At 45.9% G+C, this 71,240-nt stretch overlaps 3 protein-coding genes and 1 long non-coding RNA gene across 11 annotated transcripts; 2 read left to right on the top strand and 2 right to left on the bottom strand.

Moving 5' to 3' along the window:
• Window positions 1–28,863: 28,863 nt before the first annotated feature.
• LOC123110823 (protein RTF1 homolog) lies at window positions 28,864–31,303 on the top strand. The gene is made up of 2 exons (XM_044531442.1): window positions 28,864–28,991; window positions 29,093–31,303. The coding sequence occupies exon 2, from the start codon at window positions 29,133–29,135 to the stop codon at window positions 31,113–31,115; it is 1,983 nt and encodes a 660-aa protein (XP_044387377.1). The 5' UTR covers window positions 28,864–28,991; window positions 29,093–29,132; the 3' UTR covers window positions 31,116–31,303.
• A 743-nt stretch (window positions 31,304–32,046) lies between these two features.
• LOC123110824 (probable 2,3-bisphosphoglycerate-independent phosphoglycerate mutase) lies at window positions 32,047–34,786 on the bottom strand. The gene is made up of 5 exons (XM_044531443.1): window positions 34,424–34,786; window positions 33,867–34,012; window positions 33,511–33,787; window positions 32,719–32,991; window positions 32,047–32,639 (listed from the first exon to the last, which is right to left on the bottom strand). The coding sequence occupies exons 1-5, from the start codon at window positions 34,730–34,732 to the stop codon at window positions 32,160–32,162; spliced, it is 1,485 nt and encodes a 494-aa protein (XP_044387378.1). The 5' UTR covers window positions 34,733–34,786; the 3' UTR covers window positions 32,047–32,159.
• A 93-nt stretch (window positions 34,787–34,879) lies between these two features.
• Window positions 34,880–41,656, top strand: LOC123110826 (uncharacterized). 3 transcript variants are annotated; one of them, XM_044531444.1, is made up of 14 exons: window positions 34,883–35,008; window positions 35,090–35,279; window positions 36,405–36,491; window positions 37,007–37,093; window positions 37,380–37,426; window positions 37,500–37,557; window positions 38,144–38,257; window positions 38,550–38,669; window positions 39,064–39,108; window positions 40,110–40,372; window positions 40,451–40,640; window positions 41,098–41,170; window positions 41,256–41,382; window positions 41,467–41,656. In XM_044531444.1, exons 3-12 carry the CDS (start codon window positions 36,419–36,421, stop codon window positions 41,142–41,144), a joined length of 1,044 nt encoding a protein of 347 aa, XP_044387379.1. In that variant the 5' UTR covers window positions 34,883–35,008; window positions 35,090–35,279; window positions 36,405–36,418; the 3' UTR covers window positions 41,145–41,170; window positions 41,256–41,382; window positions 41,467–41,656. The 3 variants fall into 3 exon arrangements, with proteins under 3 accessions (XP_044387380.1, XP_044387379.1, XP_044387381.1); XM_044531445.1 differs by lacking the exon at window positions 39,064–39,108 and having other exon boundaries at window positions 34,880–35,008; XM_044531446.1 differs by having other exon boundaries at window positions 34,907–35,279; window positions 37,370–37,426.
• Window positions 41,657–43,609: 1,953 nt separating this feature from the next.
• On the bottom strand, window positions 43,610–49,016 carry LOC123115850 (uncharacterized). 6 transcript variants are annotated; one of them, XR_006456778.1, is made up of 8 exons: window positions 48,503–48,718; window positions 48,106–48,217; window positions 46,714–48,009; window positions 46,487–46,582; window positions 45,623–45,676; window positions 45,079–45,256; window positions 44,347–44,475; window positions 43,610–43,900 (listed from the first exon to the last, which is right to left on the bottom strand). It is a non-coding gene; the product is annotated as an uncharacterized lncRNA (long non-coding RNA). The 6 variants fall into 6 exon arrangements; XR_006456776.1 differs by lacking the exon at window positions 45,623–45,676 and adding an exon at window positions 48,732–49,016 and having other exon boundaries at window positions 46,487–48,009; window positions 48,503–48,625; XR_006456773.1 differs by having other exon boundaries at window positions 46,487–48,009.
• Between the last annotated feature and the right edge of the window lie 22,224 nt (window positions 49,017–71,240).

Genomic DNA, 71,240 nt, shown 5'->3' with positions numbered 1-71,240 from the left:
AGAAAAAAATCAGAGGCAACCTTTCGGGACGAGACTCCGCCGCCACGAGGTGGAACCTTGGTGGAACCAATCTAGAGCTCCAGCAGAGCTGTTCTGCCGGGGACACTTCCCTCCGGGAGGGGGAAATCATCACCATCGTCATCACCAACGCTCCTCCCATCGGGAGAGGGCAATCTCCATCAACATATTCACCAGCACCATCTCATCTCCAAACCCTAGTTCATCTCTTGTACCCAATTCTTGTCTCAAAGTCTGGGATTGGTGCTAGTAGGTTGCTAGTAGTGTTGATAACTCCTTGTAGTTGATGCTAGTTGGTTTATTTGGTGGAAGATCATATGTTCAGATCCTATATGCATATTATTACCCCTATGATTATGAACATGAATATGCTTTGTGAGTAGTTACGTTTGTTCCTGAGGACAAGGGAGAAGTCTTGCTATTAGTAGTCATGTGAATTTGGTATTCATTTGATATTTTGATAAGATGTATGTTGTCTAGCCTCTAGTGGTGTTATGTGAACGTCGACTACATAACACTTCACCATTATTTGGGCCTAGAGGAAGGCATTGGGAAGTAATAAGTAGATGATGGGTTGCTAGAGTGACAGAAACTTAAACCCTAGTTTATGCGTTGCTTCGTAAGGGGCTGATTTGGATCCATATGTTTCATGCTATGGTTAGGTTTACCTTAATACTTTTGTTGTAGTTGCGGATGCTTGCAATAGAGGTTAATCATAAGTGGGATGCTTGTTCAAGTAAGAACAGTACCCAAGCACCAGTCCACCCACATATCAAATTATCAAAGTACCGAACGCGAATCATATGAACGTGATGAAAACTAGCTTGACGATATTCCCATGTGTCCTCGGGAGCACTTTTCCTATTATAAGAGTTTGTTCCGGCTTGTCCTTTGCTACAAAAAGGATTGGGCCATCTTGTTGCAGCTTATTTACTTTTGTTACTTGTTGCTCGCTACCATTTACCTTATCACAAAACTATCTGCTACCACTTATTTCAGTACTTGCAGAGAATACCTTGCTGAAACCGCTTATCATTTCCTTCTGCTCCTCGTTGGGTACGACACTCTTACTTATCGAAATGACTACGATTGATCCCCTATACTTGTGGGTCATCACCCCACGAGTCTGTTTTTTGCCGGATTAGGCCGAAATTACAGCTGGCGCACCCGAGTCGAACCCGGCGCGCTGGGGGGCGCCTGCGGGCGCCGGCACAAGCGAAAAGGGGCGTGGGGCCGCTCTGTCGGCGAGTCGAGAGCCACTTCCCGTCATTTCTTCCCGCTTTTCCGCCCACTTCCCTCTCATTCTCTCCATTCCTCCCGCCAATCTCCCTCCCGCTCGCCTCCTAGCCGGCCGCCATGCCGCCAAAGAAGTACGTGATCCCCCGGGCCGCAAAAGCTGCGACCGCCGCTGTCGCCCAGCCGAAGCAGAGGAAGCCGAGGGCGCCGCTGTCCAAGCCACAAGGCATGTCCAACGCTGACTGGAGGGCGGAAGTTCAGCGACGGGAGGCTGTCACTGCCGACCGGTGGAATAGGGCCAATGCCAAGAAGGCTCGGGACAGCGCGGCGCGTGCGGCTGCGGCTGCGGCGGATCAAGCCGAGGCGGCTCGCGTGGGGGTGATGAATCCACCCGGCGGCCACGCCCAGTAAGCGCCCTGGAGCCAGCAAAACGTCGGCTCTCCAGCCGGCTTCTCGTCGTCGCTGCAACTATGGGGATGCACGCCGTCGCCGGGCTATGCCGACGGGGACGCGCATGGTGGGTTCAACCCCAACGTCACCTTCCCCCATGGACACCCGGCCCAACGCACGCCCTCGCCCGCCTTTGCCGGTGTGCAGTACCCTCCATACAACTACTCGTCGCCGGCCTACACGTCATCCCTGACGCCGCCTCTCCACTGTTGCACGCTGCCCTTCTCACAAGCTTCCACGTCGCACCTCAGCAACACCGACGCGACCGACGCCGACATGGACGACATCATCGCGGCAGGCTCGGCCGCGGCCACCGCATCCCTCGGGTTCGCTACCCAGGACGACATGGTCGACCTCAGCGGCGGCATGGACGGTGAGCTTGAGTACGGCGAGAAGGAGTCGGACGGGCAGGAGGAGGAGGAGGAGCAGGAGGAGTCGGCACCGAGGAGGCGCAAGAAGAAGAAGGGGGCAGCCAGGACCGGTGAGCCACGCATCAAGTGGGCTCCAAGGAGCAGGAATGTCTCGCCGAAGTGTGGAAAGTCGTCTGCCTCTGTCGGCGTCCTGGGAACGGGGGTCCCCAGACTTGCCTGCCTGCGGCCCGCGGTGTGGCTCCACCAGCGGCCCCGTAGGGCCCATCTTCATCAGCCAACGCTCAAGACCCTCGCAAGGGGCCAAGCCTCGTGAGGCGGACAACATAAGACCTCCTCGGGGGTGGCCTCACTAGGCTGGCTCACGAGGGGCGGAGAGATCAAGGCGAGGGGCACCTTGTGAGGTTTCTGTGACGCAAGCCATGACGACCAAGTTCAGGCAGGCGCCAGAGCGTTTAGCGTACTCGTTTCCTCTTTGGTGCTAAAGAGGCAAGTGCAGGCGAGGAGTCCCGAGGCATCAAGCAAAGGTTTCCATATCGGTGCAACGAGACCAAGACCAGCAGGACGGCAGGACGGAGGTCACCGTGGAGCCCAAGACGGCGTCACCACCGGAGCCTTTGGCAGGCGAAGACCACCTTTAGTCAGGATAACTCGTACTAGTTGTCTCCCTTCAAATTTGGCGGTTGTTGGATCCCTTCCCGCCTACATTTGGGAAGAGGGCCATGGCCTCTATAAATAGGACTAGCCACCACGGTAGGAGGCAACTAATCTTGGGCTATTCAGATCATCCTCATCAACACAAGCTCACCAAGCACAAGAGCACCTCTCCTCAGGAGGTTGTTCTTTCCTTGTAACTGTTCATCCTCAGCCCAATAGGCAATCCACCACACCACACTAGAGTAGGGTATTACACCACATCGGTGGCCCGAACCAGTATAAACTTTGTGTCTCTTGTTCTGTGAGTTTGATGCGCTGAGCTTTGAGATCGCGGTGAGGGCATGAGCTAGGGGGAGGAGAGATCTTCATGCACACCTCAGAGTTTGAACCTCAAGGGTTTTGCCAGAACCTGAAATCCTACATTTGGCGTGCCAGGTAGGGGTGCGTCGGAGCCTCTCTTCCATCAGCAGACCCCCAGCACTCTGCGACGCTGATGTCTGGTGACCTGAGGGCCAACGCTGACCACTGGGCGGCTTGGCCAGCCCGGGCAGCGTCGACCGCCCAAGAAGACCTCAACTCCGCGCTTTAGGCGGCATGCGCGCCGCCAAACGCTGCGGGGCACGGGAGGTGCGGTCTGACGTCGTCCACCCTTACCCCGCGGCGTGCGCGAGCCACCGCAAGGGCCTCCAGCTACGCCGCGGCGACGGCGCCGCACACCCGACGGGAACAAGCGAACATGAGGGCCGCGCTCACAGTGGCACGGGAGCTGCTGCGGTCCCGACTGATGAAGAGTGGCCGAGATGCATTGCTGGAGCGCGTTGCCGAGCTATTGGACACCACAGCCAGGGGTACGCCGCCTTTCTGCTCCTTGCTTACGCCTCAGGCTGCGGCCAGGTCACACGGTGGGCCTCGACGCGCCCGCGCGCCCCCGGGCGCACCAGGAGGTTTTGTCGGCATCGGTGCAACCAGCGGTGCCGGACACCCAACCGCACCTGTGCCTTCCCCAATGGGCACAGGCGTGAGCGTTGCCACCCACGGTCCTGGCAGGATGCTGCCCTACCATCCTCAGAGCGGCGTGCCGGGTCGGGTGACGTGGAGCGCGGGCCACTTCAGCGAGGTTTCCGGGGCAACGGCTCCGGAGGCCTATGTGCCCCGCATGATGGACCAGGAGTACACGCCGGAAGATGACCCCAGCTCGTTCCTCGAGCCGGGTTGGGAAGAGGAGACGCTGGATGTTGAGGCCTTCCAGGAGCCACCCGGGAGCCTCGCCGACCACACCGACGAAAACAGCTACAGGGTACCACTAATCTCTCAGGAACAGGCTTACACTAACCATGGGTCGCAAGTGAATCAGGTCACAGCGGTGGACGACGGCCCCAGCACGGCAGTCCCCCTTCCGCCAGGGGAAACGCACAGGGGGCTGCGTGGGAGGAGCCGGGAGCAAGGCCCCACCCCGCATCGCACGGAGCAAGGCATCGCCCAGAGGAAGGCCCTCTGCCGGGGAGGCGCTGGCGAGCCTTCCCCCCCGTAGAGAGCCCGTGGTCGCAGAGGGCACCGCTAGCGTCCCCTTTGCCCCTTGGCATTGTCCTGGTTTCCGGACGCCCCAACGGTGGTCGAGGGTGGCGCAAGGCGGGGCCCTTGTCTGGCGATATGAAGCAAGGCTCACGCCTATGAAGGTCTCCGCTCGTGACACTCTCACGTAATAATGAGTGGGGCTGTACACGCCCCGGAGTCTCCGGTGTGCCGCCCTCGGGCCTCGGGGCTCCCGCCCACGTCCTAGTGGAAGCACCATGCTCCATGCTGGTCGTCGACACTGTCCCCCAACGACTATGCTCACAGCCAGTGAAAGCAGTTAGCTTCGCGCTGGTGGGGAGACAAGAAGACTAGATAGGTGTCGGATGTGGCCATTTGCTTTTGCTCCCTTTTCTGTAGCTCGGACTTGCAGCTTTCGATCTTGAACTTGAAGTCATATTTCCATTGGCAGTCGTGGGGGGGCATCCTTTCTTGTTCGTGTTGATTTCATGAGTTTCTGGATTCGTGTTTTGTTGGGATTTGCGTGTGCTATTTCCCCCCTTCCTAGCGCCTCGCGAGCGGGGGCTGGCGGCTGCATGCACACGTTACGCGCACACCTCGCCATTACTAGCGCTCGTTTCTCGCAAGGCCCTCTTGGGTGGACCGACGGACACCTCAGGAAACCAAAACCTCACGAGCTCGTGAGGGGCTCCCTTCGGAAGGAATGCACATCCGTAGTTGCCAAACTAGTTTGAAGCTCGACTGAACCAAAGTAAGTTAGGGCAGCAAGCCTGCAAGGGGTGTCGCGAGCACACAAAGCACACTTTAAGCCTAGCCTAGGGAATAAAGTGGTGGTCTATTTACATGAGGGGCTCCCCCTCCACAAAATTCTCTTACATCGTGAGGGGCCGTACCCAAGCTTTTTTCGTGCAGGTTCTAAATAAGGGAGCACGGGCTCAGTCAGACATGACGCTTCCTCATCTCCTGAATCGCTTCTGGACAGGCTACTGGAGCCATCACTGTCGTTGTCTCCACCGCCATCGACCACGTCGCCCTCAGCAGCCGCCGTGCCCGGCGCTCCGCCGCAGCAGCCGCTGCAGCTGCAGCAGCCACCGCTGGTCAGCTTCGGCCCCGCATCAACCGCACCAGCGGGAGTCCCGCTTCACCAAGTCCAGTCACCGATTCCGTCTTGGATCGCTATCCGCCACGTGTCGGCGGCGGTGAGGCTGCAGGCTGCTGCGTGCGGCCTCCTAGCGCGTCGGCGTGTGCGGGAGATGCGTGGTCTGCAGCTGCCGCTCCTCCAAGTTGCCCTTCGCTGCGCAAAGGACCTCGATCTCATCCGCTGCGTCGGGGATCTTGGGCATGCGGTTTCCCCCATGGACGGCGGGCATGTTGTTTTCCCTGCGGGCAGCGACCTCAAAGTCTGCGACATCGGCGGTTGGGGGGGCACACCCCTCCTCGTCATTCTCCATCTCAAGCCCTCCATTCTTCCCTGTGCAGTGCAAACCAACAGCCGTCCGGCAGGGAGAAGGCATGGTGTCACCGACAGCAGCGCAGCGCGTAGCACCACTGCATTCCGCCACCGGCCGCCGCGAGGGCGCCTCTGCTGGTCACTCTTGCGACCACTTCTAGGTGGTCATACACATGCACTCATTTTGTCCAGGTGGTGTCCATGGGATCCAGGTGGCTGTACACGTGCATGTCCGACGTGCGGATGGTGTCCACTTTTTGTTAAGGGGTCCAAAATAAAGCGTCCCAGTCCAATTCAGGTTGAGAATAATAAAACAAGCTGAGATGTAAAAGGATTGTTTTTAGGTGTTCGGTTTGTGTTGCGTCGAGTCATGGTTATAAGTTGGTTAGGCTGCAGCTCGAGGACAAGCTGCATGTCCAGGTGGGGTGTAGTGTTAGAGTATGTGATGGGCCTAATGGGCCCATTAGTCTTAGGGTTAATTAGAGATAAGGGTCGCTTGCTTAGGGGTCAAGTAAGCGTTGCTTGGGAGTCAAGTAAACCTCTCTATATAAAGAGAGGAGATGCATCAATCTAATCAAGCAAGAATTAAGAAGGAAGAACTCCCTTCCCTCTTGCCCGGCCGTGGGCAGAAAGGCCCCCGGCCGGCCCTCTCGCGCCCTCCTTCTAGCAGCGCATAACAGACGCGCTGAGCTTTGAGATCGCGGTGAGGGCGTGAGCTAGGGGGAGGAGAGATCTTCATGTGCACCCCAGAGTTCGAACCTCAAGGGTTTTGCCGGAACCCGAAATCCGACAGCCTCGACCCGACCACCGGCACGAACCAGAGGATCGAGACGTACTGGGAGCGCATCAAGGCCGAGTTCGACGAGCGCAAGCTCGTTGACCCCTACTTTAAAGGCGTCTACATGCAGTGCAGGTCGAAGGCAATGGCGAACCATTGGGGGTTCATCCAGGCGGCGTGCAACAAATGGCATGGGATCGTCGAGTTGATCGCGGATCGCCCGGAGAGCGGCGCCAACATTGAGGATCAGGTATGGCACGCCGGTCTCCCGCTTCTCTTCGTCGTGCGCGTCCGCCAACTGTTTGTTTCTCGGCGCAGCTGCTGCGCATGTTCGCCATGTATCGCCAGGACAACAACGACCAAGAATTCAAGTACCTCCACGACAACTCCCGCGCCCACGCCGACACCGCCGCCAAGCCCGAGCGATGATGCGCGCAGCAGCACCGAAGCCGCGCCGACGCCGCCCAGCACAGAAGCAGCTCCAACCCCGCCAAGCCCGCGCATGCCAACTCCGCCGACGCCGGAGGCCGACCCCCCCCCCCCCCCCGAGTGATGCATTGCACAGGCGTTCAGACTTATGGCATTCTATTTTGTACACCGAACCATTTATCCGATCGCCGAACTGTGGCCCGTGATCGCCGGACTTGTGGCGTCTTTTGTGAGCAGGAACGACCAAGTTTAAAATTGCCGCGACCTGGGGGGCGGCACATGGGGCCGTGACTGAGAGCTAGGTCGCCCCGAGGGGCCAAACTAGCGCCGATTCGCCCCCAAGCCGCTCTTTTTCGGCGTCCTGGGGGGACGAACGGCTGGAGATGCTCTTACCTTGCTTCCAGACTGATTAACGTAGCTTTTAGCCGGCTGACCTGCGCTCTCCTCTCCTGTGCTCCTGCGCTCCGCCGTCGGCCACCCCGGCCCTAGCGTCCACCACCCTCGTGCCGATGACCATTCCGGTCCCAGCGCCCACCTCCCCTGTGTCGGCCGCCCGCCTCTCCCGCCCACTCTCATGGCGGCCAGATCTGGGAGCCTGGAGTCCGTCACATCCGCGTTCCCCCATCCTCGCCCGGTGTTCTCTGGCCTTGGCCTTTTGGGATCTTCGTGCGCCCGCTCCTCCTCGGACGGCCCTGCGTCGGTCAGGTTGCCAGCGCCGGGGATGGTGGACTCCAGGATGGCGGCCGGCTGGAACCGGGCCAAGGCCTCCCACAAGGCTCTCTAGTGGCAGCGCAAGGCGCAGCGGCGCGTCTAGGGTCTGCCCCGTCCGCCTTCTTCCTCTTCCTCGGACCGCAGTCAGTCCCCGTGCCATCAGTGCTTCAGGACCGGTCACTGCAAGCAAGACTGCACCTTTATGCCGCTTTGCATCCATTGCAACCTGGAGGGCCATTCTTCCGGCCAGTGCAAGAGGCCCCGCAGTCCCGCCCCAGTCGAGGAGCTGTGCCGCGCCACCGCGGCTAAAGTCACGCAGATGGAGACCGGATCCCCGTCGGCATTTGGTCCTGGGCGTGTTCCACTGGATCCTTGGAAGAACGCAATGTCGGCGCCGCTGACACGGTTCTCGCCAAGTGTCCCTGTGGTGCGCCCCGCGCCTCCTATGCTGCCGGTGAGGGTGCCGGGGGAGAACATCTGCATCCTCACGCGCTCTCAGGTCATGGATGACATGGAGGCAAGGCTCAGGCTGGCTGCGGTGGCGTACGTTGGAGGCGCGAGGCCGCCGGTGTCCTGCGTGGAGGCAGCGGAGGCCATCGCGGCGTGGCTCAGTATTCCTAGATACGCGTTCTCGGTGCATCTTTCCATCCTGAGGACTTTTTGATCATTTTCGCCACCCCGGAGTTCCGCAACATCACCACGGGCGCCGACTCGGTGGTGCACCAGGGGTTCAAGCTTTTCTTCCGGCCTTGGATCAGGCAAGCCCAGGCCACTACTAGGGTGATGAGGGTGCTGGTTGACATCATGATCGAGGGCATTCCGTCCCATGCTTGGTAATGGGAGACGGCGGCCAAAATCTTGGGATCATCGTGCGACATCGTCAGTCTTGCGCCGGAGACAGCCAGTCGGGAGGACTTGTCGTTGTTCAAGCTTCGGGCTTGGTGCCGCGATCCGGACCTTGTTCCTACTGAGAAGTGATACGTCCCCGTCATATCTACTTTTCCAAACACTTTTGCCCTTGTTTTGGACTCTAACTTGCATGATTTGAATGGAACTAACCCGGACTGACGCTGTTTTCAGCAGACTTTCCATGGTGTTATTTATGTGCATAAACAAAAGTTCTCGGAATGACCTGAAACTCCACGGAACTTATTTTTGGAAAATATTAAAAATATTGGCGAAAGAATCAAGGCCAGGGGGGCCACCACCTATCCACGAGGGTGGGGGCGCGCCTACCCCCCTGGGCGCACCCCCTGCCTCATGGGCCCCCTGGAGCTCCACCGACCTCAACTCCAACTCCATATATTCGTGTTCGAGGAGAAAAAAAATCAGAGAGAAGGATTCATCGCGTTTTACTATACGGAGCCGCCGCCAAGCCCTAAAAATCTCCCGGGAGGGCTGACCTGGAGTCCGTTCGGGGCTCTGAAGAGGGGAATTCGTCGCCATCGTCATCATCAACCATCCTCCATCACCAATTTCATGATGCTCACCACCAGGCGTGAATAATTCCATCGTAGGCTTGCTGGACGGTGATGGGTTGGATGAGATTTATCATGTAATCAAGTTAGTTTTGTTAGGGTTTGATCCCTAGTATCCACTATGTTCTGAGATTGATGTTGCTATGACTTTGCTATGCTTAATGCTTGTCACTAGGGACCGAGTGCCATGATTTCAGATCTGAACCTATTATGTTTTCATGAATATATATGAGTTCTTGATCCTATCTTGCAAGTCTATAGTCACCTACTATGTGTTATGATCCGGCAACCCCGAAGTGACAATAATCGGGACCACTCCCGGTGATGACCATAGTTTGAGGAGTTCATGTATTCACTATGTTTTAATGCTTTGGTCCGGTACTCTATTAAAAGGAGGCCTTAATATCCCTTAGTTTCCGTTAGGACCCCGCTGCCACGGGAGGGTAGGACAAAAGATGTCATGCAAGTTCTTTTCCATAAGCATGTATGACTATATTCGGAATACATGCCTACATTACATTGATGAATTGGAGCTAGTTCTGTGTCACCCTATGTTATGACTGTTACATGATGAACCACATCCGGCATAATTCTCCATCACCAATCCAATGCCTACGAGCTTTTCACATATTGTTCTCTGCTATTTTACTTTTCCGTTGCTACTGTTACAATCACTACAAAACCCAAAAATATTACTTTTGCTACTGTTACCGTTACTTCCATATTACTTTGCTACTAAATACTTTGCTGCAGATACTAAGTTATCCAGGTGTGGTTGAATTGATAACTCAACTGCTAATACTTGAGAATATTCTTTGGCTCCCCTTGTGTTGAATCAAAAAATTTGGGTTGAATACTCTACCCTCGAAAACTATTGTGATCCCCTATACTTGTGGGTTATCAAGACTATTTTCTGGCGTCGTTGCCAGGGAGCATAGATCTATTCTTTGAGTCACTTGGGATTTATATCTGCTGGTCACTATGAGGAAATTGAAAGACGAGAAAACAAAAATTTATCCCTCAACTATGAGGGGAGGTAAGAAACTGCCATCTAGCTCTGCACTTGATTCACCTTCTGTTTTGAGTAAGCTTGCGACACCTAAACCTGCTTCTGCTATTAATTCTGATATGTCGCATGTTATTGATGATGCCACTTCTGCTATGCATGATACTTATGATGAAACTACTTCTATGCTTGATACTACTGTGCCACTTGGTGAATTTCTTGATGAACAACTTGCTAGGGCTAGAGAGAATGAAATTATTGAAACTGATAATATTGATGATAGTGATGATGAAGGCTCTCCTAATAAATATGAATTGCCTGTTGTGCCTGAGGGCTATGTTATGGATGAAGAAACTAAAAGAGACTTTCTTGCTTGCAATGATAGAAGTGATCTTAAGAAATTATTAGCTAAGCTTAAACAAAAAACTCTGAATGCTAGAATGAAATATGATCCTGCTTATGCTACTTCACCTATCTTTGTTACTAATAAGGATTATGAATTCTCTATTGATCCTAATATAATTACTTTGGTTGAGTCTGATCCTTTTTATGGCTATGAATCTAAAACTGTTGTGGCACATCTTACTAAATTAAATGATATAGCCACCTTGTTCGCTAATGATGAGAGAACTCGCTACTTTTACATCCTTAAAATATTTCCGTTCTCATTAAAGGGTGAAGCTAAGATATGGTTTAATTCTCTTGATCCTGGTTGTGTGCGTAGTCCCCAGGATATGATTTATTACTTCTCTTCTAAATATTTCCCTGCTCATAAGAAACAAGCTGCTTTAAGGGATATATATAATTTTGTGCAAATTGAAGAAGAGAGTCTCCCACCAAGCTTGGGGGAGGCTTCTCCAATTACTTAATGCTTTGCCTAATCATCCTCTTAAGAAAAATGAAATACTTGATATCTTTTATAATGGACTAACCGATGCTTCCAGAGATTACCTGGAAAGTTGTGTTGGTTCTGTTTTCAGGGAAAGAACACCAGATGAAGCTGAAATTCTATTGAATAATATGTTGACAAATGAAAATAATTGGACTCTTCCTGAGCCAACTCCTGAGCCTATTCCTAAGCCAACTCCGAAGAAGAGGGGTGTTCTATTTCTTAGTCCTGAAGATATGCAAGAGGCAAAGAAATCTATGAAAGAAAAGGGTATTAAAGCTAAAGATGTTAAGAATTTACCTCCTATTGAAGAAATTCATGGTCTTAATTTACCGCCTGTCGAAGAAACATATGATCTTAATTCATCACCTATTGAAGAAACACATGGTCTTGATAACCCGACACAGGTAGTAAAGGTAAATTCTCTCTATAGATATGATAAAGCTGAAATCCCTCCTATTAAGTTTGCTAGCCAATGTTTGGATGAGTTTGATAACTTTATGGTTAAGCAAGAAGATTTTAATGCTTATTTTGGTAGACAACTAAAACAAAATGCTTATATGATTGAACACTTGAGTGATTATATGTCTAGAGTTAAAGGTGAACTTAAACTCATTAGTAAACATGCTTCTATGGTTACCACTCAAGTAGAACAAGTACTTAAAGCTTAAAATGATTTGCTCAATGAATTAAATAATAAGAATAATTATTATGCTGTTAGAGTGGCTACTAGAACCGGTAAGATGACTCAGGAACCTTTGTATCCTGAAGGCCACCCTAAGAGAATTGAGCAAGATTCTCAAAGAAATAATGTTGACGCACCTAGTCCTTCTAAAAAGAAGAAAAATAAAAATGATAGGACTTTGCATGCTTCTAGTGAACCTATTGCTGAACCACCTGAGAATCCAAATGATATTTCTATTTCTGATGCTGAAACACAATCTGGTAACGAACATGAACCTAGTGATAATGTTAATGATGATGTTCATGATGATGCTCAACCTAGCAATAATAATGATGTAGAAATTGAACCTGCTGTTGATCTTGATAACCCACAATCAAAGAATCAACGTTATGACAAGAGAGACTTTGTTGCTAGGAAACACGGTAAAGAAAGAGAACCATGGGTTCAGAAACCCATGTCTTTTCCTCCCAAACCATCCAGGAAAAAGGATGATGAGGATTTTGAGCGTTTTGCTGAAATGATTAGACCTATATTTTTGCCTATGCGTTTAACTGATATGCTCAAAATGAATCCTTATGCTAAGTACATGAAAGAAATTGTTACTAATAAAAGAAAGATACCGGAAGCTGAAATTTCCACCATGCTTGCTAATTACACTTTTAAGGGTGGAATACCAAAGAAACTTGGAGATCCAGGAGTACCAACTATACCATGCTCCATTAAAAGAAATTATGTTAGAACTGCTTTATGTGATCTTGGAGCCGGTGTTAGTGTTATGCCTCTCTCTTTATATCGTAAACTTGATTTGAATAAGTTGACACCTACTGAAATATCTTTGCAAATGGCTGATAAATCAACTGCTATACCTGTCGGTATTTGTGAGGATGTGCCTATTGTGGTTGCAAACGTTACTATTTTAACGGACTTTGTTATTCTTGATATTCCCGAGGACGATAGTATGTCTATTATTCTTGGAAGACCCTTTTTGAATACTGCAGGGGCTGTTATCGATTGCAACAAAGGCAATGTCACTTTTCATGTTAATGGCAATGAGCATATGGTACACTTTCCGAGGAAACAACCTCAAGTCCACAGTATCAATTCTATTGGAAAAATTCCATCGATTATTTTTTGGAGGTTTTGAATTTCCTCTTCCTACTGTCAAAAATAGATATGATATTCTTATTATTGGGGATGTGCATATCCCCGTTGAGGTAACATAGTGTTATTCGAAATTTCTCCGGTTCCATGTTAGTCGAAATGAGTTTGTTAACTGGATTTGGAATAGTTCTTGCTAGCCCAAACACAAGGTGTTTTTTGGAGATTACTTCATGATAGGCTTAATACCAGGAACCTTCTACGTAGGAAAACATTCCATTTGGAAACCTACAACTGTGCTGTCAATAACTGTCCTCAGGAGGAAACCTTGCAACATCTCTTTTGGACCTGCCCTTTTGCCTCCTAGTGCTGGGACCTATTATGCCCTACAAGACAAGCTAATGTTTCTGTGCTTGAAGCTTTTGATGATCTCAGACAAAAATTACATGTACCTTTCTTCATGGAAATCATCATCCTAGCTTCCTGGGCTATTTGGATCTCAAGAAATAATCTCATCTTTCAAGCAATTCAACCTTCAGTTCAGAGGTGGAAAGCAATCTTCCTTGAAGAGCTTAACTTGCTCAGATTCAGGATTAAAAAGAGTTATGCAAGGGCTTTCTGTGATTGGCTTGACAATCTTGTTCTGTAATTTTTGTTTGTTTTAGTAGCTTTTTTCTTTTTCTTTCTAGGGCTTACCTCAAGCCTTTGTACTGTTGGACCCTTGTTTTTCTTTATTAAATAATAAAAAATTGCAGTGGGGTTTTGCCCTACTGTGTACAGTAAAAAAAACAAGACTTGATCAACCTTGTTAGTGGCTTCCTTTTGATGAGCATGAGATGGATGAAGTTAGAAAGTACAACCTTCTGTACCCTTTCTCTACTTTCTGTTATTTAGTTGAAATAAAGTAAAAATAGTATTTTTCTGTCTGTTTTCTGATTTATCTGTGCAACATCAAAATACCCCGAAAATAAAAGTTCTCCAAATGCCCTGAAATTGAAATATGATTTTTTCTGTAATATTTGAGAATATCTGGCACTGAGAACACAGCAGGGGGAGATGGCACCTGGCCACGAGGGTCCAGGGCGCACCCACCCCCTGGGCGCGCCCCCTGCCTCGTGGGCCCATGGTGGGCCCCCTCCACTTATGCCAGCCACCACACACTTCTTCCTCCCAAAAAAATCACCATCCAGCTCAAGCACGAGTTCTAGCTCATTTTGCTGCGATTTTCGATCTCCTTGCTCAAAGCACCTCTCATAAAATTGCTTTGGGGGATTGTTCCTTGGTATGTGACTCCTCCATTGGTCCAATTAGTTTTTGTTCTAGTGCTTTATTCATTGCAAATTTGTGCTACCTAGGTGACCATGTTCTTGAGCTTGCATGTCAAATTTATATGGTTCCAAGTAGTTCTAGTGCATGATATAGGCCCTAGGCACTTGTAGGAGTAGTTGCTATCAATTTTGATGAGCTTGGTTCAATTTTATTTGAAGATACTAAAAATTTTAGAATTTTTCAGAAAATAATGAAGAGATTTTTTAGGGGCTCATCGAGCCGAAGCTCGAAGGAAAAGCAAAGTGAAGAAGCAGAGAGGCCCAGATATAATCTGCCTCGCACCACGGAGGTTTGGCCGTGTGAATGGCCTTCCGATGATTTATTGAGAGCAGTCGGGATTTATGATGATTTTTATGAATTGGCTGAGAATGCAGGCCTCACTGACTTCCTCCGCGACCAACGCGAATAGTATCTCTTACTCACCAATTCTTTTGTGCAAAACTTCTACTATTATCCTAAGGAAACACCTCCTTCAGTAGAGTTTCATTTATATGATGTGGTTAAGAAGATGTCACTAGATGAATTTTGCAGGGTTTGCAAAATACATTTCGAGGGTAGCTTAGAGGAACCACATCGTAAAGATGTGGACGGGTTTATTGATACTATTACTGTAGGGGAAACTAGGAAGGTTTCTGATGCAAGAATCACTAGCATACATTTTCCTATTTTGCGCTACTTTGCAGTATTTGCTAGTCGTTGCTTAATTGGTCGCGGAAACTGTGGAAACCTTTGTGTTCCTGATATTATTATTTTGTTCCATGGTTTATTCCGCGATGACTCTATTAGTATGAGCGGTATTATTGCCAAACGGTTAAGTCTGAACCGTACAAAGGGCCCCATCTTTGGAGGTGTCTATGCTTCACGCCTTGCTGCATATTATAACATACGTATTAGGCACTATGAAAAAGAAGAAAAATTGTTGCCTACTGTTTATTTAGATTATAAGAGTATGGTAGCGCATGATTTTATTGTTAAGAACAGGGAAAGGGCGCTTAAATACAAATTGTTCTTTGATAAACATCACCCTGAGACTATTACCTTGCCTGCTCCTTCCTTGTTTGATTTATCTGCAGGCCAGTATCTCGTTCCGCTGGCGGCCATTCACGCCTACCGGAACCCTACGTTAGCCACAGAGCCAGAGCCGGAACCACAATTTGATCCTCCACCACAGTCTAATCACTAGTGGGATCCGGAGATGATTGCCAACCAGTGGCAATCAGGGGCTTCTTCATCTCAGTACGACCCCAACTAAAACTTTGGATATCCGCCAGGCCATCCGTGGCAATAAACCAACTTAGGCCAAAAGCCTAAGCTTGGGGGAGTACGTATCTCTCACTGACATTACATTTATGTTCACACACTCATTGCTAGATGTCGGTGCTCATACTTTTTCACTGTAATATCCATGCTAGTTTATTTTCCTTTTTATGCTTTCTTCTTGTGTGTTTGATAAATCTTAAGAAAAAAAACCAAAAAAGTAGTAGCTTTTAGTTAGTTTACTTTTCTTGCTGTAGTGATAATTAAAAGAAAACCCAAAAAGATTTCCCGTTCTTCTTTTGCTTGTTGTGAGCTTTCCCATGTAAATAGTTTTATTTCTTTTCTTTGGGGGTCGATAGGAGAAGACCATAATTAAATTGTTGAAGTGGCTCTTATATGCATTATTGTTGATTTAACCAAGAACCCATATTGCCTTGTCTTCTCCTGTTTATTGAATGCTCGCTGATTCCAGCTTAGTCCAATGCACGTGCACTATTATTATTATTATTATTATTATTATTATTATTATTATTATTATTATTATTCACATCATTCGGTCATGCAAGTGAAAGGCAATTATGACGATATATGATCGACTGATTGAGATGAGAGAAGCTGGTATGATCTCGACCTCTCTTGTTTTTGTAAACATGATTAGTTCATCGTTCCTGATTCAGCTTATTATGAATAAACATGTTTGCAATGACAATTAGAGATTATAGTTGCTTATGCCATGCTTAATTAGCTAGGAGTTTATAATGGTTTACCTTGTGTGCCAACATGCTATTAAAATGGTTGTGATGTGGTATAGTGGGGTGGTATCCTCCTTTGAATGATTCAAGTGACTTGACTTGGCACATGTTCACACATGTAGTTGAAACAAAATCAACATAGCCTTCACGATATTTATGTTCATGGTGGATTATATCCTACTCATGCTTGCACTCAATATTTATTAATTTTAATGCATGTTCATGACTGTTGTCGCTCTCTAGTTGGTCGCTTCCCAGTCTTTTTCTAGCCTTCACTTGTACTAAGCGGGAATACTGCTTGTGCATCCAATCCCTTAAACCCCAAAGTTATGCCATATGAGTTCACTATACCTTCCTATATACGGTATCTACCTGTCGTTCCAAGTAAATTTGTATGTGCCAAACTCTAAACCTTCAAATGAAATTTTGTTTTGTATGCTCGAATAGCTCGTGTATCAACTAGGGCTGTCCATATCTTCCATGCTAGGCGGGTTATTCTCAAGAGGAGTGGACTCCGCTCCTCACTCACGAGAAAATGGCCGGTCACCGGGATGCCCAGTCCCATACTTTATGCAAATCAAATCAAAATAATTGCAAACAAAACTCCCCCGGGGCTGTTGCTAGTTGGAGGCACTCGTTGTTTCGAGCAAGCCATGGATTGATGCTTGTTGGTGGAGGGGGAGTATAAACTTTACCATTCTGTTTGGGAACCGCCTATAATGTGTGTAGCATGGAAGATATCGCCATATCTTGGTTGTTATGTTGACAATGAAAGTATGCCGCTCAAAATATTATTTATCTCTGCTTTAAAATCGAGCTCTGGCACCTCTACAAATCCCTGCTTCCCTCTGTGAAGGGCCTATCTATTTACTTTTATGTTGGGTCATCACCCTCTTATTAAAAAGCACCAGCTAGAGAGCACCACCGTCATTTGCATCCATTACTATTAATTTATATTGGATATGACTATGACTGGATCTCTTTTACCATGAATTACAATGTTTAGTCAGTCCTTGATCTTTAAAGGTGCTTTGCATTTATGTATTGCGGTCTCAGAAAGGGCTAGCGAGATACCATCCTGTTATATCATATTATGATTGTTTTGAGAAAGTGTTGTCATCCAAGATTTATTATTATTGCTCGCTAGTTGATTATGCAATTGATATGAGTAAACATGAGACCTAAGTGTTATTGTGAATATGGTTAGTCATCATCTTTGCTGAAAACTTGAATGCTGGCTTTACATATTTACAACAACAAGAGCAAACAGAGTTAAGTTTTTCTTTATCACTTTCAGTTTATAAACTGAATTGCTTGAGGACAAGCAAAGGTTTAAGCTTGGGGAGTTGATACATCTCTGTCGTATCTACTTTTCCAAACACTTTTGCCCTTGTTTTGGACTCTAACTTGCATGATTTGAATGGAACTAACCCGGACTGATGCTGTTTTCAGCAGACCTTCCATGGTGTTATTTATGTGCAGAAACAAAAGTTCTCGGAATGACCTAAAACTCCACGACACTTATTTTTGGAAAATATTAAAAATATTGGCGAAAGAATCAAGGCCAGGGGGCCCACCACATGTCCACGAGGGTGGGGCGCGCATGCCCCCCTGGGCGCGCCCCCCTGCCTCGTGGGCCCCCTGGAGCTCCACCGACCTCAACTCCAACTCCATATATTCGTGTTCGGGGAGAAAAAAATCAGAGAGAAGGATTCATCGCGTTTTACGATACGGAGCCGCCGCCAAGCCCTAAAAACCTCTCGGGAGGGCTGATCTGGAGTCCGTTCGGGGCTCCGGAGAGGGGAATCCGTCGCCATCGTCATCATCAACCATCCTCCATCACCAATTTCATGATGCTCACCGCCGTGCGTGAGTAATTCCATCGTAGGCTTGCTGGACGGTGATGGGTTGGATGAGATTTATCATGTAATCGAGTTAGTTTTGTTAGGGTTTGATCCCTAGTATCCAATATGTTCTGAGATTGATGCTGCTATGACTTTGCTATGCTTAATGCTTGTCACTAGAGCCCGAGTGCCATGATTTCAGATCTGAACCTATTATGTTTTCATGAATATATGTGAGTTCTTGATCCTATCTTGCAAGTCTATAGTCACCTACTATGTGTTATGATCCGGCAACCCTGAAGTGACAATAATCGGGACCACTCCCGGTGATGACCATAGTTTGAGGAGTTCATGTATTCACTATGCGTTAATGCTTTGGTCCGGTACTCTATTAAAAGGAGGCCTTAATATCCCTTAGTTTCCGTTAGGACCCCGCTGCCACGGGAGGGTAGGACAAAAGATGCCATGCAAGTTCTTTTCCATAAGCACGTATGACTATATTCGGAATACATGCCTACATTACATTGATGAATTGGAGCTAGTTCTGTGTCACCCTATGTTATGACTGTTACATGATGAACTGCATCCGGCATAATTCTCCATCACCGATCCAATGCCTACGAGCTTTTCACATATTGTTCTCTGCTATTTTACTTTTCCGTTGCTACTGTTACAATCACTACAAAACCCAAAAATATTACTTTTGCTACCGTTATCGTTACTTCCATATTACTTTGCTACTAAATACTTTGCTGCAGATACTAAGTTATCCAGGTGTGGTTGAATTAACAACTCAACTGCTAATACTTGAGAATATTCTTTGGCTCCCCTTGTGTCGAATCAACAAATTTGGGTTTAATACTCTACCCTCGAAAACTGTTGCGATCCCCTATACTTGTGGGTTATCAAGAAGCGCCTGTGGATCCCGGATCCGGTCGAGGAGGCTGAGCTGCCAGCGGCTCGCCGTCAAGCTTGCTGTCGGTTGTTGGAGTACCCCGCCCTGGTGCACATTGGGCGCATGAGAGATTTCACGCCGCCGGAGAATTGGCGCCGGCCAGCAAGCTCGGATGGCAGTGGGCAGAGTGGTCTGCCGGATGACTCCGACGACTCATTCGCCGGTGGCGAGCTGCAGGTCCTACCCTGGAGGAGAGGCGTGCGCGACTCCCACGGGCCCGCGCGGGTGGGCGGCATTGTTGTCGGCATTGGAGTGGGTCGGTCCTATGTGCAGGCATTGGTGGGCAGAGTGGGGCCGTCCAGCGGGCGTCTGCCGCCCATGGACCCCTCCCCGGGGCTGGGCCCCGCACGCCGTGCTACCCCTGCGGAGTCGCCCGTTGTGAGGCTGCTAGCCTGTTCACCACCTGTCGCTGTCTTAGAGACTGTGGTCAGATCACCACCTGTCCCTGTCGTGGAGACTGTGGTTGGCCTGGCGCGCATTGCCTCGAAGGAGTTGGTGGCGGCTGTCTCCTTGGTGCAGGATCAGGGCATGGGCCCGGTTGTGGGATCTGGTGTCGCGCCAATCATTATGGAGGCGGAGGCGCGCGCTGTCGAGTCCGCGACAGCCCCTGCGGGAGATCAGGTGGACCGGGCTGCTTTGGGGCAGGTGCCACGTTTGGTGAGCGAGGAGGATCAGGTGGGCCAGGAGTCTCCTTTGACTGACACACAGACGGACGCGGCCCCCACGGTCACGAAGGATCCCGAGGTGGCCCTGCCTGTTCTGGAGACAGGGGTAGTGGAGGAAGTTGTCCCTGCCGGATCCGAGCTGCATCTGGATTCCTATGCCCCGCTTGTGGCCAAGGAGGTTGGTGTTCCATCGGATGCAGAGTATCCCGCAGTTCCGATCCCATCCTTGGGTTCCAACCAAGATATCCCCTTGGCTGGCACGGACTCTGTGGCAGACGCGTGTCACACGGTGGTTGGGGTGCATGGGGGTGTGGATGCTGGCCTACCAGAGAGTGGGGCGTCGATCCTGGTGCGGCATGGCCCAATCATTGAGGCTGCTCCTTCCGTAGCCATGCACAACGACGAGCTGCCACCCAGGCATGCCCTTGGAGAGGTTTCAGACATGCGGATCGCTCACCCTCTTGGACTCGATGGCATGTCCGCCCAGGAATCAGCTGCCTACTCTAAACTCAAATGGTTCTGCTCTAGTCTTGTGAAGAAGTTGGCCCCACCCCTTCTCAAGGAAGTCCAAGCTTCCAACCTTCGAGCGGAAGCTGAGCCTTTCACCCCTCGACGCTGCACCCGTGGCAGCAAGAAGCTTTCGGAGCATAAGCAACAGGGCCAGCCAGGCGGAGAATGTTCTCATGAGAGTGTTGGGACTCACTCCAGATGACTTGGACGTGGACGACACGGTTGTTAACGAGCTATAGAACATCTTCGACTTACCTCTTCGGGATCAGCATGTTTGGGCCATCGCAGCACTCTTCGAGAAAAGAGGTGCCGCCCATGGATGTTCTGGAGAAGGGCTCGGCCTCGGCGGTGCGGGCGCATTGAGCGCTTGGCGGGTTCTGGAGTTAGATGCTTCTTTATTTATGGATATAAACCCGCAAATCCTATGTTGGAACGTGCGCGGGCTAAATTGTCCTGCGAAGAGGGTGGTGGTTAGGGAGTTTGTGCAGGCAACCAAGGTGAACTTGGTGTGCCTCCATGAAACTAAACTAGATGTAGTAGATGATTTTGTGGTTCTTCAATGTTTAGGTCTGTCCTTTGACGGTTTCGATTACTTACCAGCGTCTGAGACTCGTGGCGGGATTTTACTTGCATGGGATAGATCGGTGATGGATGTAGATGCACTAGTGCACGACACCAACTCCCTTAGTGGCATGGTTCATAGCAAGGATGGTACTAATTGGTGGATCACTGCGGTTTACGGGCCGCAAGGAGATGAGCTCAAAACAGCGTTTCTTGAGGAGCTTCGGGTCAGGAGGCTAGCCTGCCAGGGGCCATGGATGGTCCTTGGTGACTTTAACATGATTCTACGTGCTTCCGAGAAAAGTAACGCCAATCTTAACAGGAGAATGATGCAGCGGTTCAGAGGTTTTGTTGATTCTCACGAGCTCAAAGAGCTATACATGCACGGAAGGAGTTTTACTTGGTCTAATGAGCGAGATTTGCCGACCATGACGAAGATCGATAGAGTGTTGGTTTCTGTCGATTGGGAACTTAGCTTTCCGGACTGCCTGCTCCAGGCCCTTTCGACCAACATCTCGGATCACGCGCCCCTTCACCTTTCCACGAGTGTGCCATTTTGCTCCAAGAAGCGGTTTTGATTTGAGCTTTATTAGACAAAGCTAGATGGATTTGAGGAGGCCGTCAGGGAGGCCTGGACTTGCGACGAGGGGATTGTGGACCCATTTAAGCATTTAGATGCTCTTCTCAGGAACACTGCTACGGCCCTTCAGGCCCGGGACCAGCGCAAAACAGGGAACATAAAGATTCAGATGGCGGTGGCTAACTGGGTGATCGCGAGGCTGGATAGAGTTCAGGAATCAAGGTTGCTCTCCCCTGGAGAGTTATGGCTCAGACGCACCCTCAAGCATGCGCTGCTAGGTCTCGCGTCACTGGAGCGAACTATCGAAAGACAGAGATCTAGGATCTGATGGATCAAGGAGGGGGATGCAAACACCAAGCTCTTCCAAGCTGTGGCAAACGGACGGAGATCGAAGAATTTCATCGCTCATGTCAGGCACAATGGCATTATCTACACTGACCAGGATCGGAAGGAGGAGATCTTTACTAAAGCTTATGAAGGGCTTCTTGGGCGCGCCCAAGCGAGGGAATCCGGCCTGAACCTTGAGTTTCTTGGGATTCCTGCCGCTGATCTTCGAGAACTCGAGCAGATGTTCACGGAGGAAGAAGTCTGGAACACCATAAAAGAACTGCTCACGGATCGTGCGCCGGGACCGGACGAATTTATTGGGGCCTTCTACCACTGTGCTTGGCCAATCATCAAGCAGGATATCATGGCCGTGTTTCTCAAGCTATTCGTTGGGGGATAGCAGAGGATTTAGCAAGCTCAATCATGCCCACATCGTCCTCATCCCGAAGAAACTGGATGCTCAAGAGGTTGGAGACTTCCGTGCAATTAGTCTGCCCCATAGCGTTGCCAAATTGTTCGCCAAGATGCTCGCGATCAGAGCCAGGAAGAGGATGAAGGATATTGTAGCGCCCAACCAGTCTGCCTTCATTCTTGGCAGGAGCTTGCACGATAACTTCCTGCTCGTGCGCCAAGTTGCAAGGAAAATCCATGCCCGTCGTGATCCCGGAGTGTTCCTCAAATTGGATATTTCGCGCACGCTTTGATTCCTTGGCGTGGCCGTTCCTCTTTGACTTCCTTCACACAAAAGGATTCGGCAACAAGTGGATTGGTTGGGTGGCTGCGCTACTTAACTCGGCGACCACCAAGGTCATGGTGAACGGAGTCCCCGGGAGGAGTTTTGTGCATGCCAAGGGTTTAAGACAAGGAGATCCCATCTCGCCCCTGTTATTTGTGATCGCGATGGACGTGTTAACTAGCATCATCAACAAAGCATAATCGGATGGCATTATCAGTGCGCTCACTGGAGTTACGGCTATGCAGCGTTTGTCGATTTACGCCGACGATGTTGCCCTGTTCATCAGGCCTTCGACGCAAGACATGATTTCCGTTTGGAATGCTCTCCACATCTTCGGCGAGGCGTCCGGCCTCAAGGTCAACTACACCAAATCCTCTGCCATTCTCATCAGAGGGGACGAGCAAGATCGGCAGAGGGTGGCGGACGTGCTGCAATGCCAGGCGGGTGAGTTCCCCTGCAAATATCTTGGACTGCAGCTGGCGATCCGGCAACTCACCAGGGTGCAATGGCAACCCCTTCTGGACCAAGCCAAGCGCTTCGTGCCCGCGTGGCAGAGAGGGCTAATCCAGCGGGCCGACAGGCTAGTGCTCGTAAAGTCTGTCGCGACAACTAGGCCCGTCCACCACTTAATGGTGCTGGAAGCGCCGATCTGGGTTCTCGAAGAGATCAATAGCTGGATGAGAGCGTTCTTCTGGAAGGGAAAAGAAAAGGTTAGCGGAGGGCACTGTCAGGTCACTTGGAACTCCATCTGTCGACCGACCCAGTTCGGTGGCCTGGGCGTGAAGAACCTGCAATTACAAGCTTTGGCGCTGCGAGTTCGCTAGGAATGGCTCCGTAGAACAGACCCAGGCAGACCGTGTCAAGGTATTCCCATGTCTGATGATCAGTTGGCAAGGCAGGTGTTCGACGGCCTTGTGCTGATCAAGGTGGGCGAAGGAAGCCGTGTGCTGTTCTGGAGGAATAGATGGATTCATGGGTTTGCGATCATTGACATCGCACCGCTGATTCATAGCAGCGTGATACTTGTACGCGCAACCGAAGGACGGTTCAGGAGGCTCTGACTAATAATAGATGGCTCCAGGACATCCATGGCAACGTTTCCTTCACGGCCCAACTCCAGCTTATGCATCTTGGGCACGCGATTGGATCTGTCCAAAGGAACACGCAGATGTCGGACGCCTTCTCTTGGCCCTGTGACAAATCAGGAGTGTACACGGCGAGATCTACCTACCAACGGCTGTGCGCTGGCTTGGAGAGGGTCCCCTTTGCGAAGTGTGTTTGGAGGAGCTGGGCACCCCTTAGGTGCAAAATCTTTGCTTGGTTGGCCGTGCAGCTGCATTTATGGACCTCGAATCGCCGCGCCAGACATGGATTGCAAGATCACCCCTCTCCTTGCTTCATTTGCCTCCAGGGCCAAGACAATATTGAGCACATTCTGATCCAATGAATATATGCAAGAGAGGTTTGGTACTTAGGACCCCAAGAGCTCAACATCCAAATCAGGACACTGGAGCCTCAAGATACATTGATGGATTGATGGCTTCGGGCGAGGAGCCACTTCAGGCATGCCGAGCGGCGTGGTTTTGATACACTGGTTATTATCACGACCTGGGCATTGTGGAAGCAGAGGAATGCCCGGGTCCATATGGCAATGGGTACCCGTTACCCGCTAACCCGACGGGTAAAAACCCTATCAGGGTAAGGGTATGGGAAAATAAAATACCCATGGGTATTTAAATGGGAAAAATCTATACCCATCGGGTAAGCCGGGTATGGGTACAGGAATGCAATACCCATACCTGCCTACCCGCCTACCCGCATGTTAATACATCTTACATGTAGGCCCCCTATGTCATTAAGTAGAAAAAGAAAAAAAACTCTAGCCTAGCACCCAGCGGCCGCAACCCTAGCCCACGCAGGCCCGCACAAAACCCCCTCTGCCCCTCGACCCCTCACCCTCACCCCATCGCGCCGTCACACCCATCTCTCTCACCCGGGCTGCAACCCTAGGTGGCCGCCGCCGCCACCGGCCGCTGCGGCTGCCTGGGCAGGGCACCAGGCCATCTCGATCGTCTCCACATCTCCTCCCTCCATAGCGCCTCCTCCACTCATCTCGCTTGCCGTTGCCGCAGCTCTTCCATCTCAACCGCCGGCCAACCGGAGCACCTCCCAGCCTCAACTTCGGCGCGGATGGAGAGCGGTCCAGAGGACGTCGAGGAGGCCCACTACTTCGGCGCGGATGGGTACCTTGTCCGCTCAACCTCAACACCCGTGGATGAGGACGATCTCGGACAAGATGGCGCCGGCGCCGGCGGGAGTGGTTCTCAGGTGCGGACGCCAACGCCTTCATCTACCTCCAAGAACATGCGTCTCCAACCACCTTCAACGGGGCAAAATCCCGGGCGCCGCTCCAACTCATCTGCGCCCGGTTACAAGGTGGGTCATGGCCGTGGCCGTGGAGGTGCGACGGCGGTGGCCAGCACCCGGCAAAGTCCGGCTGCTCCTGCTCCTGCGAGAAATAGATCGACCCCACCAGCGAAAAGGGCACCAAAGCGTCCAAAGTGGTGAAATTTTTCTCACTTTTTCATAAAATTCTATGATGCGTGAACTGATCTATTTGATTCTGTTGTTATGAAGTTTGGTGTAAGAATGAAAGTGAGTGCTCTAAATGTGGGAGTTAGAATTGGAACAGCAAATTTGGGAGTTAGAATGCCATGCCATAAATTTATTTCCAGATCATTGACTTGTTCTAGTTTAGGAGAAAAACTTGTATATACAAAGGAAGGTTATATAAAGTGAATCATTTTTGTAAATCAGTTAGTGTAGTTTGATCTTGTAATACAAAAGAAGGTTATATATAGTGAATCATTTCTGTAACTTTTACAAAGTGATTTCTATGATTGTTTCTGTAAACATTTTTGTGTGGTATATTAAGTTTGGACAAATCTGGTTGTGCTATATAGTGAATTGTTAACTTTCTTGTGCAGTGATACAAGCAATGGCCGAAGCCAAGTAGATGAGTCTATGGACACAGCAACACCAATAGATGAAGATGGAGATCATGTTAGCATTTCAGACGATGAAGGAGAAGAGGATGAGGCGGAAGAGGTGCATCCACATCAACCATCTAGTCGCAAGCTCACGTCTAAGGTTTGGTTGGACATGCATAAGTTGAAGATAAATGGAGAATGGAAGGCCAAGTGTAATTGGTGTCATAAGACACTTACCGCAGGATCATGGAATGGTACTAAGCATCTAAAGTTGCATCTTCAGAGTTGCACTCTTAGGAAGTTGAAGACGAAGGATGGTAAAACTTTGCATCAAGCCTCATTGAAGGTGATGGCCGAGAATGATGGGAAAGTGAGAATGGAGAGCTACACTTTTAATCAAGAGTACGCTAGAGCAGAGCTTGGCAACATGTTGGTGTTGCATGATTATCCTTTGTCTATGGTGGACCATGTTGGTTTTAGGAGATTTGTTGCTGCACTTCAGCCATTGTTCAAGCTGCATACTAGAAATACTATTAGGTAATATGCTGCTATGTCTTTAGTTTTCCGTTTCCTCTTAATGTTTCTTGTTTCTCTTGTGCAAATAACATTGACTCTGTTCCTTATCTTCTATTTTGTAGAACTGACATTGTGGAAAGGTACGACATAGAAAAGAAGAAGGCCATCGAGTATATGAGTATGGTACAATCAAGGGTCGCAGTCACCACCGATATGTGGACTTCTGACAGCCAAAAGAAGGGATATATGGCTATTACAGCCCATTTCATTGATGATTCTTGGAGGCTAAGGAACATTCTCATGAGGTATATACATGTTCCCACATCATATATTTTCAGCAGTCCATTTCATTGTACTTATTTTCAGCAGTCCATTAAGCTTTCGTCAACTATTGCGTTTGTGTGCATATTGTAGGTTTATTTATGTTCCAGCACCACATAATGCGGAAGTGCTAGCTGCATGAATCATTGGTTGAATGGAATCTTGATGAAAAGCTCTTCACTGTGACCGTTGATAATTGCAACGCCAATGACAAGGCAATTGCAGAAATTGTGGGGAAGATAGGAAAAAGTAAGCTTCTTTATGAAGGTACTTTACTTCACATGCGTTGTTGTGCACATATTTTGAATTGATAGTGAAGGATGGCTTAGATGTCATGCAATCTGCTATAGAAAACATTCGTGAAAGTGTGGCATATTGGACCGCCTTGCCAAAAAGGATAGAGAAGTTTGAGGAAATGGCCAAGTATAAGAAAGTGAAAATAAAAAGGAAGTTGAGACTTGATTGCAAGACTAGGTGGAACTCTACTTTTGTAATGCTTGATCTTGCTTTGCCTTATAGACCTGTCTTTGAACGTGCAAAAGAAAAAGAAAAGCAATATGAGTGGCTGCCTAGTTCAGAAGAATGGGCTTTCGCTGTAGATGTTGTAGAGATGCTTAGGTTGTTCTATGAAATAACCGAGCTATTTTCTGGAACTGATTATGTGACCGCCAATGTGTACTTTCCTAAGATATGTGAAATTAAAATGAAAATGAGGCAGTGGGAAGCATCTAGCAACAACACTATCAAAGAAATGACAAAAAGCATGACTGAAAAATTTGATAAGTATTGGAGCGACATCCAAGGTCTAATGGCTATAGCTATAATTCTTGATCCTCAATACAAGAAGCAAATGTTGGTAGCTTGCTTTGCCATGCTCCATGGCACTGAGCCATCTTCTTATGAATGCATTGAAAAAGTTGATGACATAGTTGCTAGTCTGGGCTTATTATTGGAAGAATATGAAGTGGAAAATGAGGCATATACACCGGATGAAGAATCTATGATTTCTACAATGAAAGCTCCTGCAATCATGAGTGTCTTCCAAAACATTGTAGCTCAACAAATGCCTGCAACAACTAGACTTCAAGGTGAAATAGATCAATACTTGAATGATGGATTAGTGCCTTACGTTGAGAAGTTCAACGTGTTGGATTGGTGGAAAGTGGCTGGAACTAGGTATCCTGTTACAACGGTTGCTTCAGAATCAGCCTTTTCTACAAGTGGCAGAAAGCTCAATGACCATAGAAGCCGATTGACACCACATATTGTTGAGGTTTTAATGTGCTCACAAGATTGGCTTAGAAACAAGTTCAAAGGTGAGCAAATAGTGCTTTCTATTAATATTTTCTCTTGTTTTCAGATTGTTGACAATTGTTTACTTTTGTAGATGCTAACACAGGAGAAGCTAGCTTTTGGACTTGCCTTCAAGACATCCAAGAAGGGATGCAGGTACATAAGAAGTGCACACATACCTTTCTTCTTTATGTCTTGGAAATATATAACTCTCCACAATTCAAGTTCTCATGTCTTTCTTGCATATGTCAAGGCTCATGAAGATGAAGTGGAGAGAAGATCAATCTACTCAATTGGATTTTGTGTCATGTAGGAGATGTTCAAGTTGATATGATGACTATGTCTTGAACCTATTTGTGCCTTCAAGTTGTACCTATTTGTCTCAAACCTATGTGCTTGTTGAACCTTTACATGTCAAACATATTTGCTTGTTGAACCTATAACCTATTTGTGTCCAATCTATGGCTGAAATGTGTTATGTCTATGGCTGAAATGCTATCTATATGTGCTGAAATGCTGTTTAGATGTGCTATAATGCTGATTATATGTGTTGTAATGCTGTATATAAGTGCTGAAATGCTGAAATATGAGCTGGAATGCTGTTTATATGTGCTGGAATGCTGTTTATATGTGCTGGAATGCTGAAATATGTGTTGTAATGTTGTCTACATGAGTTAAAAATGGGTTATATTTTGCTGAAATGTTGACTTGTGGTATATATGTTGCTGAAATGATGAAATATACGTGTTGAATTGATGAAATATTGTATATATGTGATGAAACGCTCCTTTATACTTGCTGAAATGTCAATTGGGTGAGGTGACAGAGTTGGGTATTTTTACCCGCGAGTATTACCCGTACCCGGCCGGGTATGGATATGGGAACAATTTTATACCCGGGGTGCGGGTAAGGGTATGGGTATGGGCTAAAAATGTTGAGACGGGTAAGGGTTTGGGCGCGTATTACCCGCACTCGAACCCGGCGGGTGCCATGAGGATGCTCGGGTGTTTAACAGGCCGTGGCAATTCATGAACCCTACGCAACTGTTGGGCCAAATCGGGAAGGAGGTGCGAGATCTTAGGACTGCAGGGACAGGAGTAGGAGGTCTTCAACGTTTTGTGAGAGAGTAGCCTTAGTCTGTTTGTTTGGAGTTGGCTGGCTTGAATGTTCGCATTCTACGTTAACTTCTTATAATTAAACTTTCTGCCTTCTATAAAAATATGGTACGCCATTGGCGTACTCTCAAAAAAAAACCCGATTAACAGCAATCGTGTCTCCGTCCGGAAATACTTGTCATCAAGATGAACAAAAGGGGATGTATCTAGATGTATTTTAGTTCTAGATACACCGCTTTTTATCCATTTTGATGACAAGTATTTCCGGACTGAGGGAGTACCATTGACTACCCTCAACCAGAAGTCCAAAACCCAAAGAGGCAGCATAATAAACGGGCCCGTTGTTGAGTTCTTTGCTGCTGCCAAGGCCCAACAACAGATCAGAACCCCTCTTTTTCCCCTCTCGTGTTCGACGGTGTCATCGACCTCTCGCCGCCGCCACCGAAGCTCCAAGGTAATCCAGCAGATCTTCTTCCTCCCTCTCCACTTTTGCTACTCGGTGGAGTACTCATGGCGGTTTATTTCCCGATTTGCTATTGGGAATTGTTCTTGTAGGGGTTCTTGAGGAGGAGGAGGAGGAGGAGCGTCATCGGCGATGCCGGACCCTAACCTGGACGATCTGCTCCTCCAGGCCGCGGGTCGGACCGTGGGGAAGGGCGGCCAGTCCCGGCAGTCGAACCAGCACTGGCAGCAGCATGGGCGCCGTGCTGGGGGCTCCTACTCCGGCGGGAGCGGCTCCGATGGCTCCGACGACGGCGACTCCGACTCGGACGTCGCGCCGAGCCACCCGAGGAAGAGGCTGCCGCCGGGCTCGCAGGTGCCGCTCAAGAAGAGGCACCAGACGGGGAAGGGCGGCAGTCGGGGAGGAGGATATGACGACGAGGACCCCGATGACGAGGGGAGGCGGAGCGGGGGTGAGGACTCCGACAGCGCGCCGTCCGTCGGGAGCGACCTGTACAAGGACGAGGACGACAAGGAGCAGCTGGAGAACATGACGGAGCTGCAGAGGGAGATGATCCTGGCGGAGCGGAGCACCAGGATCGACGACTACAAGCTCAAGAAGCTGGCACGGGCGTCCTCGTCCAAGACGGACAAGGCCCGGAAGGACAGCCCTCCCCCACCGCCCAGCCGGCTGCGGGCCTCGGCCCGGACTGACAGGTCTGCCACCAAGAGCGCACTCGACGAGCTGCGAGCCAAGAGGATGAGGCAGCAGGATCCGGAGGCGTACCGTAGCAGGTTCAAGGATCTGGTTCCCAAGAGTGGCGGCTCACCTAATAGACGCAGGGCTGGAACCCCCCCGAGCGATGGTAGCAATGATGGCGGTCACAGGGGGAGGATGAACAACCATGTTGGGATTGCTGAGGATAATCGGGATGATGAGTTTGACGAATCACCAAGTAGACTTGACCCTCTCAAGTTTGATGATGTGAAGAGCATAACCCTTCGGAGGTCAAAGCTGGTGAAGTGGTTCATGGAACCCTTTTTTGAGGACCTTGTATCTGGTTGCTTTGTGCGGCTTGGGATTGGCAAGACAAAATCAGGCACCCCCAAGTATAGGCTGTGCATAGTTAGAAACGTGGATGCTAGCGACCCAGATCGGCAGTACAAACTGGAGAGTTACGAAACATGCAAGTATCTCAATGTTGTATGGGATAATGAAGCTAATGCTGCTCGGTGGCAGATGACTCAGGTCTCCGACTCTCCTGTCCTTGAAGAAGAGTTCAAGGAGTGGCTTCAAGAGGCTGAAAAGAATGGCGTACGCATACCAACGCGGCAGGAAGTGCTGGAGAAGAAAGAAGCCATTATAGAGGCCTACAATTTTGTGTATTCAGCAGATACGGTACAGAAGATGCTGCAACTGAAGAAATCAGCTGTGAGACGTCCTATGAATGTTGCTGCTGAGAAGGATAGGTTGAGGGATCAGTTGGAGATGGCCCTGGTCCGGAGGGATGATGCAGAAGCAGAAAGGATCCGTGCAAGGTTGAGTCATCTGCAGAAGATTGCTCAGCCAATGTCAACTAATGAGAAGGCAGCAAAGTTAGAGGAGATGAACAGGAAGAACCGTGCTGAGAATTTCAAGAATGCATCAGAAATGAAAGCTGTTAATACAAGTTTGAAGGCTGGAGAGGCTGGTTATGACCCTTTCTCAAGGAGGTGGACAAGATCGAGGAACTATTATGCAGCAAAGCCAGAAGGAGAAGCAGAAAATGCTGAAGCCGCCAATGGCAACAGCGATAATGTAATAGCTGTGACGGAAGCTGTGAAGGGTGGGGTGCGAGTTGGCACAGCAGTCACAGCTTCAGCTCTGGTGGCAGCAGCTGAAGCTGGGAAGCTGGTTGATACCAACGCACCTTTGGATCTCGGGACAGAAACGAATCCGCTACATAATTTTGAACTTCCTATATCACTGGCTATTCTGGAGCAGTATGGTGGACCCAAAGGTCAGTTTGAGGCCTACATGGCGAGGAAGCAGAAGATAGAAGCAACGATGGGTTACAAGATCCCTGACAATGATGGAAGGAGGCATGCTCTAACTCTCTCTGTGAGCGACTACAAAAGGCGACGTGGTCTTCTTTGAAAGATATATCTCTCCTGGTTGCTCGATGTATCTGTCCTCTTGGCAACAAGACTTCTGCTCGCTCTGACAATTGTCCAGACCAGTTGCATTTTTCGCCTTGCTTTCTCTCGAGTAATACACTGGAAAGGCAGATTGTGCGTTTATTTTCATAAATACATAGACCTGTACGTCTGAAAGTGTTATTGACATTTCATGGCGTTTTTTGGAGTAATTACGTTTCATGTTTGTACTTGCGGATTGCATCAGTTCCTTTGAATCCTATCCAAGGTTGCTCTTGCTTGAAAACAGTGGATAGTGCCAGGTGGAAATGTTCTGTTTCTGTATATTTGTCATGTTTCTCTTTCCTGATTGACCTGTATATTGGTTCCATTGTTAGTTTGGTCACATCCAATGTTGATTTCGATCTACTTAGGTGCTACTGTTCTTGGTGTTATGCTTTCTATGTGGCCAAGGGAATTTTAGCTCGGGATTACGTATGTATTCATGTTTCTGTACGTATGAAACGGTATTTAACTCGTTCCTTATCATTGCATTCTGAATGCTCTTCCGTTGTCTCTGCTCCAATACAAGTCTTTGCGCGACCAAGATATTTGCATCACAATCTATAGCTGTTGATAAGAGAGAGTAATGTGTTTCTTGGATGAACAGTGCCTTCTTCATATGGGCCTGAACATAGTGCCAAATTCTTCTTGCCAAGCTACATAATGCTCCGCATATTGTTGTATAGCTTACACTGTAGGCACAGAGGATTCAGCATAAAGACCACATATGGGCTCAGAAGTTTGGTAAGCTTAGAAAAAAGAAGTTTCATAAGGTGGACGCCTCAAGAAAGGGAAAAGGAAAAAAAGGAGGCTTAAACTTAGGACGCCAATTCCCGGCGGACATTCGCTGGGTAACATGGCAGTTGTGAACAGATTCAAACCACATGACATTCCACCTCAACCATGATAGATTTTATTCCTATCGGATTAAGCTGGTTCTGCGTCGTTTATCCGTTCGTCATTATTACAAAGATCAAGTACAGTGTTAGCAATCGAACTGGCGTTAATCGTTCTTTGCTTTCATGAACTTCTTGATGATGCCCATCATCTCACTTCCAGGGAACCGCCCAAGGCAGCCCCTTGCAGCAGCAATCTCGGTGTATTCACACACTGTATCGCCGCTAAAAGCTTTACGCTCCCCAGGCTTGTGTTCCGCTGGTTCTGAATCATCAGTTAAATCTTCTCCGGATTTAACCAAAGGCAGCGGGAAATCGTCAAGGGGGGTATTCATCACATTGCCCTCCCCAATCGCTCCCACGAAATCTCTCAGACGGCATATTGCAAACGGGACAGGTTCAAAGCTGTGGTCTCCGTACTCAACAGGAGTAGAGTGGTCTCCAGTGACACAGAGGAAGTACTGGTAGTGCCCCGACTTCTCAGCTTCCCACAGGAGCCTTGCAAGCTGACCAATAGCCCGGTCGACAGCTTCCAGACCTCGCACCTTTAACTTGACAGCCTTGTCATGGCCAGCATCATCAATAGCCTGCACTAACGTTATAATACAAACTATCAGCATCACACAGTTAATGCTAGTTTTCAAGAGAGCCTATATTTATTTTAACCTTGATGTGCAAGAAACCAAAGTCGTATCCATTTTCTCTTCCGGTTTTATATTCATCCTCTCCAGGCACAAAAACGCGAGGTGGTGTGTCCAGAGGAGCAGAGAGTGCCTTGGCTATAGCTTTTGCCTTGGAAGTTAAGAGAGTTCTATAATCTCCAGTTGCTCCAGGTGCTTCAAGGATATCAATGCCCAACGACAGCCCCAGCCCGGCTATGATCTTGGTAGGAGCTACCATGCATGGTGTGAGTCCATGCTTGGTTTCAAAGGGAGGTACCTAGTATAGGTGCATGCAACTTCATTAGAAAGGAAGTCCAGTAGCATCAAGTTCCAGTAGGTAGAAAACATGTTAAATCATAACCAGGGAACTCTTGCATGCTTTAGATGGGAAACTCTTATGCTCGCCGGAGTAATCTTCAATAGATTTGGAAGAGCCAATGCAGATGTTGGCCAAAAGCGTGTTCCTATATGTGTTATGATGACAAGATGCTCTAAGCTTAAGTTGGTAAAAATTCAACATTAGAACTCAAGAATCAGATCAGGATTATACTTATTTTGATGGGATTGAACCATGGTACTCGAAAGCAAAGATCACTGTGCAAATCTTTCCGAATCTATCTCTCGTTTTGATATTGCTACCTCCAGCGAGTTGCACTGCTTCCGCAATTCCAATTATATCAATACTTTACTTATTTACTCCTATTTATTACTCCTGGAATTATCTATTTATATGGACATATAACACCCCATTCTAGGAATTAGTAATCGTACGAGAAAAAAAGTTGAGTTCACTAACCTCAATCCGGATACCACAGCCTCGCAATAGCACAACATTAGCAATATTCTTCCCCTCGACAGCACGCTTTGCATTGATGGGTTGAGAAACCAGTATACATGTGATCTCCTTAGAGAGCTCGTTAACCACAGCTGCGGTGTTTTTAGCTTCTTCCGAATCATCCAAAGGTTCAGCCTTTAGATGCAAGCGGTTGTCTTTCAACGGATCAGTTCCGGAAATGTTTCCACTTAGCCTTGGTCCTTTCACAACCACACCACATCTGTGCTCAGTAGCGTACCTGTAGAAAGAGGTGTAAATTATGGGAATAGGAAAACCAATAATAACACATTAATGCTCAGCATGAATAGATGGTGCACCTGACTCTCACTTCATATTCGGGAAATGATGGGAGCTTCATTCCATCTAATGCAGCACAGAGGATTGGGCCTTCCTCCTCAAAGTGCCTATCCGCCCTCCTGCTCACGATAACCCCCGTGCTTTCGTCCAATGTAGCAAAGTTCGACTGTGTGGGTAAATAATTCAGCAAAGGGAAACAATACATTCATCAGTTCAGACATACCGTTTACTGCATGGCTTCAAAAGTACTCCCTCTGTAAAGAAATAAAAGAGCGTTTAGATCACTACTTTAGTGATCTAAACGCTCTTATATTTCTTTACGGAGGGAGTACCAGTCTACAATCCGGGGCATTAACAAAGGGAAATAGTATGCAAAAATCTAACAAGAAAGGGCTCCAGTTTACTAAAGGAATTACAAGACTAGTCAATGATCTGAACCATTAGCAGTAAATTAGCTAGAAACACTATATGAAGTAAGCTAACTAATTAGAAATACTAAGGCACAAGAGCGCACTAAGGCTGATCTACTGCTATAGGAAGTAAGAAATGTAATCAACAAGTGTCTCCAGAACCGGACCTTGAAGGCGATGTCGCCCGGGGCCATGGCGAGGCCTGCGCCCATGGACTCGAACGCGCCGCGGCCGCGGTAGTATACGCGGGGATCGTACCCGAGGAGGGAGAGGTGCGCCGTGTCGCTGCCGCAGGCGAGCCCGGGCTCCACGGGGTCCATGAGCCCGACCACCCCAGCCGCCGCCACAGCGTCCAGCCGCGGTGCCGCGGCCGCCTCCAGCGGGGTACGCCCACCGAGGGAAGGGATGGTCACGTCCCCTATCCCGTCCACCAGCACGAACGCCACCCTGCTCCTCGCCGACGCCGCCGCCGCCATCGCCGACGCAAAGATGCCGCCCTCTTTTGCTTTCCCCTCCCCCCCTTGCTGCCGCGGCGAGCAGCTAAGCGGCGAGCGGCGCTGGCTAGGTCGGACCAGTTACGTTGGATCCGGACCCAGACCAGGCGTCCGACCCGGTCGGTTCGCTCGTTACAAGAACCGACCGAGCCCGAACGCCTCCGCCCCAAATCTCCAAACGCTTGGCGCTCGCTTCGCCTTCGTGCGCCTATTCCCCTCCCCATCGCCGCCGGCGATCGCCGGGATCCTCCCCCGAGCGTAGGAGATCTCTCTACGCCACCTTGCCGCTTCTCCTGCGCTTTCCTTCGCCTCTGGCTCACTTTTTTCGCGCTCTTCTAGTCGCGGAATTTGGCATGTGACAAGTGGGATTGCGCGGGGGAAGGAGGCGCCCGCCGGCGAACAGTCCTGCCGGCGGAGACGCCTGCGGCGCCAGAGGGCCACCGATTGACACCGAGATTTCCTCAACACCCCCTGATTTTTCCGGCATTTTTTGAGGGCTCGGCGTCCTCCAGGAATTCGGCTATTGCAGGTGAGACACTTGTGAAGTTAAAAGGAAATTTCCCGTGTGTTTTTTACTGGGGTCAGTTCGTCAAAATTTTAGTCGTAATTCGATCTAACTCCGTGATTGGTTTTAGTGAAGCCCTGACTTGTGAAACAAGTTTTTGATATTCCTAAGAGTTTTTTATTCGGAATTTGATCTCAAATTTGAAATGAATTAGCGACTAGTGGAATGATCATAGGTGTGCGATATTCAGATTGTCACATTGTACATGACACTGCTTCGTGTGCTTTGCCTGTTAGTTGTGCACTTCTCGTTGTTTGAAACGTTCAAGTGTAGTGTGATCTGAATGTAGGAGAGGACGTAATGGTGGGGAGATCAAACTTGTATTCGGGGCACATATTTTAGGATTTCATTAGATTTGCCGCAATGTGAGAAGCTGGACGGGGAATGTCAATGTAACATCAGTTAAATTCTAGTTTCTTTTTTGTCTTTTTTTACAGTTTTGGTTTAACTCTCAGGAGTGTGAAAAGATTGAGGCCACACATGCAAATGGAACTTATGCAAAACTGGCTGATAAGTTGGCCAGGTGACAGGGTATTGAGTTAACAGTACTATATTCATAATGTTCATGGCGGTACTTAGAGATCTTGGAGTTTGAATTGTCAGCGTAGGTCTGCGATTATTTTTGTTCATTGTTTCAGCCTTGAGTGTTTAGGATTTAATTTCATTTTACAAATATTCAGAAAAAATTGACATGTTGAATTGTGGACATCAGCAACTTCTGGTCCCAAATGTTTTCAAGTTTGTTTCTAGTTATGAAATGCGAGCTGGAGTATCAAGACTGACACATTGGCTAAGGGCTCATGTTGTATATGTAGCTGCACTTGTGTTGAAATTTCCCATTGGATTTGTTAATGAATCGGTGGCACATGGGACACCACAATACCACATACCAGTGACACATCTTTGCATCTGTTTTCTTCATGGAGAGACTTAATGCTGGAAAGACAATGATCAGGCATATAATCAAACTACAAGTTTTGAAATAGTGAACACACTGCAAAGTTTCTTACAACATGATATCACCCAAGTCCAACTTTGGATGTTTGAATATTTTTTAAACTAATATCATGTGCATTTGGTTTAATGTAGGTTGCTATCACAAAATGGTCTGCATGGCCGGACATTTTAAAATGGCTTCTGTGCTAAAGCTAATGATGGAAAATCATGCCACACCTGGTAAACTATAACAAATGAGCTTCCATTTAGTTTATTCTCTTGATTTTATTGGTGGATCCCCAGTTCCCCGTATCCACCAGAGTAAAACCAATAGTATTGGTATTATAAAATTCAAGTCATGATGCCTTTACAGTTGTTTTCTTGATTGCAAGACTATCGGTTTGTCTATATAATATAGAAGTCAACATGAGTTCAGTCCCAAATATAAGTTTCCATTTTCACAAATACCTGTAACTTGTATACTTATTATGTCTCCGTTTACATTATCTCTGTTTGGAGGTAGTGTAATGACCTTAGACATTTCATCATCTGCATACAAGGTTATGGTTTTTTTAATCATATTTGGAGAACTGAATTTCGTTTACTTGCCTCCATATTTCATTTTGCTGGATTTTTTAAACATAGCTCTCATAAGAGAATAAAATAAATGCTCATTGTTAGAAAAACGTACATAACTTAAAACCTTCTGGGTATTTGAGAACGAAAATAAGATCTCCCCCCTGACGCATTGGCAGATGAGGTGATTAATGAGAAGAGTGCTTCACATATCCTACACAAGCAGCTTCTTAGCGCACATGAACCAAATTTGCTTGATGAAGATGGTAAGTTCTTCCATTTCTTGAACAAGGGATCACAGACTCACACACTAACATTAGAACTTCTGCGTGCCTTTATCAGTGGCACTATTTTTCTAGCAACCATTTTTATTACTCAGTTTTGTCTGATGTGTATTTTATTTGATAACTGATTTATCAGTTTTTCTCAGTTTGTTTCTCGGCTCACATACTACATATCATGTTTACGTTGTGACACACAATGCCATTATATTATAGTTCACATTGTAAAGTTATCAGTTGACGCCACAATTTATCATTTAGTTATGTGCAGATATGCATATATTCGGATCAAAACCTATGGCTGATCCATTGGACCTGGTATTTTTTGATAAACCTAGATCCCCCCTTTTCATTTTCTGCTTCCAGTTTGAGCTGACATCTTATATTGAAGGTCCGCTGTGATACATGCCAGAAGCCTGTTAAGGCCAGCCATTATGCACCTCATGCAGGTATTGTTCAACACGTTAGACCAAACACTGTTTTGGTGTAATTTAGTTCATATGAAAGCATGACAATGAATATGACTCCAGGCTAGTTAGTGCATAAATGACACACTGTTTTTGTTGGAAACAATGCTGCAAACATCTACTGTATATATTTATAATTTAGCATGACTCCAGGCTAGTCACTGCATAAACTACATTATTTGCAGTATGTATATGCAAAAGGCCCCATGTCGTTGTGTTGTCATAATTTGACTTTGTTAATGACTATTGGCACTATCACTCTATTATTCATCATGCAACTGGCCAATAATGTTAATCAACATGGTATTGTATTGTGAAGTCATTCATTTATTTAGGGTGGCGTTATTTGTTCTATTACTATATTACGTTAAAACGTACAGACATCAATACTTGACATGTTATATACCAAAAGTTCGAGTTTTCATGGTTTTTGATTTATGACTGTTCCAAACCTTCCTTGTTACACATTTGCTTGGTGTGACTTTAATTAAAATATTAAATTTACACTTTCTACAAGGTGAGTCCATTGAACTGATCTGGAAATTCATTGATATTTTGACTTCTGCAGAGCGATGTAGCTCAGGGAAGGTGAACCCAAACGATTCAATGGGTGTAGAAGACGATGTTCATCCTATGAAGCCTCCAAAGAAGGGCAGGAAAATAAAGCTGACAAGCAATGGAAGTATCCCTGTTAATAGCTTATGCGAAACAATTTGATTCTTGTTTATTTACTTTGGGCGTCTACATTACACTGCTACTCCCTCCGTCCGAAAATACTTGTCATCACAATAGATAAAAGGTGATGTATCTCGAACTAAAATATGTCTAGATACATCCTCTTTTATCCATTTTGATGACAAGTATTTTCGGACGGAGGGAGTATATGCGTTTTTTGTGTTCAATGTTTTATCTTCATATCCATTCCTTATTATATGGATTTCCGTTCGAAGTTTTGCTGCCTTGACATCTGATAGATCAAAAGGTACATATAAAAGTGAAATTAAAATCTCAGCCCGAAAATAAGAACATCGTCAATGACTTTGAGTTGACCAATGGGAATGAGAGCAAACCTTTAAATTCTATTGCTGATCAAAGTAAGTGGTACTTTCTTTCTAATTCAATCTGGTGAAGTTTTTATTCTACTTCATTTGTTGTTTAATAGTTTCTTGAAACATTTGACCTTTGTATGTAATGCTGTTATTAGTATTGCCACCACGTTTCTGGTTTGCATTAGCTTGTGGTCCTCCATGATACAAATTTATAAGCCCACTTTTGTTTAGATGTGAAATGCGTTAATCCAAGTCCATTATCTAGAGAAATTGATAGTACGGACTACAGAGGTGGCGGATGTGTTCGACTCTTGGGTTGCAGCTTCACTGTCGGGATAGATGTTTCAATTGGTAGCTATATAATGGTTGTGGCAAGGTCCAACTTTCTGGTCAGGTCTTAATCGTGCCATGGCTTATTTTATGCTTCTTTGTTGTATAGGGTTCAAAACATCTGCCACCAATGCTCCTGAAAGTCGTTTTAGAGGTACAATGTACTTATCAGTATGCTTATGTTTTGTGCCGCTTATGTTTTCTATGCACATGCATCTCTAATCATGCTAACGACCATTTTTGGGGGCCAAGTTTGCTCTTAAACACGGAATTGGTTGGCCTTTGCAGAAATAATTCCATGATTCGATAGCATCCCCTTTATATGTCCTATAAATTTAAAATCAGTCTGGTGTGCTTCAGCAAATGATATTATTTGACAATGTCAATCAATAAATTGTTGACTTTGTGATGTCTCAGTGCCAACATGATGTCTGGGAGTTATTCGCAAAAAAAAAGAATGATGTCTGATAGTGAATTTTACCTATCTTATTCTTCTGGGTTGAAGCTTAGAAATGCAGCAGTTGATTATTGTGAGCAATGCTAATATTTCTTAATTGTAGTTAGACATAGTTTAATCATCAGTAATATGAGCTCCTACGGTGATGCCCGCCCAACAGCTTTTTCTTCGATGGGGTTTCCAGTTTCTAATGGTACATCGATGTCGGTTTGTTTGGTATCAATTCTGGTTGATCATATCTTAATCGTTAGAAAAGCACATTAGAATATACGTGAAATATATGGGACTTGAATAATACTCCCTCCATCCCATAATATAAGATCGTTTTACAAGCTAAAACAGCTTGCAAAACGATCTTATATTATGGGATGGAGGGAGTATATGTGAAATATACTCTACTAGTTTTTCACAAGGAAATACTTACATACTAAACAAATGAATAAAATATACATGAAGGATCTGTGTTACGTGAGGATCTGAGTGGGAACCACAGTTTCTTGTTCGGGTCCTATATTATTTCACATTGGCTTGACTGTAAAACTTGCGCCTGTGTCTATCCGGTGGCACCAATAACCTAGCAAATGATAAGTTTGTGCCTTCTAAGTTAAGGCTAACATCATACTGTTTTTTAAGTTTCTCTGCACAGTTTGTTCTTATGAGATGGTGTTTTGATTTTTTTTTTTCATTTAATTTATCAGATGTGCCAGCTCCTCTTGCTACAAAAATGTATCATTCACGGGGAAACTACCAGCTTCGATTGGAGCTTGCTCAGCTTTACCGTGAATCATGCGCGGAGCATTCACACAGCTACGCAAGTAGTACAACTCCAAACTCGTCACAGAATAATGGGTTGGTACCATGTGATAATTCAACATTACATGGTTCTGATGATTTGGCATTACATGGTTCTGAATATTCAGTATTACATGCTGCTCGGAAGAGCAGCATTCCCAAAAAAAAGGTTTGGGGCCATCTCCTTGTGATCATAGGCGCAATATCTTAACATCTTCTATTACTGAGTGGTGCATATTTCCCGCAGCTTCTAGATCAGCTGCCTGCAAGCACATCAGGGTTGTGCTCAGGAATCTCTCCACAATTATCATCAAGCGGGCCAAGTCGTCTGCAGGCAACAAAAGCTCAGAGAGCAGACACTCCAGTATCTGGAGTTAGAAATGAATTGGGAAGAAGCAGGTGCAACAAAGTGGCAGTTCCTTCTTCAAAAACCACAGGTTGGAGCTGGATTTCACTACTTTCCTTTGTCCTGTAAAACACAATTTGGCCGTGTCGAATACGTAATTAATCTGCTCATTATTAGTTGCTACTTTGTTGTATATCTTTTGATACTTTTACTGCTAAAATGAACATAGGAAGCATTTAGTTAGGGGAGAGGTAATCATCACATGATTCACGGTCCAAATCTGCATGGCAAATAATTTCAGGCATTTAATTTTGGTGCAGTTCTTCAATAATAAAGCAACAGTTTTTCTTTGAAAAAACACTAAAGTAATATGGTGTGCTTCGGTTCTGATATAAACTAATTCATTTGTAGTCTTAATCATTACAAGAATGTTTGATCTAATTTTACTGGAAGGCTCTTGTATCAGTACCCTTTTTTATGTCTCAAAACCTGCAGAAAACAAATGAGGCATGCTTATATCATCTTACTTCTTGATTTCTCTTCTCTAGGCAAAAAGAAGACGCAGAAGCAATCTAACGCGCTACCTGCAATCTAAGCCTCAGTAGAGTAGCCCATTGATTGGTATTTACCTTTGACTTTGTTGCCACGAATTTCAAATCATGGAATTTGGTGCTGAACAATGGCTAATCTTGGATCGATCTCACAGGTTGTTCATTGGTATAGCCGCTTCATTGGTGAAAGTAATAGAGTATCTCATTTTGTTCATTTAATATGAAATTTATTCTAGTCGGAATGACTTCGGGACCGGACGATCTGAATACAAGGTCATTTTGGTAAGTCTCTATCTGGAATTCAGTCCACAGTTAGCGCTGCATGTATATCTCATATAAACTTGATGTCATCTGTTTTTTCTGTAGGCTCATTGACTCTTGGTAGAAGCTAACCACAACCCTTTCCGGCCCTGGTAATGGAACTAAGTGTAGATAACGTATCCGCGAAGTCCTTATGTTTATGTGCTCCCCTTGTTATAAATGACATGATGAATGTTCTCCAAACCAGCAGTAGCATTTGTTGCTTTTTTTATTAGAATATTATTGGTTGCTTTCATGTTTTTTGAAGGTAAATCCTCATGGCACTTTTATTCAATCTGTGGCAGGGTTATATCCAGTAGTACATGTCATAACAAGAAACTGGGAGCTCCATCTACCCAATCATAACTAGTTTTAGAATCATAAAAACCCCTAGCAAGATAATATGCTTCCCGGGGACAATGCCTAAATGAAATCGCTGGTATACCATGAGCTAAATGTAAGCATTCTGCCAAAACTGTCGCATAAGGACTCCATATTTCAATCTTCCCATTGCGTGTTTCGACCAGCTCCAGGCAATAGATTCTGCAGTTCGGGCGTTTGATAGTATGATCGAGATTCTGATGCCCCTGCCATAGCTTTCGTTGGAAATTCTGAAGAATTGCAATGATCACGCCCTCCAGCATCAAAAGAAAGAAGCATCAATATTTATTTTTATACGATCTCGGAGGAGGTTTTTGCCATCTTGCTTCAGGAACGGGTGCAGTCTGGACGAGAGGCATGATTCCCCGTAATTGCTTGAATAGCAAATGCAGTTGTCCAAGGTCAGGAGATCTCCTTGACGAACTTGGTAGGATTTCCTCTAGAACGATGCAGCCCGAACGGTCAGTGCATAACTATTCGCCAATCTGACATGGAGCATGGGGATCTTGACCTCTCTTGTAGCCAAGTTCACAGATCTCTTTAAGCCTATCATAGTATATGTCCTTTACATTATAGGTCAAGACCATCTCCCACAAGTTCTGATAATCGTTGTCCTTGTCTTTTGCCTCTATATAGATTTTTTTTAAAATAAGCTCTATATAGAAAATGCCTACCATCAATCCTCTTACACCCCACCCACAATTCCCTGATGCATTGTACCAGGCAGACAAATACTATAACAGCAAGGAGACACAAAAACAGGACGTACGTATAAATTAACACCAAGAGAAACAACTACGCTACACATGCAAATCAAAAGGGCAACCTTGGCACAACGAACACGAACGATGAAAATGGGCGGTGAACCAGCCGAACGGCACCAACACCAAATCCTCTAGGCGTCACGACGCAACCAAACCCGTTGAAGAATCAAGGATTGGGCCACACCTTGTGAATCAGAGCACACAAAAATGACCAAAGAAACGGGTCACCTTGAAGAACAGTTGTCTAAAGACCACCTCAAACCGAAGCACGCGAAGGATGTCACAATACCTACATAGGCGAGGGCAAAAAAAAAACATATAGTGAGAGCTCAAAACAAAGAGAGAATTCTTTATTTGATCCTTTCTTGAAATTTGGTTCCCTATTTGGCCCAGAAAAGTTATTTCTTCCTTATTTGACACTCATTGTAAAATTTGTTCCCTATACGACACTTCCGTCTATTTTGACCATTAACGGTGTTAGGTGTAACGTGGAAGGTCCATTCTACCCCTGGTTATATAAACACCATGCATTAGGAAACTTTTAGCAGCACCACCATACCGTTTGTGCTACATATACTATGTACGCATGTACTGTCAGCCTCTCCTGAGTGCACGAGGTAGCTAGCTAGCTTCTTGACGTACGCGAATGCAAATAAATCCAGTATGCACCAACGGGCCTGTTGGAGTTAATCACAATTAACTTGAATTAGTTAGGGTTAGTTCAGTTCAGACATTAGTTTTACTCTCTTTTTTTCGCAGCAAGACGTCAGTGTAACTTGTAGCTAGAGTTCATGTCGATCTGTATATTCGACAATCTTCCGAGTATATGACTTTCGTCTGGCCGACACCGTCTTAGCACACGTACTATACGCATGAAAAGATGAATGACTAGAAGCAGGCTATTCGATTACATCGATCCATTGCATGAATATATACTAGATCGTGATTGCGTCTTGGCGCGAGGGTACGGGTCCCAACATTTTGATCATGGTAAGTTAGTAGGAATCCAGGTTTTGTATATGCATTAACACAGGATAACACAGGCAGCCGAAGAAGATTAAAGAATCAATACTAAAACTACAGCATAATTCGTTCATAATTTACAATAACCATGGAGTGGTAAATCGACCCGAAGGACTGTCGGTGATCACACATAATTTACAATAAGGATAGGGTAGTCTGCTACGACACTGATTCAAAACGCCTCAGGCATCACGTCTATATACGATAATATTAGTCGATAAACCAAAAGAACTACATCTTCGTAGAAACATCGGTCGCATTCACCACAGCTCAAGCTCAGATGAGAAGTAACCACTATTTGTTGTCTTCATGATAAAGCAGAAGGATTTAGCCTGAGTAAGTGCAGCATGACATAAAGTTCAGTACAAAAGCCGCTTGATTAAGAGCAACAGAGCATATATTTCAGTGTTAAAGAGTTTCAGAAGCAGGCATAATGACACTGAGGTCAATATTGAGTAAGCAAACGACATACAAGGCTAAACCAAACTTGACTAAATAGGCTATTTTCCATACAAAGCAACAAAGGCAAAAAAAATATGCGAGAAGATTCAGGTAACCTTGCGTACCGGATACAAAATATATAGCATTTATAGAATCATATATCAGTCACAAAAAAAATCTATTCATTGGTATAGTTATTGGATCTATCTAATTAAAAAAGGCAGCAAACAACATTAAATTCATTAGAAATAGATGGCATTCCATATAGCAATCCACTCAAAAGGAAAAAGAATGGAAGATACGAGATTAGGTACAGCTAAGGGAAGAGTTTCATTACCAAGAGATCCTGCATAACCAATCTGTGTCATCACAGATATAGCCTGCTCCAAATCCTTTAATACCAAGTGCAAACTGTAACCTGCTCCAAAGGCTACTGCTTTGTGTTCTGTTTTATTTACTGTGTGTTCTGGAAAACAAAAATAAACAAAGAGTCATAGGCCCGGAACACAAAATGTTTTTCGATAAAGTTTACACTTAATAGACACAATTAATTACCAAATTTATCATCATTTTTGGTGAACATTAATAAACAGCGGACTCATGGTATTGGTATGTAAGTAATTATCTCCATAAGAGCTTCACATGCACGCAGACAACAGTGTAGTAAATTGGATTAGATGATATGCCTAGCAAATAACCTAAAGGGCCATAGATCTATCTTTTAAGAAGGTTAGTACAGGTGAGCTGGCTGATTCTATGGCCATCATCATCGACATTATGTTATAGCAAAAGATATACTTCTCCATGAATTAAGCATATATATGTGAATGACAGAGATATATATTGCGTAAGAAAGTCAGATAACCGTGAGATGTAACATAATGTACATGTAAGTGATCCATCACTGCAGCTAAATTTCATAAGAAAAAAAGGACACTATTGAGTAGGCAATGAAGCACTAATATTACAGAGTAATCTTTCCTTGAAGCCGCACACCATGTAGGCATAGATAAATAAGACTGGGGATTAAATCAAAAGAAATTGGATGGGAGAGAGAGAGAATCAGAACCTCTTCCATCTTTCTGTATGTTGAATCTCCATAGCCATCGTAGTTTTTATGATTTCCGTCGCCCCTTCCAAAAGTAGCTCAACCAATTATCTCATCAATCATTGCTGACAACGCCTCGTAAAGCTGAAACTACAAATGGGTTTTGCCTTTTTCCTTGAGCTCACACCAACATTAGTACCTGCAAAACAGCTCATATACAATCCAATGTCAAGGCGAAGACAAAGAAAAGAAAAATTAAAGAAAAGGAGATAGCTAGAACCCAAGGAGCAGCTAACCAAAAGTGAAATAAGAGGTAGAAAAGAAGACAAAATCCAAGCTAAAATAATCCTGATCAGATCCACGATGCAGTCCAACACCTCAACCAAATCCAAGTGGCACCAAACATGATTTACGAAGTATGAAACCAATTGTTTATTGTCCTTTCAAGACCAGATGCAATAACAGTAGTTTGATAGCTTAAATGGCAGGTCGTAATCAAATAAGCTGATTTTTATGATCAAGTGTATGATGAGAGGACTATGAAATGCATGGATGGCTTTGGTACCCGGATGCGGTGCTATTTATCGTTTTTGTTGTAGACAGTTAAGACGTAAACCATCTGCAGGGAACAAATGAGCAAAGAAAATAATTAGAGTGCAATACCAAAGGGCATGGACATTGTTGCAGATTGGTAATCAGAATCTCAAACACTAAAATAAGTTGGAGTTTATTTGCTTTAGCTGTACTTGAAGGAACAGACCTCCCAAGGAGCAAACGATCATACTATCTGTCAGTGACAGCAAATAATATATTCAGACCTCCTAAAGACGCGACTTCCTACACATACTTGATCTGAAACATTCACAGTTTGTACTTTCAGTGATAGCAATTCGTAAATTCAGTTCACACTTCAATTGTTCAGGAAAAAATCATTCCAGTGTCCCTGACACACTAAATCTTGTCATGCAGATAATTAGATGCAAATGCCACGAAAATTATCAAAGGCACAGTAGAAGAGAGAACCAGTTACTTGGATTAGGATATAAACATGTGCCAAAGCAGAGCATAACTTCATAAATGTGATTATTTTCAGCATCATCTCCTAGAGGAAGAAATATTCAAAGAGGCCGCTATATGTACAGATAAACACATTGGCGTTTGTCACACAGGTCTAGCAAGCCAGCAATGAACCATGTGCCTAATCTACTATAAATATAGTGTCCTTTATATCTGATTACAGGACACAAGCAAGATCGTGGTCCTCTCTCTCTCTCTCTCTCTCAACCAAAATCTTGATTCCACATTATAGTCTGCACAACAATCCTATCACTCAAATCTATGGTACAGTTGCAAGCTATGCCATAATAAATGAAGAGGAGATCTCAGATCAGTGGCTAGGAGGGGTTGACGAGAGCGATAGGAAGAGCACCTGAAGGACGATGGCAATGGCGATGTGGATGGCCGTCGCTCCTCCCGGTGATGGTAACGCGCCAAGTAGCAACAACAGTAGTATCCTGAACAATTCCTGCTGCAATTCATGTGCTTTAAAGCCTCAATCCCCCACAACAATCCACAAAAATGAACTGATCATTGGCATTGTACGCTGCATTGAACACGTTGCCAATCTGATCGCCACACCATGGTGCGTGATGGCACCTGACATTTGCTCAGCGTCGCTTGCTTGACGATGACGTTTTTGGCTGGTTCCTTGACGCTGGAGGAGACAATATCGACGGAGTAAAATGCATGGGTGGTCATTGAACTTGTCGTATACGCTCACTTTGGTCACTGTACTTAAGAATACAGTCAATACGATCACTATATACACATTGCGATGATTATACGGTCACTGTCGCACCGTATAGCTTTGTATTTTATTTAGTTGACCGGTCAAACAGTCCCAATGATGCCCTGTTAGCCCACTTTCTCTCTCTACTTATGCGGGTCCCATCTGTCAGTCGGTGAAAGAAAGAAAACAAGAGGCAAAATAAAATGTGCGTCTATGAGGATTTCTAACACAGAACATTAATGTGGTAGCAACAGTGGGCTAGCCAATGGAGCGCATAACAATTTTGGTTAACTTGCTGAGCGATTTTTTTATATACGTTAGCGAGAATGCATATAGTGCACACACTCAGCACGCACGCACTGCACTACTTGATCACACACCAGGCATCACGACAAGCTAGCGATGCGACGCGGACGTGGCGTACACAGTACTGGTCACTCTCCTCTTCTCCCCCATCGTCTTTTTCTTCATGCCTGCGACCACCATCACCTCTGTCCAGGCCCGGCCACCATCCGGCGCCACATGTCTGTGCTCGCCGTTGACTCGCGCACAGGCTGTCCTCTTGGCGCGCTCGTGCAGCTCCTCGCTGCCTCTGACTTCTTCTTTCTCAACGCCTTCGCCTTGTCCGTGCTCACTCAGACGTACGTACATCACAAGCGGGCGCACACACATGGCAAGCATCTTGTTCACGCATATCACAGTCACGCACAACACCACACAACACACAAACATGCACGTACCCACACAAGTACGCAGCACAAGCAACGGCCGCCCTGTTATGGTTGTCACGTGAATGCAAATAAATTAAACGCGAACTGAAGTTGGCTCGGCTGGCTAGCGTGCTGCACTACCAGCACGTCGTTCGGGTTCGATTCCACAGCAGCGGTGCACTCTTTTACTTTCCAATCGTACCCTTTATTTCTTCTAGCCACTGACAGGTGGAGCTGATACAGCGCCATTGAACTGTTTGACCGGTCAACTATATAAAATACGAAGCTATACGGTGTGACAGTGACCGTATAATCACCGCAATGCGTATATAGTGATCGTATTGACCGTATTCTTAAGTACAGTGACCAAAATGAGCGTATACAATAAGTTCAATGACCATCGATGCATTTTACTCATATCGACGGCACCATCAAGCTGTTGGCCACCTGCATCTATCAGTTCACATGTCAGAATGACAAGTAGACTGAATGTGTTTAGTGGCTGACTTCTGGTTCAGGGAGAAGTTGCTAGGTGAACATGTGATGTACCATTTTATTGGAAGAATCACCATCGTAGATCTTGGCTTCATCCCTGGTCTGCTCCTGCTCATCTTTCTGCGGGTTGTCGCTTCACATTTGGGAACGCTGCCTCGTTTTGGGCCTGTAAAAATCAGAGCAGAAAACCATGAATCTGAAACATTCAGAAAAAGTCCTAGCAAGAACAATGGTTTTCCAGTGTAAACTTTAAGCATGTAATTAATCAGTCTGCACTTCCTTCCGTCGTAAGACATGGTAGGATACGGCGCCTCCTTGTAGGCCACGTGCTGAAGAACTTCAATGCAAACTTGTGTGGATTTTAAACCAAGTCAGGAACGAGCAGCAGTGTCTCCTCCATCCAAGAACCGTCGTGAGAGAGAGGGAGGGAGAAGGGGGAGGGTAGTAGTACCGGGAGTGAGCTGCTGCTGGGTGTCGTCGGGGACGAAGGCGCTGCCATGGAGGAGGGGGTCGGCGTCATCGACTTTCGTCCGCTGCCTCTCCCGCTGGGCACCAAGGAGGAGAGCGAGGCTATCTTGGGAGCAGAGAAGGCGACGACGGCAAATCCAGAAAACATAGAGAGGACGGAGTGAGGACGACAAAGAGGGCGAGGCAGACGGCGAAGCGGAACGGCTGCTCACCGGGGAGCTCCTGGTCACCGGGCTGCGCGGCGGCCTCTGCGGCCCCCTCCTACCGGCGACGGAGGCGGCACACGACCCAGAGCAGCGCGACCACCTCGGCCTCCGCGAGCGCGAGCAAGCCACCCGACCACCGCGAGCGCCAGTGCCGACGCCGTCATCTCGGTGGGTTTGGAAGGGGAGGGGGCTGTGGCGGCTGCGGAGAGCGACGCGAGTGGCGGCCCCTCCCGGCGATGGCGGTGGCGGCTGATGATAGGGGCGCGATGGGGAGTGGAGGAGAGAAGGAGACGAAGGGGACGAATGAGAGAATGACAGGGCAAGCCGCTACCCTCCCCCACCCCGTAGCCGCACGGGCCAACCACCGCAGCACGCACGCCCCTGAAAGCAAAAAGACCGGAATGCCCTCGATGGGGGCAGGATATAACATGCGGTGGCACGGGATATTCACCGCCGGGTGCACGCGACGAGCCGCAGGGGACGTTTCGCTAGACCCAGCCACTGACAGACGGGACCCACACGTGAGCTACCCCACAGATCAGCGAGACCTGAACGAGTCCACGAAGTGACAGAGAACCCCGGAAGGCGGTAACTATTCATTGCTACAACGCCGTTTTTTGATCTGGCGGCCCAGATCGTCCAGAGGCTTGATCCGACGGCTAGAATCGCATCAGGAAAACGAATCGGACGGCCAGAATCCACTAAACTCTGAGAGCACCCGGGAGTGACTGCACCAGCGGAGCTAGGTTAAATCTTTTGGGGGGGAGGGGGGGGGGGGGGCAGACAGAAGGGCAAAAGTCTATATTTTCCCTAATCTTTCCTTCCAATTTTTTTCTTTCACATATTTTACTCAGGCTGGGGGGGGGGGGGCATGGCCCCTGCACACAACATAGCTCCGCCGCTGAGTGACTGCATCCCTTATTTCTTGATACTCCACTCTAGTGAATATGCCTGCATGCAAGCAAGCAATAAAAATCTGCAGCACAACACGTACAACTGTTCCGCAACATTGTATTTTTTTTCTGCACGAATCCTCTTGGGTTGTCGTTCGTCGGCTTATTACTAGAGAATGTCGTATCCTCGCGCATCTTCGTTCGATATGCTCTCGAGCTGCTCTCTATTCTCTTTCTTTCGCTCTAATAAACCGGTTCAGTGGAACAAATGAATGATCATTTTTACCCTCATGTAGCACCAAGGGTAGAATGGTCTTTTCACGTGGCACTTAACCCCTTTAGTGGTCAAACTAGACATAAGTGTCACATAGGGAACACATTTTACATTTGGGGTCAAATAAGGAAGAAAAACTTTTTCAGGCCAAATAGGGAAGCAGATTTTAAGAAAGGGCCAAATAAGGAATTCTCTTCAAAACAAATGACGCGCACCCTAAGAGGCCATGCCACTACGTCTGCCGCCTCCTCCCGAACGTTTCTCGCCGCCTTCTCCTACCTAGCGCCTGACAATGGCTGTGTGGACAAAAATGGGTGATGTGCGCACACCACCCAGCAGGAGGACCAACGAAGAAGCTTGTGAAGCCGCTGCCATTCGAGGGGAGAGAAGCGAGGGGGAGCTGGTGAAGGAGAGAGTCGTGGGGAAAAGAAGAGAAGACTATGGGAGGCCGAGCCGAACGACCAAGCAGACAACGCCCTCTTAAGCAATGCATTCCAATCGCCTCTACACGTTCCATCCCGCGCCAGAGAATCGAGCGCATTACAACATCGATTGCCCGGCAGTGGGTGCCCATCTCGTGCGAGACTGCCAGGTAGCGGGTGGGCGTCTCATGCAAGTGAAACTGCCAATAGGGTAGCTCACCTCGCGTGAGCGACGCAGCCACGGTCGGGGTAACCAAACAGCGGGGCAGCCAGAAATCACTGGCACGCACCCGTGCGAGTGACATATCCCATCATGGACCAATGACAATAACAAGCCGAAACCAGTCTCCCGTCGCACATAGCGGAGCGCGCGAGAGGACACACGCAACCCGCCCAGGGTCGAAGGACGTCAGTCCAGCCTCCGAGTCGCATGCGGGGACGTGCACGGGACGCCCCATGCGGACATGACCGAAACCACCACATGATGGTGGCCCCGTCCGCCTTGTAGACTATTTGTCATGGACCCCCGAGGTGGGTCTCTCGAGTGCACGCTGTCCGGAAAGATCGTACGATGCGGAGAGCCCCAGCGAGGCCCTCGAGGCACGCCACCACGAAACGGATGGCTCAGTGGTCACTCTTGCCCGTGGAGGCGTGCAGGAGATGATTACTCCAACATCCTTTATAGGAACAATATATATAAAGGACGACATGGGAAATTTTTGTATCAATCTTGTGTAAAAAATTCAAAGCAAAAACACGTTTATGTGAATTTACAAAATTCCAGAACTGGGTGCAAAAGTTTCTATTTTTCATAGAATCAAATCAACTATCTTTCAAATCATTCCAAAGGTCTTACTTGGTACAAACACTAATTAAAACATAAAAAACTCAATCATAACAGTAGCATTTTTGTGTAATTATAGAAAAACAGAAGAAAAACAAGAAACACAAAAATTAACATTAGGTTGCCTCCCAACAAGCGCTATTGTTTTACTCCCTTAGCTAGGCATATTGCATAGATCTAGGTATTGTTATCTTTGGTATTCAACTCCTCAATCACACATCCATATTTCCCTAGAGATCTAACATGCTTATTCTCGGTGATCATGCTCCTAAAGATAAAGTTAAAGAATTCATTCTCGCAAGTAGGTTTCTTTATCAACTCAACCAAATTGGGGTGAACACTAATCATCTTAAGATCTTCATTGTTGTTACTCGAAGTGGCATCTTTGTTTTTTGGAACATAAGTAAACTTGCAATTCTTACTATTAGGAGTTTTTTTTTCAATAGTTTTAATGGAAGAAAAGGCAGAACCCAAATTATTTATAATTTCTTCCAACTTGTCAATCCTAGAGGGGCTTTGTTCCACCCTTTCATTAATTATTGGTTTCCTCTCTTTTACCATCTTAAGAGTATTCCCTACCTTTGATCCAAATTGAGTGACATGATTACGAATCTTTTTATCCAAATTTTCAATATGCTCTATGGTGGGCATCTTCTTTTCAATAGCATCTAGTCTTTGCATAACATGTTCCAGAGTTAAAATTGTTTCATTAATAGTGATAGGTGGTGATCCCACTAAATTTCCCATAGCATTGAAAGCATCCAAAGGGGGGAAACTCAAGAAATTCCCACCTATAATAGTATCAAAAACGAATCTATACCTAGTAGTAATGCCCACGTAGAAATTGCGAAGAAGGATAGTAGTAGATTGCTTACGAATAGATCTTTCAGCATCGCAAATTCTATACCAAGCATCCTTTAAATTCTCCCCCCTCTTTGCTTACAATTTAGGACTTCGTTTTCAGGGGTGCAAGAAACAAGAGAGGAACTATCTATAACGATAAAGTGATCAAGCAAACAAAAAAGCAAACGGGAGGAAGGCAAATATTTTTGTTTCTAAAAACGTTTTAGAAGTGAGGGATAGGAAAACGAGAAGAAAATGGAAAATAAAGTAAATGCAAGAGATGAGGGTTTATGATAGTACTTGGTTGGCTTGATGTAGATCCTCCCCAGCAACGGCGCCAGAAATTCTTCCTGCTAGTTTTTGAGCTGCTTTGGTTTTTCCCTTGAAGAGGAAAGGGTGATGCAGGAAAGTAGAGATAAGTATTTCCCTCAGTTAAGAACCAAGGTATCAATCCAGTAGGAGGAACACACAAGTCTCTAATGATAGCACCTACACAAACAAACAAATTCTTGCACCCAACACAATATAGGGGTTGTCAATCCCTTCACGGTTACTTACAAGGATGATATATGATAGTGATAGATATAAAAGATAAGTAAAAGTGCAAAATGAGATAAAAGTAAATAAATTACATCAAGGTATTTTTGGGTTTTTGATTTTATAGATATGAAAATAATATGATAAAAGCTAGACCCAGGGGCCATAGTTTTCACTAGAGGCTTCTTTCTTGAAAGAAAGCATACAGTGGGTAAACAAATTATTGTTGAGCAACTGATAGAAAAGCGAATAATTATGAAAACATCTAAGGCAATGATCATGTATATAGGCATCACGTCAGAGACAAGTAGACTGACTCCTGCCTACATTTACTACTATTAGTCCACCCATCGAACGCTATCCAGCATGCATCTAGTGCATTAAGTTAACAAGAACAGAGTAACGCCTTAAGCAAGATGACATGATGTAGAGGGATAGATCCAATAATATGAATAAACCCTATCTTTTTATCCTTAATAGAAACAATACAAATATGTGTCATGTCTCATGTCCCCTTCTGTCACTGCTATTGAGCACCGCAAGATTGAACCCATTACAAAGCACCTCTCTCATTGCAAGAAAAAATCAATCTAGTTGGCAAACCAAATCAATAGATCAGAGAGAAATACGTAACTATATAAATCATGCATAAAAGAGTTCAGAGAAGATTCAAATAATATTCATAGGTAATCTGAACGTAAACCCACAATTCATCGGATCTCAATAAACGCATCGCGAAAGAAGATTACATCAAATAGATCTCCAAGAACATCGAGAACATTGTATTGAAGATTAAAGGGAGAGAATAAGCTATCTAGCTACTAGCTATGGACCCGTAGGTCTGTGGTAAACTACTCACACATCATCGGAAGGGCGGCAGGGTTGATGTAGAAGCCCTCTATGATCGAGCCCCCCTCTGACGGAGTACCCGAAAAGGCGGCAAGATGGGGTCTCACAAGAACAGAAGCTTGCGGCGGCGAAAAAGTACTTTTGGTGTGCGCTCTGGTCTTCAGGGAATATTTGGGTATTTATAGAAGAAAAATTAGGGCTGAAAGTGCCATGAGGGACCCACAAGCTTGGGGGGCGCCCCCTAGGGCGCCCCCTCCGAGCTTGTGGCCATCTCATGGCCCTTCTGGCCTCCTCCCAGAGCTTCCTGGGTGTCTTGTTGTCCAAGAAAAATCATCACAAACTTTTGTTCCATTTGGACTCCATTTGGTATTGATTTTCTGTAAAGGCAAAAATAAGGAAAAACAGCAACTGATACTAGGCACCAGGTTAATAGGTTAGTCCCAAAAAATAATATAAAATAGCATAATAATGCGTATAAAACATCCAATATGAATAATATAATAGCATGGAACAGTCAAAAATTATAGATACGCTGAATATGTATCAGTCACTCTCGCAACCCATCATCCACTTATTACTGCCCAATGCCTTTCATTAGGCCCAAGTATGATGAAGTGTCATGTACTCGATGTTCATATGACACCACTAAAGGAAGAACAACATACATATCATCAAAATATCGAACGAATACCAACTTGACATGATTACTTATAACAATACTTCTCTCATGTTCTCAAGAACATAAGTAACTACTCAAAAATCATATTCATGTTCAACATCAGAGGTGTATTAAATAGGCTTAAGGATTTGAACATATAATCTTCCACCAAATAAACCAACTACCATCAACTACAAGATGTAATCAACACTACTAGCAACCCACATATACCAATCTAAGGTTTTGGGACAAAGATTGAATACAAGAGATGAACTAGAGATTGAGATGAGATGGTGCTGGTGAAGATGTTAATGAAGATTGGTCCTCCCATGATTAGAGGATAGTTGGTGATGTCGATGGCTTCGATTTCCTCTCCTGTATGTAAGTATCCGCGACGGAATCGCTCTGCCGAAGAGCAAAAGTGCTCCTGCCCAGGTTCCACCTCGAGACGGCGACACTTCGCCCCTAAAGTCTTTTATTGAATTTTCTAGGGCAAATTGCATCATATACGAGAAGGAGGGCCACGGAGGCCTGCTGTTGGGCCCACAAGCTTGGGTGGTGCACCCCAAGGGGGCACCTGGGCTTGTGGCTTACTGGTGGGTCCCCTCTCGAAGATTGTTCTTCCAATATTTTTTATTAATTCCAAAATGATTCTCTATAAATTTCCAGGTCATTTGTAGCTATGGAGAATATCAATTTCTATTGTAGCTTTTTCAGGTCCAGAATTCGGCTAGCAATCTCCCTCGTCATGTGAAACTTGCAAATTAAGAGGGAAAAGGCATTAGAATTGCTTCATAAAGTGAAATACTGACCAAAACATAATAAATAATGGTAGGAAAACATGATGCAAAATGGACGTATCACCCACTAAGATATAAACTTTAAATAGTACAATCTGAAAAGTTGTGGTTGCAATAGTAAGTCAGTATTGGTCTCTTCGAGTGGTACAATGTGTTGATCGATATGCTCTGTAACAATTTTATTATTGCTAACAAGTAAATTACCCTTCATCATTGGTCTTTCAAAATTAATTATAAGATTTTTTTAATAGTTGTATCAACAATAAAGTTGTGACCAAATTGGAAAATAGGTAAATCCCTTGCTTGACATACCTCTTCAATTATGTAGGGAGCGCATGATGGTTGCACAACTTGAATTACATATTGTTCCTCTTTCGAATAGCTCCCCAACACCTTGCCGTCCTCTTTATCTTGAATAGATTATGCACATGTACATGTATTATTTGATTTAGATTTTTCAATACTCAAATTATCTTTAATAACCAAATCTTTCTTATTTTCTTTGTTAATTCACAAGGCTTCTTTTTGTCTAATTTTAGCCTACATCTCAGCTTGGCATGCTTTAAAATTTTCATCTCAATTTCCATCCACTCTACATCAAATCTCCCCCAATTCTTTTAGACTCTTTTGGCAATGAGTTGCCAAAACTTTGCAATTCTTTAGGGTGTACACTGGATGCTATAGTACTGGGTGAATGCATCATTTGCACAACTCTGTTAGCTTTTGTAGCAGCAAAATCATGAGGTTCCCGCCTTCTATTATTTCCTGGCAAATGGCATTGCACAAAAATCCTAAGAGAATGTAAGCTTGCTCTCAGTTGTCCAGTCTGGATATGGTTGCCCCCTCCCCATGCTTTTAGACTCTTTCGACAATGAGATGTTGTCAAAATTCTATAATTGTGTAGGGGCAAGATATGCTACAATGTTAGATGAAGGCATATGCGCTCCTACTAGATTTTCACTTATATGAGCATGACCATGCACTATTCCAGGATGCTGCTACCGCGACACTACAATCAGAGAACCTTTGACGAAACTGTGTGCGATGCATTAATCACAAATGATGATGTAATAAAACCATAAAAAAGATACAAAACATTTACGATGGCGGAGACAACAAACACGTTTTAGATTATCGTTGTGTGTGCGATGCGTGGCATATAGTTCACTCGAATGAACTATTTGTGATGAGCTTAACAACAGAAACGGGTAGCCATATGAAGGTGTGTTCGATGTACGGCACACCATTCACCCAGATGAACCGTTTGTGATTAGGCAACACAACAAAAACGGCCGGGTAGATCAAGGTGTGTGTGCGATTGACGGCATACAGTTCACTCGGATGAACTGTATGCGATTAGGGAACACAACAGAAACGGTCAGCCGGACAAGGTGTCTGCGATTGACGGCATACACTTCATATGAATAAACTGTTTGCGATTAGCCACAACAAACAAAAAAAGTTAGACAGATCAAGGTGTGTGCGCTAGACGAGCACACATTCTAATTAAAGAAGTATGTGCGATGGTAATAACGAGCGCGCACGGTTGATGGAACAAGACGTGTGCTGACATCGCCTATTGCGGTGCACCCTATGGTGCAAACGCCACATACGCAGCCGAGAACGCGTGCCCATGTTACGCCATCCGGGATTAGTGCTGCACTTTGAAACTAGAACCTTCAACAAATTTTGAGCTTGCGTCCCGTCACATTCCAAATTACTACAATGCTATATTCAATTGCAAACCTGTTCATACCAATCAAAACCTAAATGGTTTCCCACTTAGGAGCGTATTAGTACTCAGTTATAAATACAAAAACAAACAAGTATTTCATCGTTGTTCCCTTGTGTCTTTCATGGCCCGCATGAGTTCTGGGTCAAGAGATTACAACCAGGGAGAGGCGAGCATGGAAGAGGAAGCACGAGAGATGTCCCGCCTCGCCACGAAAGCAACCAACATGTCCCTCCACACCGCTATAGCAGCACAGAGGTCCCGCCGCGCCACCGAAGCAGCACAGAGGTCCCACCGCGCCGTTGATGCAGTAGACTAGTCCGGCCACACCGCAGAAGTAGCAGAGATGTCCCGACACACCGCGAATGCAGCAGGGAGGCCCTCCTGTGCTGCAGTGGCCTGGGAAAATGTCTCGCCGGCATGCAAGGACTCTCATAGGCGCGTGCGTGCTATGCTCGATGACCTGATGGATCGGATCTCCGGCTGGATGAAGCTGTAGGACGAGATGAATGCCTCATTTGAAAATGCTAACGACATCATCTGGGGACTAGGGGAGGAAAGGAGAAGATCGTCGAAAGGACGAAGCAGCACAAGGAGACCACTGCCTTGTTAAGAGGATGGGTGTCATCGTCAAGAAACTTATGAATGAGAATCCCATGTTCCGCATTAAGCGCGGAAGGCTGGTGGAGGAATCCTTGGATGCTCTCAAGCAGTGTATTGAGGACATGAAAGAGTTCATCGCCGCTCGCCGCGAGAACTAGTCTCCACGGCCTGCAACAACGCATCAAGAAAGTAGAGATCAGCGAGCCAGATCGTTGTCCGCGTCTTCCTTCTTCTTTTGCCCTTGTGTATTTCGGGCATTGCCGCATGTGGCATTTTTAGTTATCTTCCTAAATATGTAAGACAATTATTATCCACTTTCATCGTCCTTATATATTCATATCATTCTTGCTATAAGTCACAGTCAATGCTATATATGCCCGTCGGATCTTACATCAATATCCGTGCAAATTTTTCTTTTTTCTTCTTAAATCTCAGTCGAGTGAGACATAGCCATGCCATAAAACAAGGGCTTGGACACCATTAATGGAGACGTTCGGAGATAGGTGGGCGGCGGATGGAGGTCAAAGGGCTCTCCTCCCTATAAGCACACGCAGGGGTCTGATCGCACGCCTCCCATACTCAAATAGCTACCCCGCACGGCGCCACCTAGGCAATAAAAAAAGGGGACGCGTGGTGGCACGTAAATGGTAAGTAGAACACCCATGGTTTCAATAATACTTGTGTTTCCGATTGTAAGGTGACATCACTTGTTCCAAAATGACTATGTTGGTTGTTAATGTGTGCGCCTTCGCAAATCGGACAAAAAAATTACCACAACATGTTGGTGCCATGTCATGACACCATGCCAAGTTTCATGATTTTCAGGCGAGTTTTGTATTTACAGGAATTTAAAAACCAAGTTTCTCGATGTTTCCGGCCGAGCCACGATGCCCAGATGTTTGAATTTCATTCACATTTCTTGCATGGGACCTATAAATTAACCCAAGTACACATAAATGATTTTTTTTAACAAACTTTGGCGCACTCGAGCATGTGCTTGTAGTTGAAATTTGAATTATGCGCATTAAATGCCCAGAAACTCAATTAATGTATAGAAAGGCCAAACGAACCCGAAATAATTCCAAAATTTAGCATGAAACTCCTATTGGTCTATGTTGCCTCTGTAAAGAAAATCAAGGCGGGAAAAGGCAGTGTATGTCGTTTCGCACATGAAGGTGACACGTTCCCTCTCGGAACCACGAGCCTTCTTGAGGGAAGCTCCGGGATGCAAGAAGCTTATACCAAAGCTTGTCCCAATTCAGTCAAAAATTCACCACGTCATGTTGGTGCCATGTCATGACACCATGCCAAGTTTCATGATTTTCATGCGTGTTTTGGATTTACAGGAATTTAGGAACCAAGTTTCTCAATGTTTTCGACCGAGCCATGACGACCAGATGTTTGAATTTCATCCCCATTTCTTGCATGGGACCTAGAAATTCACCCAAGGACACACATGTGATTTTTCAACCAACTTTGGTGCTTTGGAGCATGTGCTTGTATTTCAAATTTGAATTATGCACATTAAATGCCCAGAAACTCAATTAATGTATAAAAAAGGCCAAACGAACCCGAAATAATTCCAAATTTTAACATGTCACTCATATAGTTTTATGTTGGCTCTGTAAAAAAAATTAAGAAGGGGGGCAGCGTATGTCGTTCCGCACACGAAGGTGACACGTTCCCTCTCGGAACCACGAGCCTTCTTGACAGAAGCTCCGGTTTGCAAGAAGCTTATACCAAAACTTGTCCCAATTCGGCCAAAAAATTTACCACAACATGTTGGTGCCATGACATGACACCATGCCAAGTTTCATGATTTTCATGCATGTTTTGGATTTACAGGAATTTAAAAACCAAGTTTCTCAATGTTTTCGGCCGAGCCACGACGCCCAGATGTTTGAATTTCATTCCCATTTCTTGCATGGGACCTAGAAATTCACCCAAGGACAAACATGTGATTTTCCAACCAACTTTGGTGCACTGGAGCATGTGCTTGCAGTCCAAATTTGAATTATGCGTATTAAATGCCTAGAAACTCAATTAATGTATAAAAAAAAGGCCAAACGACCCCGAAATAATTCCAAATTTTAACACGACACTCATATAGTTCTACGTTGGATCTGTAAGAATACTAAGAGGGGGCAGCGTTTGTCGTTTCGTACACAAAGGTGTCATGTTCCCTCTCAGAATCACGAGCCTTCTTGAGAGAAGCTTCGATTTGCACGAAGCTTATACCAAAACTTGTCCCATCCAAAAAATTTACCACAGCATGTTGGTGCCATGATATGACACCATGCCAAATTTCATGATTTCAGGCAAGTTTTGGATTTACAGGAATTTAAAAACCAAGTTTCACAATGTTTCTGGCCGAGCCACGACACCTAGATGTTTGAATTTCATTCCCATTTCCTACAAGGGACCTATAAATTCACCCAAAGACACACATGTGATTTTTCAACAAACTTTGGTGCACTGGAGCATGTGCTTGCAGTTCAAATTTGAATTATGCACATTAAATGCCTAGAAACTCAATTAATGCATAAAAAGGCTAAATGAACCCGAATAATTCTAAATTTTAACACGACACTCATATAGTCGCATGTTTAGTGCAGATAAATGTTCTAGCAATTCAAACACCATGCTTTCCCTCCATAACACCATTTTGTCTTTCAAAATAGAATGAAAAAATCAGGTATACCAAAAACAGTTTACTAGCAAGAATCGTGTGGGATGCGATATAAAAGAACTTGGTGCACCATCTTGTCTGGCTTACGCAAGAAGCTTCATCGTCTACAGTCCACCGCGAGTGCTTGAACCACACTTGCGCACCAGTTTCTCACGGCACCGAGCGAAAAAATTTCTGCCATCGCAGAAATATCTATCTCCTTGCCCCCACCAAAAGCCACATTTCCATTGTTCCTCCTTGTTTTCCAAGTACAAAACTTCACTGCTGCTTACTAGCAGTGTCGCCTCCTCTCCAGTGACCCTTCTTCTTGCTGTGCGTCCTTGTCGATATGGTTAGGTAATCCACACCCCATCCACACCATCCTCCTCCTTCCTCATCTCACATGCCCCGACCAATGGCACAACACCTTCCGCCCAAATCACTGCCCCGTACTTCAATTAAGCACCGCCCACAACCATTTTGCATGCAGTATAGCATGGAGCTCAGTAGCATCTGGCAGTGGAGAAGCAAATCGCGGCTGCACGCATGGATGAGGTCGTGATGGCTGCCATGTGTGCGGACCGCCAGATCTTGGAGGAGCACCTTGTCTTCTGCCATGCAGTTGTCTACTTTAAAATATAGTTCGTGCTATTTTCTCGAGGCCATCGCCGGTGCCTTCTAGTGATTTGTACTCTGTAATGTTAATATGCAAACTGATATTCTGAAATGTATTGTTCAGTTAACAGTTTGGTCCAACAATTGCTACATTTTGTAGTAGTTCTCAAGCATTCCTGGTTTCGTTAACTGTCTTATCTTCTAGTATATGTTCTATTCTGCAATGTCATTCTCAGTTAATTGGTTTGGTTCATTTGTTCTGCTGTCCAGTTAACTGTTTGGTTCAATTTTGCAATTTGATTTTCATTTGTTGTGGGTGCAATTTTGTATTGTTATGCATGTGAGAAATAAATCGAATTTGGTTGTACTCAATACATGAGAAACATATATAATTGCTGTATTTCCAAGTTGTTTAGCATGCTTGGTTAGGTTAACTAGCTTTTCCATGCGTCTCGAGTTAATCTGTTGGATCTGTAATTTGTTTATCTTTCATTAACATATTCTGTTGATAGTATGGCAACTCTTAGTTTACCTGATCAAGATCTTCCTTATATGTGTTGCAGGGAAACAATGGGAGGCACTGCGGTTTACCATCGAGGTTTGCTCATGCATGATCCTTTCGCTAATAGCACATCATTGTGCAGTTACAGGAATCATTGTAATATTTAGGTGTCTTACAATTTGGTCTCACACATGTAGGTACTATTATCAGAGGCTTAGACCCACTATTCGACCCATTTTGCATATGGGGAAATGAGATATCCATGAATATCAGTCAAGTCAAGAAACTCAGAAAGATTGTTAGGATAAAGAAACTTGCAACAAATAACAACAAGATCTTTGTTTGCACAATGAAGAAGACATCAGTTAACTATAGGATGGTGCTAACTCTTTTACCTTGTTTTTTTGCCTTGTGCCATTTCAAAATTTATAACAACGATTTATGCATATATTTGTTTTCAGTACTTTGCAAAGCAGTTCACCGATGATTACCTCTCAAACCACCTGCATGTTCGAGAGGTGAGGAAGGTATTCATTCAACACCTACAATACAATATTGAAGTCTTCCTCAAGAGGGCGAAGGTTGGGCGGGTAATTATCCATAGCCACTGGCCTAAAGTTGCAAGGACATTCAACATCACTGAAGGCTCAATATGAGCCTTTCGCTTCTGTAGTTTCCCAGATGAGATTTATCTGTCTATTTACCATGTATGATGCTACTTTCCAAAGATTTTCGATGTTGCATGTGGAAGTTGGTGCTTCTGTGTAATGGTGTAGCTAGCTATATCCCTATATGGTGTAACTGAGTGCTGAAGCTATATGGTGTAATTCGATTATGAAATCCTGGTTGTCGTTATACGGATATGAAATATATGGTGTGTTTTATAATGTCAATTCTATTACTACATGGATTACCAATAATAGGCCAATTACCCTTATTGGGGTTTTCTATCACAGACGGTTTCTATGAAAACACCATGGGCGATGAACTCAAACAACCCACATGGTTTCTGGAAAGTAGGCGTGTTGGATCAATTAACAATCACACACGGCTTCCGCCAGAGAACTGTTTGTGTTAGGACACCTTACACAAACGTTTCCACATAAAAAATGTGACGCCCCCGATTCAATCGTACACTAATCATACACGCAAACGTGTAAGATCAAAATCAGGGACTCACGGGAAGATATCACAACACAACTCTAAAAATAAAGATAAGTCATACAAGCATCATAATACAAGCCAAGGGCCTCGAGGGCTCGAATACAAGTGCTTGATCATAGATGAGTCAGTGGAAGCAACAATATCTGAGTACAGACATAAGTTAAACAAGTTTGCCTTAAGAAGGCTAGCACAAACTGGGATACAGATCGAAAGAGGTGCATGCCTCCTGCCTGGGATCCTCCTAAACTACTCCTGGTCGTTGTCAGCAGGCTGCACGTAGTAGTAGGCACCTCCGGTGTAGTAGGAGTTGTCATCGACGGTGGCGTCTGGCTCCTGGGCTCCGGCATCTGGTTGCGGCATCCAGGAAGAAAGAAAAGGGGGAAAAGGGGGGGAGAAAGCAACCATGAGTACTCATCCAAAGTACTCGCAAGCAAGGAACTACACTACATATGCATGGGTATATGTGTAAGGAGGCCATATTAGTGGACTGAACTGCAGAATGCCAGAATAAGAGGGGGATAGCTAGTCCTATCGAAGACTATGCTTCTGGCAGCCTCCGTCTTGCAGCATGTGGAAGAGAGTAGATTGAAGTCCTCCAAATAGCATCGCATAGCATAATCCTACCCGGTGATCCTCCCCTCGCCGCCCTGTGGAAAAGCGATCACCGGGTTGTCTGTGGAACTTGTCTGGGTGTGTTTTATTAAGTATCCGGTTCTAGTTGTCATAAGGTCAAGGTACAACTCCGGGTCGTCCTTTTACCAAGGGACACGGCTATTCGAATAGATAAACTTCCCTGTAGGGGTGCACCACATAACCCAACACGCTCGATCCATTTGGTCGGACACACTTTACTGGGTCATGCCCGGTCTTGGAAGATCAACACGTCGCAGCCCCACCTAGGCACAACAGAGAGGTCAGCACGCCGGTCTAAATCCTATGCGCGCAGGGGTCTGGGCCCATCACCCATTGCACTCCTGCACGTTGCGTACACGGCCGGAAGCAGACCTAGCAACCTCCATTACAAAGGAAGTCACGTTACGCGGTCCAATCTGGCGCGCGCCGCTCAGTCGCTGACGTCAAGAAGGCTTCGGCTGATACCACGACGTCGAGTGCCCATATCTTTCCCACATAGTTGGTTAGTGCGTATAGACCAAATGGCCAGACTTAGATCAAATACCAAGATCTCGTTAAGCGTGTTATTATGAAGCAACCGCGGACGCCGATCAGGGCCAGGCCCACCTCTCGCCTAGGTGGTCTCAACCTGCCCTGTCGCTCCGCCACAAAGATCCACACAGAGGACCGTCGGGACAAAGGTCCTTTCAGCCCCCAATCCGTGAATCACTCGCAGGTACTCTTCGAGCAGACCCGACTTTAGTCACCATCTGTATAGTATGTATATATGTATAGTATATACCCGTGATCACCTCTCGAGTGATCACGGCCCAATAGTATAGCAAGGCAGACTGACAAGAATGAAGGGTCAATGATGATAAACTAGCATCCTATACTAAGCATTTAGGATTGCGGGTATGGTATCAATGACTGTAGCAACAATGACAGGCTATGCAACATAATAGGAGTAACCGAACAGTAACATGCTACACTACTCTAATGCAAGCAGTATAGAGAAGAATAGGCGATATCTGGTGATCAAGGGGGGCTTGCCTGGTTCCTCTAGCAAGAGAGAGGGGTCGTCAACTCCGTAGTCGAACTGGGCAGCAGCAGCGTCGGCCTCGTAGTCTACCGGAGAGAAGAGGGGGTAGAAACAGTAAATACGGAGCACACAAGGCATCACAGAACATAACATGGCAATAAGCGGTGCTAGAGGTAACCTAATGCAGTAGGAGGTGATACCGGTGAAGGGGGGGAACATCCGGGAAAGTATCCCCGGTGTTTCACGTTTTCAGATAGATGAACCGGAGGGGGAAAGTTGCGTGTTCGCTATGCTAGGGATGTGGGGTGGACAAACGGGTTGCGTATCCGGATTCGTCTCGCCGTTCTGAGCAACTTTCATGTAGAAAGTAATTTCATCCGAGCTACGTTTATTTTATATGATTTTCTAAAGTTTTAAATCATTTTTAGAATTTAATTAATTAATTTAATTCAACATTATCCAAAACAGTGTTTGATGACATCATCATGATGTCGACATGACGTCAGCAGTCAACAGAGGTGTTGACTGGTCAAACTGACGTGTGGGTCCAGTGGGACCCACCTGTCATACACTATTAGGTTAATTAGGGTTTAGGTTAAACTAATTACTGTTTAGATAAACTAATAGGTTAATTAGATTAATTAAATAGGATTAATTGAGTTAATTAATTAATTAATTAATTAATTAATTAATTAAATTTATTTTTATTACTATTACTATTTTTTAAACGTTCTGGGGCGGGGCCCATATGTCATATGCCCACAGGGCCATACAGGGCGCGGGCGACGGGTTACGGGCGCGCCCCGTTCGGGCGCACGCCCAAGGGCATGCGGGTGTGGGCGCACCCAAGCGAGCACTCACCCACAGGGCGGGACGAGGCTGCCGGGGCACGGGGCCATGGGGCACCGACCGGAGCGGGAGCGGGTGACGGCAGGGGCTGCGGCAGCCGCAGCAACAACGGGCAGCATCAGTTGCAGGGTAGGAGGAGGGGAGCAGTGGCGGGGCTCGCACGGGCGGGCGTCGAGGCCGGCGAGTGGGAGGCACGGGCGGTGCACGCGCAGGGCGTAGCTGAGATGCGGCCAACGAGGCCTGAGCAAGGCAGGGCGCGAGTAGACGTGGTCTATGCGTGGCGAGCACGAGCGCGCGGCGGTGATCGCGGGGAAAAGGGGAAGGAGGGGGCATCAGAAGGGGTTGCAGGGCACAGGGCAGTGGGGGGCGAGGAGGTTGTTGGGGACGACGCGGACAAAGTGGAGGCAAGCCGGCGAGGACGAGGAAGCAGACCGGCGAGGGAGCTCCGGCGAGGTCCTCGGGCGGCGGCGGCGGGGTGGCGATGAGGCGTGGCCACGGCTTCACGTGGTGCCGCGCGAGGGAGAGGAGGGCGAGGAGGCAACGGTGACGGTGATCCGGGGCGGTGGCTTCGATGGGGTCGGGGCGGCGACGGGGGCGAGTGCCCCGATCCCGATCTGGATCGGGGGGAGGAGAGGAGCATGGGGATCGTGTGGGGGGGGGGAAGTGGAAGGTGTCGGTGGGGGTTACGGGTTAGGGTGAGGGGTGAGGGGCCATATAGGCCAGGGGGTAATGGGCTGGCCGGCTGGCTGACTAGCTGGGCCGGTTGGCCCAGTGGGGGGCTCCCTTCTCTTATGTTTTGTTTTGTTTTTTACTTTTTATTTACTTTACCTTTTCTGTTTTAGTTTTGTTTCCTATTATTTTAGTTTTAGTAAAATATACACGTAGTATCTAAATTAGTATTTCAACTTAGTCCATAGTCACAAGAAGTCTAGTCCTTAAATAAATTAGTTTGACCTTTTAGTTATTACAAAAGGTATTTAAATAATTGTTTTTGCAGTTGTTTTATTCATCTTATAGTATTTAAACATTTTATAAAGGTGTGGCTTCTCCACCATAATTACCTATACAATATTTGGTTCACTCCGAACATTTTAGTTTTAATATAAAACTTTATTTTTTTGATTGCTTTTGAATTTGATTTCGAATCGGTTTCGATCTAACGGGAGGTTAGCAACAGTAAGCGAGGTGACGTGGCATCGTTAACGCGGGATTAATGTAGCCTATTTATCCGGGCGTCACAATACTCCTCCACTACAAGAAATCTCGTCCCGAGATTTAAGAGGGGTGTAAGGGGGAAAGTTTTGGTTATGAAATCCTAGCGAGTGTTCCCAGTCTTGGTTGCTCTTCTCAAAGAGGTCGATCCATTATGTTGATGTCTTCGTTTCTCTGCTTCAAGTCACCATGACCAAGTTGTCATCCTTTCTTCGGGATCTCCATCGTCCTACGAACGTGGCCAAGGGGGAAAAAAACTCCGGAAGAACGCATCTCCACAAGGCTGGGCATCTGACGGTGAACTCAATGGGAAATACACAAGGTACCCCACGAGTTGTATTTCAGTGAATTCGTTGAGTGCAATATACGCTGGTACCAAAGTTTCAAATGGGTAGGCAATCATTCAATGACTAGACAGAAGCTGGAATGGGGGTTTGACCAACGAGAATAGCATGGTGTTTGATTCCAGGATGAATAATGGTATAGCATTTAGCTCGTGAATCACATACGAAGCCAGGTGCAAAGGATACATTAGAACTAGGTTGTAAAGAAGAGTCAGGTTTCGATCCTGTGGCACCATGTGGGTTAAAAGTAGGAGGAGCGGTGACTTCTTTCATGGGCAAAATAGCAAGGCAGGTCATAATGTAGCCTGTCGATTATGTCGGCAACAACGTCGGTACCAAGGGCGAGGGACGAAGAGAACCATTTTCTTGCTCGTTAAACGAGGCGGGCCAATAGGAAAGGTTCTCGTCCATCGGTGGCTACCGGAATGTCATCAACAATAGTAACAGGGTCTTACTGACAGAGCGGTACCACGAGGTGTTTACATAAGCAGGAGAATATTACTGCTTAGGTCATATAGATCACAAGAAAGGTTAAATCAAACAATGGAAAGGAAAATATGATTATCAGATTAAACAGAACAATGGAAAGGAAAATGTGTTAAAACACATATTTCAGGGTATTTCCTTCCCAAGGACAAACAGAGCATGATATCCATGACAGGATAGAAAGTAGAAAACCATTTATGTAAGGGGAGAGGAATTTCATGACATTACCCATACAACGGTGTTTGGATAATTGAGCAGGAAACATTTAGCATTGGGCTTCAAATGTTCTTGTTGAAAATCGGAGTACCACAGACATGCTTCGAGATAGTATTGACATGGTCTTCAAGCAAAGGTCAGACTTTGGATACAGGAAGGATCCATCAGGAACAACTTGTAGAATAAGTCTTACAATTTCCTCATGGAAGAATGGATAACCTTGCTAATAGGGAAACTATAACAGCAGGTCATCCGGCCAGGTGTGCTGGGCATGCCATCACCTTACCGGGTCATAAAAAGATCAATGTTATAACTCTTGGAAATATGTTCCAACCATCATATCTGTCCGAGGTTCAGATCCGATTGGTGTCAGGATACCTCAGACTCAGGATGTCTGAGAAGAAAAGGTGCAACACAAATTGACGAGATGACATTGTAAGATTCTCGAGAATTGAACTATGGAAGCGAGTTTCGAAACAAGAGTTCATCATCAAACCAGGGAGAGGACGAGGAGGTGACTGAGGGACTCAGCGACAATTCATCAAGATTTCCGACAAGATGGATTTCCACAATTATGTGAACAAGAAGATAACACTTGTCAGATCAAATGATATAATGATGTATGCCTGAGGAAAACATACACAATTAAACATTGGTTGAAAGGTGCGCTCAAAATATGGGCATAGGTAGCCTGATCAATTGTTAGAGTGGTGATTCAATAACCAATAGGCTAAGAATGAAACATCGACCATTAACTTCAAAGCAATAGGATTGCTAGAAGTTTTAAAGTCGCACATCATAGTTCGATTGTCGGTTTTTCGGTTAGAAGTAACACGGGGACCAAGAAAGAAAGGTTATTGTGAGAAGTATTACTTGCATCGATAATTCATAAGAGGTGGTGAAATTCTCACGACATTCTTGACATAAACGATGGTAATACTCCAATGTAAAGAAGAACAATTGCTGGATAGCAAGGAACTCAAGGTATAACACAAAACAAGAACAAGTTTGTGTTGGAGGAAAGGTAGTAGAGTGGTCGATGATCACACTAATCATCGAGGGCAAGGATTGTCTTTCTCATCCTGAATTCCATTGATATCCTGGAAGAGCTCAGAATGCTGATGATGAGCACGACACACTTCTCGAGAGAATTCATGAAGATGTAATCAATTGGTGATGACATCAAGTCAAAGGAATGATGAAGCAAAAGGTTATTGAAACCATGGGTATGACACAAACTCCAAAGCAAGCTTGCTGTCCAAAGTGAAATGATATGATGAGGAAGATCGACGTAAGCTTAGCTTATCGTCAAAAATTGTGCTCTAGGAAGAAGGACCAGGTAGCACAGTTAAAATCGGCACGACAAGGATATAGCCAAACAGGCTAGGAATGACGTGATTGAGTTCAAACTCATAAGTAATGAAGGTTACCAAGAGTTGTTTAATCGCAATGCGGACTCGAGTCAGTTATCGGTGTCTTTGAGTGTTTAATAACTCAGAGCCCGTGAAAAATTGGAATCAATGAGAATGTAGCACTTGATGAAGAACTCATAAGAAGTTATGCAGTTCCGTGATAATCTTGAGATACCAGGGGGTGATACTCGATGACAAATCGAAGTAGAGGTTGGACTGGGATATTACTCCGCAGAAGACAAGTGCTTAAACTTGCACAAGAAATGGTATTTAAAGGAGAACATGGTCGGAACCACGATTGCAAAAGGCCAGATCCCAGATATAAGATGAACTTATACCAAAGGAATAATTAATTTAAGAGAAGCTTTAATGATACGATCTACATCGTGTCCATGGGCATGAACACAAAGTTCAAGGTCGACTCCCACTTCTCTAATGCATAACCTTTCATTCACTTCTCATTTTCGAAGAAGTTGTAATGTTGAAATTTTATCTAGCAAAATACCAGAAGAGTATGACTCGTGAAAACTTTCGAGTTCACACATATTAAGGAAGGTATAGGTTCAACCCATCAGGGCATCGTGGAAACATATACCACAAGCTTCAATAGTAAAATATCACCAGCTCGAAAGCAGCGCATGGTTGGCCAAATCAGAGAATAGGATTTACCAACGGCATTATGTATCAGGGAAGAACTTCCAAAGTGACTGAATATGAAGGACGTTGTCGGATAAAATCCAACAAAGGATCCGATGGTTCTCAAGGGATCTGATGTAAACATCAGTACTCAAACAAAGGAAGAAACAATGTAAAGGCAGAAACAACTAACTAATTCAAAGTTCAGATGCAAAGGAATTTATGATTTCCAAATCAAAGGGATCAGAAGCAAATGCTCTGATTATGGCTGGATAACTTGAGTAAGCTTAGGGGTACCAAAGACGACAATTTGATTGGTCGAGATCCAGCTCATGTTAAAAATGACGTCTGAGCCGGAAGGATGAATTCTAGGATATGATTGAGGATTGTGAGCATTTGCAACATATTGAATCATTGGAATCAAAATGATATTGTCAAAGGATGCCAATAAGATTACCAGACTTATGGAGTTAATCATAATGCTAGTAAGCAAGAATTTCAAGAACAATAGGTTGTTGAGGATTTTCGAAAGATCGAATAGCATTCCAAAGAATTTTCTGAAACACACGAACAACTTTGGACTAACGGCTACTCGGCAAGCGCGAGTAATTAACTGTAGGGGTATTCATGCGGCAAGGAACTGTAGGGTAGTAAGCATAAAGAATTCTCAAAATATCGGAGAGTATTTCAGGACATCTTGTAATAACAAGAGCAACTGGGGATGACAATATGAACGACAGGTGTAAGTAGTTATCTAGAGGGAATTATCGATGGAAGTGAATTGCAAAAGCGATGGCACATAGTCTCAAGAGCACATCGTAAAGTATTTTCAGAATCTTCTGATGCAGCAGGCGATCATCGGTAACACGGGGCTCTCCGGGTGGAAGTGATCACGAGATCCTAATGTTAGAGTTAGCAAAATTCATTTAACCCGAATAGAAGAGAGATCAGAGTCCTAGAGTATAGACGAGGAGTAAAAGATCCTAATACCACCCAATGGCGACGTGGGCCCGTAAGCCGCACAACCATGTTAGTAAAAAAAATTCAATGACTACACTCGACTTCGGCCAAGGAGTTGGAAGGGGGATTCCTACAGGCAGTCGGCTCTGATACCAACTTGTGACGCCCCCGATTCAATCATACACTAATCATACACGCAAACGTGTACGATCAAAATCAAGGACTCACGGGAAGATATCACAACACAACTCTAAAAATAAAGATAAGTCATACAAGCATCATAATACAAGCCAAGGGCCTCGAGGGCTCGAATACAAGTGCTCGATCATAGACGAGTCAGCGGAAGCAACAATATCTGGGTACAGACATAAGTTAAACAAGTTTGCCTTAAGAAGGCTAGCACAAACTAGGATACAGATCGAAAGAGGCGCAGACCTCCTGCCTGGGATCCTCCTAAACTACTCCTGGTCGTCGTCAGCGGGCTGCACATAGTAGTAGGCACCTCCGGTGTAGTAGGAGTTGTCATCGACGGTGGCGTCTGGCTCCTGGGCTCCATCATCTGGTTGCGGCAACCAGGAAGAAAGAAAAGGGGGAAAAGGAGGGAGAAAGCAACCGTGAGTACTCATCCAAAGTACTCGCAAGCAAGGAACTACACTACATATGCATGGGTATATGTGTAAGGAGGCCATATCAGTGGACTGAACTGCAGAATGCCAGAATAAGAGGGGGATAGGTAGTCCTATCGAAGACTACGCTTCTGGCAGCCTCCGTCTTGCAGCATGTAGAAGAGAGTAGATTAAAGTCCTCCAAATAGCATCGCATAGCATAATCCTACCCGGCGATCCTCCCCTCGCCGCCTTGTGGAAAAGCGATCACCGGGTTGTCTGTGGAACTTGTCTGGGTGTGTTCTATTAAGTATCCTGTTCTAGTTGTCATAATGTCAAGGTACAACTCCGGGTCGTCCTTTTACCGAGGGACACGGCTATTCGAATAGATAAACTTCCCTGCAGGGGTGCACCACATAACCCAACACGCTCTATCCCATTTGGCCGGACACACTTTACTGGGTCATGCCCGGCCTCGGAAGATCAACACGTCGCAGCCCCACCTAGGCACAACAGAGAGGTCAGCACGCCGGTCTAAATCCTATGCACGCAGGGGTCTGGGCCCATCGCCCATTGCACTCCTGCACGTTGCGTACGCGACCGGAAGCAGACCTAGCAACCTCCATTACAAAGGAAGTCATGTTACGCGGTCCAATCTAGCGCGCACCGCTCAGTCGCTGACATCAAGAAGGCTTCGGCTGATACCACGACGTCGAGTGCCCATATCTTTCCCACGT

Source organism: Triticum aestivum, chromosome 5B, assembly GCF_018294505.1.
Source record: "Triticum aestivum cultivar Chinese Spring chromosome 5B, IWGSC CS RefSeq v2.1, whole genome shotgun sequence".
Taxonomy (NCBI): domain Eukaryota; kingdom Viridiplantae; phylum Streptophyta; class Magnoliopsida; order Poales; family Poaceae; genus Triticum; species Triticum aestivum.
Note: the sequence above shows the minus strand (reverse complement) of the source record. Positions and strands in the feature narration are given on the sequence as shown.

Coding starts and splice junctions, on each gene's coding strand:
- LOC123110823 (XM_044531442.1), top strand. CDS start 29,133: ATGCCGGACCCTAACCTGGACGATCTGCTCCTCCAGGCCGCGGGTCGG.
- LOC123110826 (XM_044531444.1), top strand. CDS start 36,419: ATGGTCTGCATGGCCGGACATTTTAAAATGGCTTCTGTGCTAAAGCTA. Junction 37,427..37,499: donor TGGCTGATCCATTGGACCTG/GTATTTTTTGAT, acceptor CTTATATTGAAG/GTCCGCTGTGATACATGCCA. Junction 38,670..39,063: donor AAATTCTATTGCTGATCAAA/GTAAGTGGTACT, acceptor TTTGTTGTATAG/GGTTCAAAACATCTGCCACC.
- LOC123110824 (XM_044531443.1), bottom strand. CDS start 34,732: ATGGCGGCGGCGGCGTCGGCGAGGAGCAGGGTGGCGTTCGTGCTGGTG. Junction 34,013..34,423: donor CGGGCGACATCGCCTTCAAG/GTCCGGTTCTGG, acceptor TTACCCACACAG/TCGAACTTTGCTACATTGGA. Junction 33,788..33,866: donor GAATATGAAGTGAGAGTCAG/GTGCACCATCTA, acceptor CTCTTTCTACAG/GTACGCTACTGAGCACAGAT.